Source organism: Cydia pomonella, chromosome 4 (genome assembly GCF_033807575.1).
Source record: "Cydia pomonella isolate Wapato2018A chromosome 4, ilCydPomo1, whole genome shotgun sequence".
Lineage (NCBI taxonomy): Eukaryota > Metazoa > Arthropoda > Insecta > Lepidoptera > Tortricidae > Cydia > Cydia pomonella.
The window spans coordinates 147,349-219,437 of record NC_084706.1 but is presented as its reverse complement, the minus strand read 5'-3'; the positions used below and the strand labels follow the sequence as shown (position 1 = coordinate 219,437).

At 37.7% G+C, this 72,089-nt stretch overlaps 4 protein-coding genes across 4 annotated transcripts; 1 reads left to right on the top strand and 3 right to left on the bottom strand.

Annotated features, from left to right (window-relative positions):
- Positions 1-33,108: 33,108 nt before the first annotated feature.
- LOC133517419 (large ribosomal subunit protein eL22-like) lies at positions 33,109-43,988 on the top strand. Its single transcript, XM_061850735.1, has 4 exons — positions 33,109-33,236; positions 34,567-34,671; positions 39,393-40,151; positions 43,793-43,988. Exons 1-4 carry the CDS (start codon positions 33,109-33,111, stop codon positions 43,986-43,988), a joined length of 1,188 nt encoding a protein of 395 aa, XP_061706719.1.
- Positions 43,989-50,458: 6,470 nt separating this feature from the next.
- On the bottom strand, positions 50,459-61,205 carry LOC133516777 (uncharacterized). The gene is made up of 4 exons (XM_061849728.1): positions 60,989-61,205; positions 54,227-54,413; positions 53,528-53,745; positions 50,459-53,105 (listed from the first exon to the last, which is right to left on the bottom strand). Exons 1-4 carry the CDS (start codon positions 61,149-61,151, stop codon positions 52,384-52,386), a joined length of 1,290 nt encoding a protein of 429 aa, XP_061705712.1. The 5' UTR covers positions 61,152-61,205; the 3' UTR covers positions 50,459-52,383.
- A 2,047-nt stretch (positions 61,206-63,252) lies between these two features.
- LOC133517507 (uncharacterized) lies at positions 63,253-64,841 on the bottom strand. Its single transcript, XM_061850840.1, has 2 exons — positions 64,660-64,841; positions 63,253-64,485 (listed from the first exon to the last, which is right to left on the bottom strand). Exons 1-2 carry the CDS (start codon positions 64,805-64,807, stop codon positions 64,316-64,318), a joined length of 318 nt encoding a protein of 105 aa, XP_061706824.1. The 5' UTR covers positions 64,808-64,841; the 3' UTR covers positions 63,253-64,315.
- A 4,648-nt stretch (positions 64,842-69,489) lies between these two features.
- Positions 69,490-70,661, bottom strand: LOC133517505 (uncharacterized). The gene is made up of 2 exons (XM_061850839.1): positions 69,946-70,661; positions 69,490-69,748 (listed from the first exon to the last, which is right to left on the bottom strand). The coding sequence occupies exons 1-2, from the start codon at positions 70,600-70,602 to the stop codon at positions 69,662-69,664; spliced, it is 744 nt and encodes a 247-aa protein (XP_061706823.1). The 5' UTR covers positions 70,603-70,661; the 3' UTR covers positions 69,490-69,661.
- Positions 70,662-72,089: the final 1,428 nt, after the last annotated feature.

Below are 72,089 nucleotides of genomic sequence, written 5' to 3'. Positions count from 1 at the left end.
ACAAATGTTGGTAAGTTTGAGGAGTACAGCCTACAGTTAAATTTATTGCTCGTGTTACAGGCCACACCCGGTATATATATACTCATTTAATAATTTATTCAATATTTTAATAATTTAATACGCGTTTGGGACATTTAATCTATGTACGCATACTACCTAAGACTCTTTTTGTATAATAATGCGTCTTCTCGGAGTATGAGAACTATGAGAATTAGTTTGAATAATTAATGAATCGGTCGTTTATTACTCAATTGATTGGCATTGTAAGGTGTCAGTGCCATCGCCTAAAATAAAAATAATTGTACCTTAGCGTTTTTTCTTAAAAATTAAATCAATAACTTGAAAAATTATAACGCCTGCAAAATTGTAATAGCAAGCAAAATATAAAATGAGTAAAACTTGGAAACCACAAATAAAATGACTCATATTATAATTGAATGTGAAGGTACAAAAAAGGTACAAAAATTTGGCTTTTATAGAATTTATCAATAACCACGGGAACATAGCGTAATAAAGTACACCCGCCATTCTGACTGTCAGGATGGCGGGTGACCTGTTTTTTGATGATAACTTTACGTACCGTGAGGTACAATTTTTTTTAAACGAGGTACTAAATAGTACAAATTAGGTACAAAAATATGGTATGGTTTTCATTTAATTTTATTTAGGTACACCCGCGATTCTGACTCTCACATTTAAAAAGCATATACACGATTTAGGAATTCACTGAACAAATGAAATTAAATATCTCAATCCATTTTGACGTCGTAGTTAAAATAACACTCTCGTATAAGAATCCGACTTACATTCACAGAGCACAAGAATTGTCATCTCGTTCCACAATGAAGGGTACCCAACGCGATCTATTCAACCTACCCGCTATTCATATATAGAAATAATGATTTTATTTATAGGCAACTCATCGGTATCAACCAAGCCTACAATCCTACTGATATTAAGCAAACACTGGAGCCTATGAATGAACGAAATATGTATTTTAGGTTTCCTCAAGATATAAAATGATATGCAAATAATTAAGTAGGTATATGAAATTACCGCACCATAACACGTAGTTGTTTGGCAGCTGACCCATGATGGTTTTGTGTTTTTCAACACGCCCATGGTCCGGATGAAGCTCCTACAGCGTCCCGCCCATGTTGGCCGTATCCACACGCTAAGCTTCCAACGAAGGTGGCAGCTTATACTCGTATCTGCGAACAAGTTCTAATACACGGTTTTCTTATGATTTGCCACTCACAGTGACAAATTAAGAACCTTTAAGACCCGATGCTCGTGAAATGTAGCCCTTTCGGCAGCTGCCCGTGGTAGGCTCACACCGTTCTTCACAACCATGGTACAAGTCAATACGACCCGCGCGTCGCCCATTGCAGTCGCTGTTCTTTTCATATCTCCTGAAGATGGCCGCTAATAGACGTATCTGCAAACAAGCTTAGACACATGGTTTTCCTTACAACCTAACACTCACAGGATTCCTTCTTGACTCGACGCTCTGCTGAAGGCAAAAGATCTCGAATCCACTTTGCAGTTCCTTAAGTAACCTCGTTCCCCCATGAGAACCCCTCAACCGCCATGTTAATCCTACTCCTAAGCCCAACCAGAATGCAGAGTTTTGATTGGATAATATTTACTATCCTCGTCTATGATTGGTCACTTTTATTCCCGCGTATTTAGATTGATCTGCCTTACAACAGATGGCATCTCTAAAGATAACATAAATAAATTAAAAGCTTACGAAGTAGTTTATTGTGTTTAATCGATTATTCAATAAACATTACTTAAGAATTTATATTGAAAAATATATTATAAACAAATATTGTACTATGCAATATTATCATGAGTAAACTACCTACTAGTTCAGTCATTCACCGCCAGATGTCACCGGATGCCACTGTCACATTACAAGTGCGAATATTATGCGCGAAATTCACTCCAAACAAATTCAATAATTTCTAAGAGAGTAAATAAATAAATGTAGATGTCAGTCTGTTACAAGCGTCATGTAGGTTGATATGTCTATTCAGATACGTGTTAAGCACACTGTCCAATACCTTCGCCTGTATAGTTGCCAATGAGATTGGTCTATAGTTGGACTTGTCGGAGGCATCACCAGTCTTAATTATTATAATGGGCACCACAATGGTCTTCATGAGGTCTTCAGGTAAATAGTTATGGCCAATACAAAATGTGTAGAACATCACAAGAACTCTGGGGAGATAAGCACCCGCATGTTGCAGATGCTCGATGCTAAGACCATCGTATCCGGGTGACTTACCTCTCGTAATTTGCCGCACAACCTTGGATATTTTCGCTGGTGTAATTGTGATTAAGGTACCATCCACACGAGCCCCAGCACCGAGCATCGGCAGCCGCCCGTCCACCTTTAGAGGTTCCATTTTGAACTGATTCCTAAAGAGGTTGCGATATCTCTCGGCTCACTAGCATTGTCAACACTTACTGATATAGCTCTAATGCTGAAGCCCCGCAAATGACACATAAAATCAAACCAAAAAGTATTCTCAATGTTACGGACGTTAAAGTGAGTATAATATTATTTTGAAGAATGATTATTTATTATGAAAATTAGGTAACAAATTGTAAAGAAAAATTTGGGGCTTTTATAGGGTCAAAGGAAAAAACGGAACCTTTATAGGTTCACTGGTGCGTCTGTCTATTTGCTTCGAAACTACTGGATCAATTAGTTTGAAATTTGGTACTTATATCTAAATCTGTGACCTAAAGACGGACATAGAACGTACATAAATTAATTTTAAACATAGGTTTTTTTGGGCTAAATGAGAAAAAAATGTTTTGCAATTTATATCGCGTTATATATCGAATGGCATTATGAAAATCTGCTATAAATAATTACAATTTAAAGATAATAGTTTAGAAGTTATTTAAGTAAATATTCAAAAAAATACACAGTCGCAATCAAACATTTTTTTTTGGAATATAAATTTTGCCTTTAGAAAACGTTTGCTAAATAAGTTTTTGTCGTAATAATATTAGACAAAGTAAAATTATACCAAATGATAATTTGACCAAGTAAGTTTGTGAAGTTAGGGCGTGTAGAGTTAGAAACTTGGCTCTACATGAGATATGATAACTTTTTGACAGTGCGAGCCTTATCTTCTCATCAACAACACGTCTCATCAACAAGACGTGTTGGGAACATTTTACATGAACATTTATTTAGTTGGATTTCACTTCACTTCTGTTGCAAGTTGCTTATGACAATCTTCCATCCCCTAATTTAAAGGCTGGGGGGTGATTTTCTAAAAATCGTGAAATTATTATTTATTATTTATAAATAAGTCCCCTTATCAGGGGTGCACTATATTTTTAACTTCAACTTCAAAATTGTATTATATATATTGGTATCAGCGCATTCAGCCAGAAGGCATGCAAATCAGATAATATAGAACATATTTACAGATATACAAATAACTTAAAATTAAAATTAAAACATGTCAAAACAAAACTAAAACGAAAATACGGCTATCTCTGGTTATTTGTGGTAAATTTAAAAAAGCTAGCAAGAAAAACACTATCGAAATACATTAAATGTCAAAAAGAAATAATTTATTTTAAAGATGGAATTGTTAAATATGTCAAATAATTGAAATTTTTATACAAGTCACTGCTTAATATTTTAGAATTCAGTCATTAAGTAAAAACAGTGCTCATTCAAAAACTTCACCAAAAGATTCTTAAAAACTACCTCGTCATCTACCAACCTCAGTGATTTTGGCAACCCGTTATAGATTTTCGGCGCCATTGCAAAGATACTCTTCGGGATTTTTTATGATTACTTTTCATATACTTATTATAATTTGATATGTCGTCATTTTGAATAACGTAATAAAAGGCATACTACTATGATATCAATGACATACCTAATGTATATGGGGGATGAATGTTGCTCACGTCCGCAGGAAGAATACCCTTAGTCGCCCTGCACGTGTCCCCTGGGTGGTGCCAAACGAGCAACAACTCTTGGCCGCTGCACATTGTTCTCTCTAGAAGGACCTCGCAGCGCTTCACACGAATCGAAGATATACATGCAATCGGAATGTTACCATATGCGAACGGCTCTTTACAGAGCCACTCGACAAAAGACATCGGCCCATCAATCCGGATATGTCAGCTAAACGTGGAAGGAATTAGTAAAGCTAAGTCGGACTACTTGCAAAAGTTACTGTACGATATTAGAGCTGACGTTGTCACAATCCAAGAGACCCACACTAAGGACGATCAGGACTTCGAATCTCGGGCAACCATCCAAGGCTTCACGCTGATCAAGGCCATAAATCACCCTAAGTACGGCATTGCTACCTACGTCAAAAGCAGTTTTCAAGATGTCAATCTCATCCACCACGCCGATGGTGGGAATTACAGCCTTATTGCCATTGAAGTCAACGGTCTGCGTGTAATCAACATCTACAAACCGCCGAGTGCATCATGGAAAGATAACTCTATCCCTACTTTCGAGCACCCCTGCATCTTTACAGGCGATTTTAACAGCCACCACACTAACTGGCGATACAAAAACGACGATGCCAACGGTATTGCCCTTGCTCAATGGGCTGAGGGTAACAACCTACATTTAGTTTTCAATGCCAAAGACAAAGGCTCCTTTCACTCGGCGCGGTGGAAAAAAGATTATAACCCGGACCTGACTTTCGTCACTCGGGACTGCAATGGTCACCCCTTGTCAACCACCAGGAATGTCCTACACGACTTTCCCAATAGCCAACATCGCCCTGTGCTCTCGGAAGTTGGCATCAAAATACCTGTGGTCAACTCCATGCCACTTCCAAGATGGAACTTCAACAAGGCTGATTGGCAAGCCTATAAGATGAAAGTGGATTCCTGCATCCGCTTTATTCCTGCTACCGCTCGAAACTACGGACGCTTCGTGGGCCTGTTGCTAAAAACTGCCAAGTCTTATATAAAGCGCGGTTATCGGAAGGAGTACATTCCCGGATGGAACAGCGAAAGCGAACGCCTCTATGACAATTTCATCAAAACGGGCGACTGTGATGTTGGAGCTGAGTTACTTCAGTCACTGGATCAAAACCGCGAGGAAAAATGGAAAGACACTGTCTCTAAATTGGACTTTAAACACTCCAGCAGGAAAGCTTGGCGGACATTAAATAAACTCACTGGAAATAGAATATCGACTCCACCTGCTAGCTCAGACATTCATCCTAACCTGATCGCCAGCAGGATAGTGGAAACTTCTAGAGCAAAAAGTTTGAAGACAGACACCAGGATGATCCAAAATCAGTTTCGAGCCCTAAAACAAAATTTTACTACGGACCCAAGTCTAGCCGAACCTTTCTCCATAGAAGAAGTTTCGGAAGCAATTAAAAACCTGAAACTGGGAAAGGCGGCTGGTACAGACGGAGTGTACAACGAGTTTCTACTAAACCTGGGCCCAAACTCACGCCGCTGGCTGGCTGCGTTCTTCTCAGACATTTTGTCGTCGAATTCCCTCCCAAAAGCTTTTAAAGAGACCAAAGTCATAGCTCTCCTCAAACCGGGAAAACCTGCGAGTGACGCCTCAAGCTACCGACCCATAGCACTCCTGAGCAGTTGCTATAAGCTCCTAGAAAAGCTGCTGCTAAAGCGCATCGGGCCCCTGATAGAAAACATACTACCACCCGAGCAGGCTGGTTTCAGGGCTGGTAGAAACTGCGCTGATCAAGTGCTAGCCCTCACGTCCCATATTGAGGCAGGTTTCCAGAAGGGGCTTAAAACGGGCATCGCCTTCATCGATCTTACGGCCGCGTACGATACTGTCTGGCGAGAAGGGCTACTATTTAAACTCCTCTCCGTAGTCCCAAACATGAAGATCATGAACCTCATTTCAAACATGCTAGCGCAGAGGCTCTTTACCGTTCACCTTGGCAACAAATCAAGCCGACAACGAAAATTAAATAATGGTCTCCCCCAAGGATCGGTTCTAGCTCCTGCGCTCTTCAACCTATACACCCATGATCTTCCCATCACCAACGCCAGAAAGTTCATCTATGCGGACGACATAGCCCTGGCCACCCAAGCTAAAGACTTTGCTTCCCTCGAGTTAGTTTTGTCTGAAGACTTGGAGAGGTTGGCCTCCTTTTTGCGAATATGGCGACTCACTCCTAACCCCGCAAAAACTGAAGTCACCTGCTTTCATCTCCACAACAAACTGGCAAACTACGAGTTAAATGTACACTGGCAGGGAAAAAGACTGACGCACAACTTTGCCCCTAAGTACTTGGGAGTCACTTTAGATCGTTCACTCACATTTAAAGAACATCTTACAAAATTGGCTAGAAAACTGCAAACCAGGAACAACATCCTCAATAAACTTGCTGGTACTTCGTGGGGAGCAAACGCAGACTGCCTGCGCACCTCAGCCCTGGCCCTTGTTTACTCTACTGCTGATTACTGCTCACCGGTGTGGCTGGAAAGTGTGCATACGGACCGAGTCGATGTGGAACTCAATAAGTCGATGAGATGCATCTCAGGCACCATCCTTCCCACACCAACTTACTGGCTCCCGGTCCTATGTAACATTGCACCTCCCAGACTGAGAAGGGAAGAGGCACTTTTAAGGGAAACCCAGAAACTTATAGCTAGAGTGGACCTCCCCGGGCGCCAAGAGTTCCTTAACCCCAGTTATCACCATCGACTCAAATCACGTCACCCACCTTGTAAGCTGGCTAAGGCCCTAATAGAATCCGGACTCAGTCTTAAAGAAAAATGGACTTCTGACTGGCAGTCAAAGACAGCCCGATCTCTTAGTAGCCTAATCTCACCCGGCGTGAAAGTGAAGGGGTTCAGCCTCCCGCGACATGAATGGTGCAAGCTTAACAGATTGCGGACAGGGTTCGGCCGTACCGCACATTTTAAACATCTTTGTGGATGGATCGACTCGCCCAGATGCGACTGTGGCGCTGAATCTCAAACTGTCCAACACGTGGTACAGGAGTGCCCCCTCAGAGCCTATCCTGGAAGCCCCGATGACCTGTTCTCACTTACTCCTGACGTAGCCCAATGGCTGAAAACCTTGGATACAAACTTGTGACATACCTGATATATTTTCGATTTACTTGTGATTTTTTTGTTATGCCATTCGATTAAATAAATAAATAATGTATAAGTGTAAGGCCTGAGTGGACGCTCGAAGCGGAGCGTTTTCGGCGGGGCGTGCAGCGTAGCGTCAGGTCAGGATCACAAGTGATGTGAGCAGCGTGCGCTAAGGCCGCTTCTACTTCTATATGTTTGTATTTGTTTAACATGCACGCCGCACGCCCCGCCCCGCTGCACGCCCCGCCCAGCTGCACGCCCAACTCGAGCGTACATATATTTACGTCGGATAGAGTTACACTTCGTCTAATATATACTGCCATAATAATTATTAGTTGCCTGTGGTAAAAAGGTCAGTAAGCGATAAAAGCTTGTACTCAAAATGATATTTTCGACAAAAACTTATTCACTTGACGTCCGATTTCGTTGCTTATCATACCATTCATCTGGAACATAGACAGACACAAAAACAGAAAAAAAAAAAAAAAAAAAAAATATATATATATATATATATATATATATATCTTATACCTTTAAACGAGCAATTCTTGTATATACAGGGTGATTCATGAGACGTGAGCTGGACTAAGACTACACAATCAGTAAATGTTAATGAATCGTTCACCATCATATTTAAGTAAAACAATCACGCTTTTTATCTGTTATTTAACTTTTTCTTAAGGACAAATTTGATTATCTACAATCATGGACACCCTACAACAATTAATTAACAAAGATAAAACCTCATTAACCGTTATGACAGCACTTTGATTATGAAGAAAATAAAATGTCACACTTGAGTGAGATACGATTTTATAAAAGTAACCACACTCCGATGACATTCAATTTGTCACTTATTATGGATAAAACAAAGAGGGTGACCATAAATATCGTAAATAAAATAAAACTCTTTTTTTTTACAGTAAAAATTAAATTAACGTTAATCTCACAAATACTGGTACGAAACAGTTGCTGATAATTTACCGAATATGCAGGCTTGACCCTGCTCACGTCTCCTGAATCATCCTGTATATTTATATATATATTATATTTCTGTGATCTCGGAAACGGCTCTAACGATTTCGCTGAAATTTGGTATATGGAGGTTTTTGGGGGTATACCTACAATCTATCTAGATTAGTCTTATGTTTGGGAAAACGCGTGTTTTCGAGTTTTCATTCGTTTTTCTTTCGACGCAGAATATGGTCGCTAATTTCGTGTTGCCGGCCACTGTCCGTCTGGTCCAGCGGGTTAAGACGCGGACTGCTAAACGAGTGTTACTGGTTCGAATCTCACCCGGTGACTAACTTTTGTTTTTTTTTTATATGTTCAAGTTTATATATAATTTTTTAATTTTTATTGTTTTAGTCATATTACAATAAATAGTTATAACCGAGCAAAGCTCGGTCGCCCAGGTACTAAATATATATACAAGAATTCGTTTAAAGGTATAAGATATAGGTAAGTAGTATGTACGTAGTATGTCACTATGTGTTTGCGTTTAACAGTCTCCATATTTAGCTCCTTACACTACCTGTTGACTTTTGTATGAGTTCTAAATTTCCTGCTACTTAGAGCTTGTCTGGAAGAGATCGCTTTTTGGCGATAAGACCGCCTGCTGTCACCTGGTTCTATTTTCCTTTAAAATTTATTTGTACTTTTAATTTATAATTGTAAATTTAATGTATAATTGTTGGTGCAATAAAGAATATTCACTTACGTAATTAAACAATAAAATATTTAAAAAATATCAAATTACTCAAATAGGATAATGCAACTCCTCATGCGCGCATGTAACTCCTCTGGAGTTGCAGGCGTACATAGGCTACAGAGACTGCTTACCATCAGGCGGGCCGTATGCTTGTTTGCCACCGACGTAGTACAAAAAAAAAGATAAATGTCCATTCATAAAGATCTACATGAACATACATCACTACTTGAAAAATTAAATAAACAATATATCTTTATTCGACCAAACACCAAACACAATTAAGTACCAAGGACTAAGAACAACAAGTACAATAACAAAACTTAAAACCTACTACTAAAATTAAGTACGTAAAAAAAAATATAAAACTTATACTCACCTATCTTAGGTCCCCTAGATCTGACCCCTGCGGAAGAGTGTCCATAAGGCTGGCCACATTCCCACGCTGAATAGCTATGGCTATTCTTTGGCCTAGGAATGAGCCAGCCCTAGGGTCACCCGTAGACTCAATCAGCCTTTTTTTAAAGCTTTGAAAAAGTTTATGGGCGTCACGACTCCACGGCCCCAGGGTCTCTACCGCGAACGCCGCAAATATGTGGTTGTTTGTAAGACCAGCATATTTGCGGCGCTTTAGGGTTTCGGCAGCTGCAGCTGCTCCGCCAGCCCTTAAAGACGTGGCGGCTAGATGGGACGGCGCTAAGGTATCTACACATGTTGAATCCCAGATAACAGGCCGTCCCATTTGCCAGGGGATTAGAGTCATGCCATCGGGCCTCTTACCGTCGTCGCGCACCAGGCCAGGTGGTTCTAATGCAGCCGGCACGCCCACGCTGGTAAGGGCCCGACGGATGACGTCGTTTAGGCTGGCATGGCGGGGCAGACGGCCGGCGCTCCTACGGCATGAGAGGCCGTGCGAGCCCATACTGTCTACTACCGTTCCGCAGGGACAGCAATGGGGGACAACTATTTCGGCACCCAGGCGGAGGCCGACAGCCAGTCTAAGGGAATTATTGTCAAGCAAAGTTGCGCAATTGCTGAAAGGGGAAGCGTGTAGCCAAAAAACGGATTCATGTTCGGATGAGGCTAGAAGACGGGCTTTTTCTGAATCTGAGGAGGCTGAGTCGAGGAGCCAGTTTTGTACCTGGCGGCAGAGCGGTTCGTCCCATAAGTGCTGTGTGGATTTCTCAGTCGGCATGTCTTTGTCCGGGCAGGTCGAACGCCATGCATTCTCTGCTTCCGACAGGTACGCCACCTCTAAGTCACGCAGTGACGGAGTGAGTATTTTACCTACGAAAGGTACACCACCATGTGCGGAACACAGGAAAGCGGGCAATGCGACACTTGAAATTTGTCTAATACCTAGGCCACCAAGCCGGTTAGGCAATGTACCATGGATAAATTGTCTATCGTTAATTTTGATGTTGACGATTTTTTGAATCTGAAGATGGATTTAGTCATCTACTTTTTGACATAATTGTGGATATTTAAAGAAAGGACTGCAATACAATGCGTACGTAAATTTAGGAACGAATAAACAAAATCGAATAATGAAAAAAGCCATGTGTGTGTTAATTTGGAGTAAGCGGTCAGAAAGTGCAGAAAAACGTTGGATTTGGATATCAATATATTCTGGAATTGATCCTTCAAGAACTGGGGCTCCAAGGAGATGAAGCGAGCTCTTGGACATTAATTTTATGCCAGGATAGTTAATTCTAAATTCTAAACCAATTTGGCTGAAATTTGTGACCAAAGAGCGTAGATCACCGAGGACTGAGTCCACTTCACCGCCTATGGTACCGTCGTCAAGATATCAGATGTTAAATTTTGAATTTAAGGCCGAAATTATTGGATGTATTGCAAGGCTAAAGATGGCTGGCCCAAGCGGATCACCTTGTTGACAGCCGACCGAGGAGAGGATTTGGTGGTGTCCGTACATGAGGTTGGAGGGATGCCTGTAGCACTGCCAGAGATACGGGTAAAGGCCAGGGATATTCTTCTCTATTTCTGACAACAAAGCGCTGCGGTTAACAGAGTTGAAGGCGTTCCTAATCTCAACTTTGACGAGTACCTTTCCTTGCTACCTACTGCTTAAAAAAGTTCGGCAGGCGTGAACAGCGGCTTCGCTTCCTCCTTTCGAGCCAAACCCAAGCTAAATAAATAATGTAAATAAATAAATAAACAAACAATAAATAAACAATGTAAATAAATAATTCTAATATAAAATACATGGATAAAAAAAAGTCTTAAATAAATTACTCCTATTACTACTACGAGTACACTAGGAAGTAACCGCGCGAACCGAAATGTCCGGATTAATTAAAACACGTCGCGACCCATAGTTTGAGAAATTCTCCTGTAACATACATATTTACTATTGTCTTACATATTTATTATATCTTCATATTAAATTTGTATGTTTATAAAATAAAACAAAATATATGTGCTTATTATCTTAACTTAGAACTGTAAATCTAGTTATTAGTATTTCTTTACACATCCCGCACCAATTACACTTCTCTGTTTGGCCTAAAAAATGACTAGTAGTGAATGTCTATTAGTAGCATTAAGTCCGCATTTTTTAATTGTATATTTTTTAACTGTGCAACAAAGTTTCAATTGATAAAAATGTACTTGTGATTACTTAAGGGTCAACATTTGTCCATCGCAGTATACAGCACTTCTCAAAACTATCAAGCTGGCCACGAACGAAACGCGCGCCGGACGGTCGACCACCGGGTGGCCCCTAGGCGCGCGCGGCGGGCCGGAGACTGAGAGCGCGGCCGCGGCGTCGTGCAGCGTGCTTCTCATGTTCAGCAGCGGTAATGCCAGGGCCACACTAACTGGAAACGCCGATAATCAACGGCGTTACGCCTATAGCCGTACTTACCAATTGAATTAAAACTAAGATTATGTATTATTACTAATCGACGGGAGGAAATCCTGCTTAAGCCGCACAGTATGCCACCATTTATGTGTAAGGATGAACACCCTGCCGACGGTGATGGCGAGATAGAAAGTGGCCGTTGACTTCATGTCAAACAATTCCTCAGAGCACAGCCCATTGTACAAGCAGTAGAAAGACGCAAAAGAGACCATTTAAAAAAAAAGGAAACACTCAGTAGGTTAAAAATCGGCCAAGTGCGTGTCGAACAACGCACAAGGAAGGGTTCTGTAGCTGTAGATCAGTATATTAGCTCAGTATATATACCTATTAACTATTTACGTTAGTGGTCTTGGTAGGAGAATTTGTGTTTGATGTGATGAGTAATGTATAAGAAACATAAAGTGCATTATAAGCTGTAACAGAAGTGGTTTGGGTCGAATCTCACTATGTTGTATTACGACTTCAGACCTTTTGAAATAAAAATGCCATTGTAACAAGTTTTATGGCTTTTAGCTCTTAAACCGTCGGACAGAATACATAGGTAAGAACATTTTTTTCCCGAGTGAGCGATGTTGACTATGTAGGTATATATTTAAGAAAGTACCACATATATCGTCGCCTAGGACCTACAGTATAAACTTCTCTTCGGCAGGTCTAGTGCAATATATGTAAGTTGCCCCTAAAACTTAGGTCCTTGTGTGCTTTCTTATAGCAAATCAATATTTGATTGAATGATTGATAAGATATTTACATACTAGTGCGTATAATAAAAATTACGTTATTCCTTTTAATGTAATACCAAGTGGCATTGTAACAAGTGTATGATAGTATTTTATGATGATATTAAACATTACGCACCCGATATTTATACACTAGTGGCCCTGTGAGCTATCTTGCGATAAGTTAAAAAAAAATATATTTCGTTGAATCATTATCAAATTTTGAAGTAGACGAGTAAGGTAAACTGCATTTAAAAGTTTGATCAGATACAGCAATGTAATGAAAATTGCATGCACGTTCCTGCTAGTCTAATCCTCGCTTAATACTTTCAATGTAACAGCAAGTTACGTATTTTTTTGATGATTTTATACCAATATTTTCAAACAGGTGGCACTAGTAGGAAGTAAGCGATGCTCCTAGACTTAAAAATAAATAGAAATCTTTGATTATGATTATTATCTTTCAAATATATTTGTAAATAACAGATTGTAATTGTTTAGCAATATTTTAAATATTGTTTTCACGTCAGCAGCTCGAACAAGGGTGATTTGCTTTTTAAACAGTGTGCAAAATCCTATTTTGCTCACTACGTGACCTTTATATGCGAATGTCATTTCAAATTTTCAACGTGCGGAGCCTAATACAAGTTCGAAATATTTGGATTATAATGTCGTTGTCCTTTTCACGTCATTAGCAAAAAAGTGCACACGTAATTTAACGGTATATTGACAGTTTATAATAGACCCCTGAAATAAGTCAGACCGCATCGTTCCAAAACACACTACGAGTCTTGGTTCGTAATAATTAATTAATGAAATAAAAGTTAAAAATTTAATAAAAACACCATATTTTATGTGCAATAAAGTATAAATAAATAAATTATTGTTAGTGCGATCGAAGTCAATTTCATAAGAAGCACGACTCGCGGGGCCCCGGCGGGCCCCGGCGCCCCTGGCCGTAGGATCCTAAAAGCAGTGTTCTTAGGAACATTATTAAGCTTAAGCTCCAGTGTTGTAAAACTTGTAAAAAAAAATCTCCGAATAATCTAACTAATTGTATCTAATTAATAAGTGTTGAACGGTGTTGGTCACACCACACACACAGTTAGTGGTCTTGGTAGGAGAATTTGTGTTTGATGTGATGAGTAATGTATAAGAAACATAAAGTGCATTATAAGCTGTAACAGAAGTGGTTTGGGTCGAATCTCACTATGTTGTATTACGACTTCAGACCTTTTGAAATAAAAATGCCATTGTAACAAGTTTTATGGCTTTTAGCTCTTAAACCGTCGGACAGAATACATAGGTAAGAACATTTTTTTCCCGAGTGAGCGATGTTGACTATGTAGGTATATATTTAAGAAAGTACCACATATATCGTCGCCTAGGACCTACAGTATAAACTTCTCTTCGGCAGGTCTAGTGCAATATATGTAAGTTGCCCCTAAAACTTAGGTCCTTGTGTGCTTTCTTATAGCAAATCAATATTTGATTGAATGATTGATAAGATATTTACATACTAGTGCGTATAATAAAAATTACGTTATTCCTTTTAATGTAATACCAAGTGGCATTGTAACAAGTGTATGATAGTATTTTATGATGATATTAAACATTACGCACCCGATATTTATACACTAGTGGCCCTGTGAGCTATCTTGCGATAAGTTAAAAAAAAATATATTTCGTTGAATCATTATCAAATTTTGAAGTAGACGAGTAAGGTAAACTGCATTTAAAAGTTTGATCAGATACAGCAATGTAATGAAAATTGCATGCACGTTCCTGCTAGTCTAATCCTCGCTTAATACTTTCAATGTAACAGCAAGTTACGTATTTTTTTGATGATTTTATACCAATATTTTCAAACAGGTGGCACTAGTAGGAAGTAAGCGATGCTCCTAGACTTAAAAATAAATAGAAATCTTTGATTATGATTATTATCTTTCAAATATATTTGTAAATAACAGATTGTAATTGTTTAGCAATATTTTAAATATTGTTTTCACGTCAGCAGCTCGAACAAGGGTGATTTGCTTTTTAAACAGTGTGCAAAATCCTATTTTGCTCACTACGTGACCTTTATATGCGAATGTCATTTCAAATTTTCAACGTGCGGAGCCTAATACAAGTTCGAAATATTTGGATTATAATGTCGTTGTCCTTTTCACGTCATTAGCAAAAAAGTGCACACGTAATTTAACGGTATATTGACAGTTTATAATAGACCCCTGAAATAAGTCAGACCGCATCGTTCCAAAACACACTACGAGTCTTGGTTCGTAATAATTAATTAATGAAATAAAAGTTAAAAATTTAATAAAAACACCATATTTTATGTGCAATAAAGTATAAATAAATAAATTATTGTTAGTGCGATCGAAGTCAATTTCATAAGAAGCACGACTCGCGGGGCCCCGGCGGGCCCCGGCGCCCCTGGCCGTAGGATCCTAAAAGCAGTGTTCTTAGGAACATTATTAAGCTTAAGCTCCAGTGTTGTAAAACTTGTAAAAAAAAATCTCCGAATAATCTAACTAATTGTATCTAATTAATAAGTGTTGAACGGTGTTGGTCACACATACTGTAAACAGTGTTTAAAATACTTTATATTTAAGCCTTTCTTGTAGTGACTATTTGTTTACCTAAATAAATTAAAAAAAAAATTATACAACTGTTGTTTTTTTTTAATTCTGAATTCTAGGCAAAGTTCTACAAACCAATTATTTTGATTTTATTTATAATTTTGGATGTTTGCTGTCTTAGAAAAAATATTGTGTGTAACTGTGCATAATTAGGTCTTAAAATTGTCGGGGCTGTCTTTACAAAACTCGTCCGATTCGTTCAGTAGCTTCGGCCCTTGAATTTTACGAAGCCTTATTATGTAACTGTTGTACAAATTACTATTAACGTCAGGATGCTTATTTTTATTAGAAACTCATATATTTAAAAGACATTTAAATTACAATAAGTATAATAATTATTGTAATTGAAATACGTTGTTAAACTTTGTAACCATTTATCCTCTTAACTATGGTGGGCATACAAAAATATCCTATTTTTAATTTGGACCTTTTCGTATAGTAATTATATTACATTGAAACAAAGTGTACATTGTAATGGACATTGGAACTTATGAGGTTATGATAACTCGCAAAAGAGTCCCAAGACGAGACAAGATAGGCCATACTTACTCGTACAAGCAAAAAAGCAATTACGTACGTCTTTATAAATAACCTTGTTATGGCTGCACCCGACGCCAAAGACCTCGCGCGTGTGGGTGGAGCTTATACCCCTCACCGCACCGCCCACTGCAAAAGATCGAGCGCGCAGAACTATGCCTTCGAAATAGAATTTAGATTTTTCGCGCGACAACATATTTATACTTATTTGCGTATTTTTACGTGCAATTAATGTTCCCACCCTCCCACCGCAAAAATAAATACGCAAATAAAACAACCCACCACCAAAAGTACAAAACTCGACACATGTTTCGCCTCTCTATGAAGCATCCTCAGGAGATGTTGATGGTCCGACAGCTGAATTTGTAAAAGGTGTAACAATAATTAGGAAAACGTAGAAGAATATTTTTTCGTTTCTCATGCTCTGAACGTGGGTGTTGTTGTATGAAGTATGCAGAAAATGATACGTTTCTTCAGTAGAGAATTTTACTTTCGTAGTTTGTTTTTTTTCCTTGGTTTTAAATAGAATTGTTGTTCAATTTCTATTCTGATATTTAACTTTTTATTTCATAAATAACGATACTTTTACCTAAACTGTTAATTGAAAGTACTCCTCAAGAAATATTAATAAGTATAAAAGTTTATACTTAGTCATGATGATTTATAAATGCACATGTATTTCATTCCTCGTATTCGAGTACAGTGTTTAACTCGGGTGAAAGGCACCATTTCAGTCTCGGACTACCTCGACAGAAATGGGCGCCTTCCATCCCTTGGGTAGCAATCTACTATTTTACCTCGTTATTTCGATACAATGGACAAAGGTTTTACGCGGCAGTTTTTTTTCTACGTTTTCCTAATTAGTACACGATACCGAATAGGCAATTAAACGGATCCCCGCTATTTTGTTACATCCTGTAGAGTGTAGATACCTCATACCTATCATTCGACTATCTATTACAATAATACTTGTATTTGCTTAAGTACACCCTATTCGGAGTCCATGTTATGCATAGAAATGTGTAACAGTTGAGTGTAGATATACCCATACCTACCATGGATTGCAAGTAATAAATGAATAACGGAGTTACGACGCCACGTGAAGTACAGCCCGCTGACACACGGACAGAGAGTTGGTCACCACACGGAATTAGTATAAACGTTTTACTTTATCATTGAAATCTTTCGAGCAAATCGGAAACCCAATAAAGTACCTTTTTTTAACTTAAAAGCTGAGGGGAATCCGCCCCTCGAAGTTTATCACGTACTCGTAGACTTGACAATGCCCTTTACACGTGCCGCTAGCGTGTGCTGTGGGCCAACAGAAAGTCACGCAAGTCACGTGGCCAAAACTCGTGCTTGGCTAACGTGCCCAGCTTTAACGGGGTGGATTTCATCACAAAAAATTTCACCATGCAAAAATTTCAAGTATATTTCAACACGGTATTTGTCCAAATGTTTTAAATTTGAAAAAAAAAATTGAAATTATCGCTTTCAGAAAATAATAACGTAAGATGGTAATAACCCTTTTATGAATGCCCTGTTTTAAAAACATAATAATAATACTTTCTTTAAATATTAGGCTTTCAACTTAAATAAACAAAAAAAAATTAATAATAAATTAATAGCATTGTTCGCAGACGTTTCTGCTGGATACAAAAATAATTCAATAAACAATACAAATAACATGCATCTTATACTTATTAACGAGCGACTCTTGTATATATATATGTATATATATATATATGTATATATATATATATATATATATTGTACCAAGGATGCTGGCGGCATTCCCTCGTTATATCACAATACTGATACGTTGTGCGAGGAAGCCGCCAGCTCTTCGGTCATCAGTTACCTCAACCAGACGCTTCGCGGTTTCTGCAAAAAACATGTGCGCGCCGGGACCCCATGGACCTAGAGTTTCAATACATACGACATCATACAGGTGATTCAGGAGACGTGAGCAGGTTCAATACTGCGCTCTTAGTAAATTATAAGCAACTATTTCGGATCGGTGAAGTTATTAACTAATTTATGACATGCATGGTCATCCTACAATTAGAAGGTAGAGTAAAGGAATAGAATCTCCATATACCAAAATGTGTCCGACAAAAACCATAAATAGGTGGCGCTACAATACCTTGAATACTTGAGAAAAAAAATCTTATCATAAACGGCGTACTTCACTCCGTCAATAACGCTTAGGTTCTTAGCTACTCTAGCGCTACTCTGGAGAGATTTGGAACTATTATTTATAGCTGACAGCTGGACACTTTTGCAACAGTTCTGCCTATGGTGATTCTATTCCTTGCCTCTACCTTCCATAACCGATACTCTGTGACAAGTGTCAAATTGATGTTGTCAGACTTATGGAGGGTAGAGGTAAGGAATTCAATCTCCATAGGCAGAACTGTTGCAAAACTGCCCAGCTGTCAGCTATAAATAATAGTTCCAAATTTCTCCAGAGTAGCGCTAGAGTAGCTAAGAACGTAGGCGTTATTGATAGAGTGAAGTGTGCTTTTGTTTTTTTTTCAAGTATTCTAGGTATTGTAGCGCCACCTAATTATGGTTTTTTGTCGGACACTTTTTGGTACATGGAGATTCCATTCCTTACCTCTACCTTCCATCATCAGAGTCTGGGAAAAAGAAAACAAGGAAAACCAACAACAATAAATCCGTCCGTCCGTCTGTCCGTATTATGTCACAGCGATTTTACTTGCGAAGCTATTAAATGTAGAAGCCCGAAGTATGGTAAAACCTAGGTTTTATCGGAATATCGGACTTTTACTTTATAAGTTTTACTGTGTAAGGCAGCTATACGTTACTTGTAGTTAAGAACAGTGCACGTACAGTGCACTACACTTGACTCACATCGCAGCATCCTGAACGACGAATGGTAAAATGTCCTGTTAGCTGTTTCCATTATTTTTCTAGCCGTGCAAGTTTAGGTCTTCCAAATCTGCCGAAAGTGTATGTGACGTGACTCCAGCAAGCTAGACTCATCTATTTGCGTTAATCCTGCGCAGTTGAACACTGTTTGAAGGGACGCAGGAGTCCTGGGGGCGGGTATATAAATTATAGGACATCAGGGTTTAGTGCACAAAATTAAAAAAAAAACTTACTGTTGACGAGAGCGCTGTGTTCGTGGTTAAGAATATGCTTGAGCTCTATTCCAATTTAAAGTTATTTTCTCTCGTGCTAAACCTCAAGTAATTAAAATCATATTAACCGTGACGAATCATTTCAAACACAAACAAGTTACTGAAGCCGACCGAAACATGGAGGTAACAGAAAGAACACAACACATCGTATTCGTTTTAATGACATATTTCGAAAATCGCTCAATATGTTTTACTCTGTTCCGAGCTCGCGTTGTCGGACTGGCGCAGACTGCCGGCTGCAGCTCTCCGCGACCGAAGGCCATGGCCAAATTCTATTTTAATCAATCAATGACTTTAGAAAAATATCTACGAGTACTGTTCTCCTAGACCCAGCCCAGGGACCAGGGATCCGACCTTGATTATCATAATAATGGTTGCAACCACTTGCTATCCGAGGAACCTAGAATTATTATTTAGAAAACATATCCCGCCGTATGCATGCACTGTATGCATGTAGGTCATGCCATAACAGTGTTTACATCATAATTTACATCTCAAGTACCTATTCTGTGATAAAACAGATACCTGCAGTAATTTGTAGTTGTATCTTAACTTATATGCAACTAGCGATCCGCCGCGGCTTCACACAGGTTACATGGAACCTTAACAACTTATACACCTAAACCTTTCTCAAGAATCACTCTATTGAAACCACATGGAAATTCGTCTCATTTCATTTAATTTAATTATTGCATCCATGGTTAGTACAGGTGTCACATAGTAGTTCTGACTTTCACATGGACCCTGATAGGGTACAGCAATAGTCTATGTAAAGGAGATTTTATGAGAATGGTTACATGATTTTATACTATACTATCATTATTATATAAACATTACCATATTATTATTCAGTAGTTTTTGAGTTTATTGCGAAAATGCAGACATACAGACACCTGTGTGACGCAGACGCGGCGGGGGACTCTGTTGTATAATATGTAGTAATTAGATTAAGTATAAACTCTGTTAGGTCATTAATTATTGACTAGATTACCGCGTGGAATCCTATTATTATTACGGCAATTGAAAGCATAAATAATTATATAGGTACTTTCAAGTCCTCACAAATCGTCCTGACTGTACTTTTCTTTCTAATAGGCAACTAATGATACTCATCGAGACAATTCTAAAAACCCTAAACACAATAAGGTTGCGTTGTTTTATCACAGAGTTCCTATAGCCACCTCCTATCTCCATCATCAGATCAGCTCGATGGTACCATAATATTGCATTGTCACCCTACTTACATATGTGTGCAAGACTTCAGCTCAACCGGAAACCGGGATGTCGGTCTTTAGCTTCCAAGATTTTATCCATACAAACATACATATATACATACTAACAGGGCATGTTAAATAAAAGCTTGTAAAATAAATTGTTTGCAAAAGAACACTGTTGTTAAAATCCTAAATACTTTTAAGTCCCCAAAAATAGATGTCGAAATAATCAAAGTTTGAAAGTATAAAAGGTTTCGAAAGGGAAACTGTACAAACGTAGAAAAAGTTCACTACTAATTCGCAATTAGAAAACATCTTTCCATTAAAAATGTGACCAGTTTCACAATTTTCTAATATTAATGTGTAATCTTATATGGGTAAATCAGTATTCATATTTTTTGGCATTTCAATATTTTTCTCATTCTTACTCATCAATAGGGAATATATAAAGTTTAAAAATAAGGTAAAGTCCATTTTATTTTGTGCTTTCCACAAGAAAGACGCATAACTTAACCTACTCATACCTACACCTACGTACAAAAAAAAAGCGGCCAAGTGCGAGTCGGACTCGCGCATGAAGGGTTCCGTACCATTAATGACGTATAAAAAAAAATCTACTTACTAGATCTCGTTCAACATTTTACCACTTTGGAAGTGTCTCTCGCGCAAACTATTCAGTTTAGAAAAAAATCATATTAGAAACCTAACTATCATTTTTGAAGACCTATCCATATATACCCCACAGGTATGGGTTTCATGAAAAAATCTTTTTTTTTAATTTTATGACGTATTAAAAAAAAACTACTTACTCGATCTCGTTCAAACAAATTTTCGGTGGAAGTTTGCATGGCAATGTATATCATATATTTTTATTAGATTTTTCATTTTGTTATTTTAGAAGTTACGGAGGGGGGGGGGGGGGGGGGGACACACACATTTTACCACTTTGGAAGTGTTTCTCGCGCAAACTATTCAGTTTAGAAAAAAATGATATTAGAAACCTCAATATCATTTTTAAAGACCAATCCATAGATAACCCACACGTATGGGTTTGATGAAAAAAGATTTTTTGAGTTTCAGTTCTAAGTATGGGGAACCCCCAAAAGTTATTGTTTTTTTTTTCTATTTTTGTGTAAAAATCCTAATGCGGTTCATAGAATACATCTACTTACCAAGTTTGAACAGTATAGCCCTTATAGTTTCGGAAAAAAGTGGCGGTGACATAATCGGACAGACAGACGGACATGACGAATCTATAAGGCTTCCGTTTTTTGCCATTTGGCTACGGAACCCTAAAAAACGCATGTAACGAAAATTTAAAGAAATAATAAATAATAAAATGTATTCTAATAATATCAAGAAAAATAATAAACGCAACATAATAACAATCCACTGCGAGAAAACTCTTGTTTTTAGCTCAATTAGATTCTTTGGAAACGTCAGTTTAAACACTCGCGGTGGTACGCCATTTTCTTTGGCGTTTCCCAGGTGTAACACGTAGGTACCAATGATTACCTACCTTATTGTTTGCAGAATATATACACAATAATAAATACATTTTTTCAGATTCTTTACTGTGCGTATGTATTGAAGGCAAAAAAATATACGCTCATTCATTTAACTTAGTGACAAACGTCAAATGTCGAAAATGCCGGACACAATTCGCTCTCGATATCTTGTACATTTATAATTATGTACACTCCTACGTATGTCAGTGAGTTAGAAGCATTTAAAATTTTCTATGAAATCTGTTTTTCGCTCCTAATTTCTATAGTACAAAAATCGAAAAATGTCAAACTTAGGGGCATTGCTGTAGTTAATATACATCAAACTATTATAAAAATATTTTCCAAAATGTCAATATCCAAAGAGGAAAATGGGGACTAGGTTTGTATGGAGAACCGGCCGTCCTCTTTCCTCTTTGGTGACGTTCGGATTCCGAACACAGCCGCGCTGCTGAGGCAGTATTGCAGTAATGTAAATATCCGGGCAGTAACATCGATTTTGATATTTGTGGCAGTCATGCATTCGGCAGTATGGTCGCGCTGTAATACTGCTGCAGTCAACTGCATTACTGCAGAAAAAAGTCAAAATGTCTATTTATCGATAAAATATGAAATTTTCTCCCTCGGATTTCGACTGCAGCTGCACTAGTGCAGGAGTAACGGAGCGCGACAATACTAACGTCTCCATTACGTCGTCGTCTGTTGCGAAAGTGAAAATCAATGTTGCTGCCCGGATTTTTGTCATTAGTGGCAGTAATGCAGTCAGCAGTAATGTCACGCTGCCAAACTGCCGCAGTGTGCTGCTGCTCTGCTGTTGCAGTCGAAATCCGGACGTCACTTTTAAGAGCAATTCCTAGCTGAGCAACTTTTCAAATCTCGAATTTTTGAAGCTATGTTTCTGTCGCGCTGCGGTGGGCGGGAGCCGGGGCTATCTAAGTGTGAGTGCGCGCACACAGACGCGAGCCTCATGCGCTCGCTCATTGCGCGCCGTTCCGTCGACATCGCCCGCGAGCCAGACGGAATTTATTCTGCGCTGCCCGACGCAAGTTGTTTTTGTTGTTATCACATAATATTGTTTGATATTTTTATATTATACTGTATCTATTAATTACCATACAGGTAAAAACTGCAAAAAAGAATATTGTCCCTGCTTCGGTCGTCGTCGTACAATCAAGTGCAAAAATATGTATCGAAAGAATCGTCTCATAAATATGGTACTACGTTCTTATTTCACTGGAATAAGATGCTATGGCACATATTTTTGAGTAAGATGTGTACACCCATATTTTTACACTTGACTGTACCTATCCGTATTAGTAAGTTGGGAGTAATCATGGTGTGTTGTGAAATTTTGTAAGTAGGTATAAATATACCTATGGTTAAATTACAATCTATTTAACTTGTAGTACGATGGAGCTAAACTTGGGCCGCCTTATTGAAGAACGTATCGCAATGACAATCTGGGTAAAGTATGTTGGGATAATACCGGACAATTTTGGGACCAATTGAGAGAACTCGTGAAAAAATGATTTTTCGAGATCTCAGCACGTGACAGATTCTTGAAGTGCGGACCGAATCGTTAAATAATAACCGTAGATTCGGCCTGAATTTTGGTAATCTTCAATATAGAACGGTTGTAGTTTTGTACCTGTGTAAAGATGAGATATACTTGCAGGCAAACTTTTGGGTTATGGAAATTAAGAAAATTACATTGTCAGTAACCGTCGCGCGGGTAATGGTGCTGGATAAAAATAGTGGTACGAAAGTGTGATCAAGAAAACAATAAATGTGATAATTAAGTAGGTCAGTATGTAAATTGAAGAAAATTTAAAGTTTGACAATCACTGCTGTTATTTAAATAGGTAAAGATCGGATTGTTTCTTTCCGATCTTTACCTGGAAGGGTCAAGATCGGATATCGGTCTACAGCAGTGCTAGGTCTGTTAACACAATTACAAAAACAAACACAGTTTCAGCACAATACGTAAAATAAATTACAGGGCGAAGATCGGATAGAAGGAAGAATTCGCGAAATTTACCTTGCTCTCTGTGATTGCGCATAGCACAAGCCCGACTCCCTGAGCGACGCGGGGACACTGGCAGTCGAGGCGCAATGAAATGGCGTCTTACACAATGTTGCCAATATTAAAAAATAAAGCCAAATTAGGGAGAAATGAATGTCCTACGTTCTTCACCCGCATCCGGTATTAACCCAACATACCTTAATCGTTGAACCGCCGCATTTCAAAAAGGCCCTTATTTTGATATCGGCTAGCCGTAATGTAATACGGCGGATTATACAATACGACTGCGATACTTATATATGTATAAATCCCCTCGTCAATGTAATTTCATTAAATTTGCTATCTAGTGGCAAACATCAAAGTTATCTTTTACTTGTGACGCACAAGTGTGAGCAATGTAAAATACTACCTATATTTCTAAAAAAAATTGCTTACTATGTAGTAAAAGAATGTGATTATTAAATTATAATACGAAAGGTGGTCAAATCGCAAAATGCTGTCGTTTTATTTAAAATAATGAAATAATTAGACCAGTTCCGAAAGTACCGGAAAATCCCGGTTCTTTAAAACAGTACCGGTTCTGCAATCCCTAATAAGGATGTTATGCCCATCACTATTCCTTCTGTGTACGTATATTTAGAAACTGTCTCCGCCTCCAATTCGTGCGATAAGGACAACTGCAGCTCGGACCGAAATTCACTCGCAAAAAACTCAAATATCGAGGTTTCTATCTATAATCTATGCCGCTATGTTTTGATTTTTTGGATATTTGTTGTCATATTTGTATACTGTGCCTTTTTTTGCAGCCAATTCAATTGAGCCGTTTTTGCGATTTTCGAGGCGCTGTAAGTTTCTTCAAAATAAAATAATCCAAAAAAGCAAAACATAGCGGCACAGATATTGATGATATTGATCTTATTTGAAAAAATCATTGCTCTAGGCTAAAAATCCAGAGAGGAAACAGTCGAGAGCGTTTGTATGGAAAAATCACAACTAGGAATTCCTCTTAATAGTTTCGCTAGCGTCCATTCCTCGCAACACATCCCTTGCAACGCATTCCTTGCAACACATTCCGCGCTCACACCCTTCACTTGTTTTGTATGTACAAAAATCTCGCTCCGCTGCGCTGAGCTGTTTCCACTAGAGCTGCGCGGAGCGAGGATAATTCATAGGATAGGATAGGTCAGGGGCGGATTAAGAAGGCGCGGGGCCCTTAGCACATTAGCTTGCGGGGCCCCCTGGTTCGAAAAAAAATATGATTAAGTGCGAGTCGGACTCGCACCCCGAGGATTCAGTACCATCACAACATTTTTACGATGCCTTAATATTTTTCGACTCGTTCTCAATTAGTTTTTAACATGTTATGCAGTGTATTTTTTAGGGTTTCGTAGTCACCTGGAAACTCTTATAGTTTTACCATGTCCGTCTGTCCGAGGGTTTGCTCCGCGATCGTTAGTGCTAGATAGCCGTAATTTGGCATGGATACATGCATTGCGACAGAACGGTAAAATAAAAACTATACAAAAATTAGGGTACCTCCCATAGAAAATATTTTTTCTTTGTATTTTTTTTTGCTTTGACCCTATAGTGTGGCATATGGTTGGATAAGGTCTTTCAAAACAAATAACAGTCTCCAAAAACCTTTTTTATTAGTAATTACTTTCGGAAATAATCGCTCCGAAAGAATTTTTTTTATTTTTTTTATTCAGCCATTATAAAAGTGCCTAATCTTAATGAAGTTGTTAGTTGTTGTTATTTTATCACAGTTTCTTTCTTCTATATAGGTTTCCTACTAACCTTCGGTTTTCATCAACATTGTATTGTCACCGATTTTTCCCTAGTAAGTGAATTTTTAACAACAAATTTTGACAAATGGTCAAAAAAATAGTTAGCAGATTTTGAACAACTTACGAGTATTGCAAGTTAAATAAAAGCATGTAGGGATACCTACTGTTTAACAACATCAATATTAGGTATTAAGTTTAATAAAAGCTTGTAAAAATAGGTGAAACGTGAGTCGGATCTACAATAAGAAGTGGGAACTAAAGGCTAAGTGAGCCAAAAAACAAGGCCGAAGGCTGAGCCCCTCGAGCTGAATATCCGGACCAAACGATTTCGTAACTTTCCCGTGCGAAGCTGAAGGCCAAGCTGCAGGAAAGCAGAGCCTAGAATGAAACCAATGCCAGAGTGTGAACGAGGCCGTAGGCCGAGCTCCGTATAAGGGCGGAGGCCCGGACCGTTCTATCGTGGCGCGCCACCATGCAAAGGCTGAATTGCATGAGAACAGAGTTTGGAATTGAACCAATGTGATCTCGGCTCGCCTGATGCTCGGCCTTAGTTCTTGCTCGAAAGTGCGCCTTGCTGGGATGCTTTGGGTATCGGGCCATATGTAGGGCTTTACACCCGGCCTACGCGAATGCAAAGTCCTGCATAGGGGCCCCGCTGTTTTTTTTTATAACGGCTTTGCAGCAACTCGGCATATTTTGGGCGCTCGGCCAGCCGTAGAGGAGTGCGTCCTTTGGCCTACTACGGGCTCAAAGCTGATCATCATTAGGCATTAGATGTGAGGTGCAATGTGTTATTTGAAATAATAAATAAATAAATCCTTCTTTGCTTTTCACTAATATGTTTTTTAACACAGTATCTTCTTTTGTTCGTTTCCGAGCTCTGCTGTTTCCTGCAGCTTAGCCATGCACAAAAGTTTTGAGACACTGCACCTTCGGTTTTATGCTAAACTCTGCTCTTGGTCTTTGCGTAAGCCTAAAAATTCTTTTAATTTGGTATCGTCATAAAGAAAAATATATGATAATAACAAATAATAATAATTGATCAATGTTGTTACTGACTTACGAAACAAATACATTGTAAATAAAATGTGATAGTACAGGATCCGCGGAGTGCGAGTTCTACTTGAACTTGGCTGGTTCCGCGTGCCGAAATCGTATGGTCAGGGTCGGAGTGCGGGGCCCCCCTGGGCGCGGGGCCCTTAGCATATGCTTTTTCTGCTGTTCGGTTAATCCGCCACTGGGATAGGTAAATGAAACGTTTCCATTGGTTCATGAAAAACACATGCCATCAAAAACATAATAATAATAATAATAATTCAGCCTATATACGTCCCACTGGTGGGCACAGGCCTCCTCTCATGCGAGAGGGCTCGGGCTATAGTCCCCACGCTAGCCCAATGCGGATTGGGGACTTCACATACACCTTTGAATTTCTTCGCAGATGTATGCAGGTTTCCTCACGATGTTTTCCTTCACCGAAAAGCTAGTGGTAAATATCAAATGATATTTCGTACATAAGTTCCGACAAACTCATTGGTACGAGCCAGGATTTGAACCCGCGACCTCCGGATTGAAAGTCGGACGTCATATCCACTCGGCCACCACCGCTTGCTCAAAAACATAACTTGTAAAAAAATCAACAGCCCGATTCGAAGAATGAGATACGATAACGATATAAGTTCTGGTTTAGATACGTTCTCATTTAGATATCGTTTGTATGTCGTATAATTGACAGAAGCAGCTCACATGTGCTAGAATGTCACTTTGACGTTAGAAATATCGTAGATAGATCGTATGGGATTACAGCGGAATCGAAATAAACGTCAATTTTGATACGTCGTTTAGTTTTCGATCTTTTAAAGACCTTAAACGTGTTTTATTTTATTTTATTATTCAAATTAGTTACACAGCATTACAGTATTACTACTAAGGCACTGCGAACTACAAAACATATTAAAAAAAATACAAAGATACGAGATAAAGCAAAAAATAACAAATACAATTTAAACATTGGATTTGGGCGACGTTCCGTTCCGTTCCTCTTAAGGGACCTTCTGTCTTAAGTTATTACGTAATGAGCTAACCTAACAAGATCTCTTAGTGACCATATCAATATTAAAAAAGCGGCCAAGTGCGAGTCGGACTCGCCCATGAAGGGTTCCGTACCATTTATGACGTATTAAAAAAACTACTTACTAGATCTCGTTCAAACCAATTTTCGGTGGAAGTTTGCAAGGTAATGTATATCATATATTTTTTTTAGGTTTATGATTCTCTTATTTTAGAAGTTACAGGGGGCGACACACATTTTACCACTTTGGAAGTGTCTCTCGCGCAAATTGTTCAGTTTATAAAATAATGATATTATAAACCTCAATATCATTTTTTAAGACCTATCTATAGATACCCAACACGTCCATACGTGTCCAAACCCATGTTTGATAAAAAAGATTTTCTGAGTTTCAGTTCTAAGTATGGGGAGCCCCCAATTTTTTTTTTTTTTGTGTAAAAATCTTATTGCGGTTCATGGAATACATCTACTTACCAAGTTTGAACAGTATAGCTCTTATAGTTTCGGAAAAAAGTGGCTGTGACATAATCGGATAGACAGACGGACATGACGAATCTATATAGGGTTCCGTTTTTTGCCATTTGACTACGGAACCCTAAAAATCCTTTATGTTTTAAATAAATTTGGTAAGAGATGCGAGACTTGGTTTTTTTTACAAGTTATGGTTTTGATAGCATATCATTTCTTTATGTACAAAGTCCTACTTTTTTTCCTTTTCGTTACCTTCTGCTTCTTGAATTTTATTATATTATACATATAATATTTTATAAATTAGTTATACATAGAGTACACCGATACATTCACTGCAAATGTAACTTTGTAATCCTATACACTTATATGGGACTATCAGTTGGTGTATCTAGAAAACTGAACCGAAATTGCAAAATATTTAATTTTTACCTTGATTTATACACCACTAATTGTACACTAATTGTATTTTAAATTTGAAGCTTCTATGTCTGTTAGGAGTGCCTTAGATTTTTGATGATCGGTCAGTCAGTGAGTGAGTGACAACATTTAAAAACTTTGACAAGTTATAATTCTTAAAGTACTGGTTCAAATTGAATGAAATTTGAAATATACTGTATTTATGCAATGCCTGCTTGGTTACTGAATATACAGGCTTCTAGTTTAATCCACACCTAAGTAATAGGGGTGTCGGAAACAAAGAGCATATAATCACTACGTTTGTCGGAAATAGCCTGAACTGCTTCGAGAAAAGGATGGTACGGTTGCATAAAATACTACATTCGCGTTCAATCATTTAACTTGATTTTTAATGAATAAATAATACATGTATAGGTAACGGTTTTGGAACGATATTAACAGGTATTTCTATAAGTACCAGTTCCGAGCCCTGTCCGCTCGCGACGTAAAAACTGTGATTACTTGAAAACGGTATCATTGTCAAGGCCCACCGCCCTAGCAGCAGCCCTCCCGATTCTCGCCTGTGTATATTCGCATTTTGGAGAAATTCAGTGCGTAGGTGACCGGAGGAAGCAAAGGTTGTTTCCTCCGAGGCGCGTTTGGCGGCAAATTGCTACTCACTGCGCGACTACTCACGTAAGTAGAATTTGTGTCCGATTTTTGTTTTAGTCAAATTATTAATCGTTTTATTTACGTTTAATATTGTTTTCATATAAAAATTGTAGAATATTAGGTATTTATATTTAATTTATTCTCGATTATTCTTTCTTTTCTAGAAAATACTATGCACATAATTATTATTGTGAGAAACCTTTTTGAAAGATATTTCTAGGGCTATAACCAGAGCCCGTACATTTCATGCCGTTGACAGAAAAATGACGTTACGCTACGTAGAGTATGATTCCAATTAGTATTTTCGTAATAATTAATCATTTGTCAACCTCTTTAGGTAACTGATTCATATACTTGACGATCAGTATAGAAACGTCTAACGGACTATCATTTTATTGTCACACAAATAAATAATAGATTATTAATTTACGAAATAATACATATTTTTGGTTTTTAACAGCGTAACAAGCTTTTATTCACGTAACAAGTATTTATTATGATACCCATCAATAAGTAAGTTATCTAAATTTGCAGTAACTCCCTGTAGGTTAAATTACGTCATTTTTGCGTCAACGGCATGAAAAGTACGGGCCCTGGCTATAACCATACCATAAATAGTCGACCGTAAGTTTAATAAGGTTAAGGGACGAAATACGTCTTTTCAAAAGAGCTTTAAACGTTTTTTTAACTGATATTTTTTTGTAACTGACCTTTTTTGGATCTAAAACTGACTAACTATTGTGGTGCAGTGATCCAAAGAGGGTCTTGGCCTCCAAAACGAGAGAACGCCACCTGTCCCGATCCTGTGCCACTTCCTGCCAGTTTTTTGGATCTAATACTATTAATTCTTATATTTTTGTACTCCTGGCTACCACAGTATTTAATTACGTAATTTGAATATTTAAAAAAATAGATGTCCCTCACTGTAACGTATAATTCAGTACTACTATCGATTACACTCCGAGGGATTTGTAGTCGTGTTCTTATACTAATGTGACTTCCTACTATGTATGGATCGCATATAATTTATTGAAAATAGGGCTTGTCGAATAAATCTATAAAATACAAAATAGTGTAAAAAGGTGTAGGTATTTAAAAAATAAGAAATATTAAACGTTTTAAGCCAAAACCTTTCGAAATTGAAAAAATAAATGAATTAAGGGACCTGAAGTAGTATTTGAAATCTTTGGATTTTTGTTTACATTCAACATTGAAATATTCTAAAAATCAGCATTTTCACCTAAATTATTCCGAAATAAAATGTATTTTTCATAATATTTGTATATCATCTTAAAATTATAAAAGATGTGGTAACAATTTTACAACGCATGTGTCCATGTGCGGCACGCATGTGTGTGTGGTGTTGCAGGTGTCCATGGGCGGCGGTAATCGCTTACCATCAGGTGATCCGTCTGCTCGTTTGCCTCCTCTACCATAAAAAAAAAATGTAGGTACCATAGGCTGCGTGTCCAGAGATGTGCGAAGATGCGTGGCGAGGGATGTGTTGGTTACGAACCAAAAGAATCACTTCAAGTAGCTATCCTGGCTCAGCGCATGTGATTCTATTGATAAATCTTATCAAAGACATCCCTCGCTACTTATCTTCGCACATCTCTAGTGGAAACGCAGCCTGTATGAATAATATCATATTTGACTTGAAATGACATTATTTAGCATTTAACTTACCACCTTGTTGTTATAACCACAAAAATATGTATTTAGTCAAAATAATGCATTAATAAATTAATGACAAATTCAAACCGCAACGCAGGCTTCGTCAGGAGGGAGGGTACTACCCCAGGACCATATCAGGATAGAAGAAAAGAGTTGATCGATTTGTAAGGGGACCGAGCGTGTAACATTTTGCGGAGACACTTTGACGTCATGAGTGACATTTAGTGATGGGTAACATCCACTGCGTGAAAACGGTTTAAAAGCATCGATTTGAACGCAGTAATCCTGTTCTAGGCATCGTATCGATAAGAACCGACCGACCTCTATTTCTTAAGAGCTACTCTTAAATTAACTAAACTGAGCTCAATGGCTCCAGACATTAAAGGACAACAACACGTGGGACTTTTGTACTGCACCGGTAAGTGAAGACATTATTAGTAGCAAGTGGGTTTTTAAATTGAAAGGAAAAGGTGATATTAAGCAGTATAAAGCAAGGGTTTGAGCAAAACAGTGACTTGGACTTGAGTGACATTTATGCCCCCGTGGCAAAATTATCAACCTTTAGAGTTTTTATAGCAGTAGCAACTAAGTTAAATTTGCCAACTTTTCAAATGCACGTTACTGGAGCATTCTTGTATGGTGATATTGACAGAGATGTGTATATTCGGTTACCATAAGGGGCTTATTCTGGGGATAGCAATATTGTAAAATTAAATAGGTCACTATATGGCTTAAAAAGTTCACCAAAGTGTTGAGACAATAAATTCAATTCACTAATGAGCAACCGGCAGACATTTTATCAAAGTCTTTAAGTAAGGAGTTAATTATAAAACACTTTAGGTTAGGAACTGCCTATAAGTTTTTGTTAGTTTTAACAAAGATATTCATTTGTTTTTTTTAGTTTACATTGTTAATGTATTCGCATTGAGAAGGGGTGTTAGAATAATACAGCAATGCAAATACATGGAGTTTGTATGTGTTTATTTATTTAATCTTTATTGCACAATACATGAAGGTACTAATAGCGGAAAGACACGCCTGCAGGAATCCCAGAAATAGTAGGTGTCCAATTTGATTACTGTCACTATTATTTGAACACCATTTAAGACCTAAAATCTGTTTTTGCAATCACATTATTTAGCCCTAAAAGTTTTAATTTTAGTATCTTTGTAGTGCATAGTACCCGCGTACTAATTATTGATCTATTGATGTATATTTTAGTGAAATCCGCTTAATAATTTAAGCGCTCGAAGAAAAAATATGATTAATATTCGGAGTCCTCTCAAGGCGGTTGGTTTAATTTTACTGTAATAAAACAAGTGTAAACAAGTTGTGAAGGGTAAGAGGAATCTATCGATACGTCATTTAAAAAAATCCGTCCAGTATCCTAAGCTACAGGGTGTACTGAATCATTAGTACTTAAACCCATAACCCTACTTTCTGGTTAAATCGCAGTCGAGTAAAATGTGATTATTGGGGTAGATCACATACAAATGTATAGTTAAAAGTGGAATGCATATTCCTCCGAGTTTCCTATTAAGAGAATGTCCCCTGGAAGTGTTAAACTTAGATTCAGCAAGTGTTTTCTATGACAAGATGTATATTTTCCGCAAAAGTATCTAGGACTTTTATTTGTGTATTTAATAAGCTTTAAACAACACAACAGCCTTACACTATATTTTCATAAAGAATGAAGATTTAGAGTAAAACGCGAATTTCTCCTGGATGGTACACATTTTCCAAAATGGCTGCGATTCCTCGAGGTCCCCAAATGACAAATGGTATGGTCATGAAAAAGGGGCCCTTAATTTATATACATACTAAATATCGTGACTGTTCCAGACATTTCAAGGTTGGTCCTAATCCAATTGTGTACTGTGTTGTGTACAAGTAATACTTGTTTGTTATAGGTTCCTATTATAGTTCTTTCCTTAGTGTTTCTGTCCGTGTTACTGGTTATCACTTTCGGCAACAATTATATAGTATTTTATATATATAGTTATGTAAGTTTTATTGTTGTAGACTTAAATTTTAAAGTTATTTTCGATACTGCTATTTAGTTTTAATTTAGTTTATTTGCACCTTCTAATAAGTTAAATCACGAGTTTCATTTCTCCACTACCTAAAGGTTGTCTGGAAGAGATCGCGATAAGGCCGCCTGTTATTTATCTCTATTTTCATGTATTAAATGTGTTTCCATATAGATTTTTTCTGAGGTTGTGCAATAAAGAGGTTTTGTATTGTATTGTATAGTTCATGTAACGAAACGGCCAAGCCACAAATTGTGACTAACGTGTAGAGTTTGTGAAGTTAGGGCTTGTAGAGTTAGAAGCTTGGCTCTACAAGATATCTGATAACTTACATGAAAATATTTTTGGAGGGATATTTATTATATACCTAATTCGTTTCGAAATTATCCCCCAAACAAAATTTTATCAATTGTTTTTTGACGCTAATCAGATTTTTGTTTGTTGTTTTTTCAAGCAAAACTAAATTTCGCCGTCGCCGATATAAGTAATAGCGGGTCCAAGAACGCTATGCCGCAGGGCAGCTCGCCGCTGTCGGCGCTCACCAAGGACGTCACATCGACGGTCGCCGCGCCAGAGAGCTTCTATCAGATACACAAACAGAAACACGACGCTGCTGTTATGAATTTAACGCCTAAGTAAGAGACGCTGCTTCAATATTATTTATCTATGGGAAAATTTACCCTTCAGTTCTCTTACCAACGTAACCGCACCCGTATTTTTCTGGCTATTGCGTTGCGTAAACTCATTGTGAGGGTACAGGCATAAAGAGCGTAGGCCTGTTTTCATGGAAAACCCTTTTTTTTATTGAAAGCCCTCATAACGCTCTTTACGGTTACACGGTCCTCAAGTTAGCATAAAGCCTCAACAGACCTTGCAACAAATCGCATTCGAATGAATTCAATTGATCGAACAAATGGGATGCAATTATTATATTATATTAATAAAGTCAAACATTGCCCGAGATGTGTTGTTGTATTCTTGGTTTAAAAGTATAAAGAGAGCGGGTAAAAACTAGAATAACTTATTTGTAGGCTAATATTATATATTGCAGGCAGTAACATACAATTACTGTTAATGTGTTAATTTAGGCATACATATAGTACAGTATACAATAAATAAATACAAATAAATAAATAATCTAGGGAATTATTACACAAATTGAATAAGTCCCACAGTAAGCTCAATAAGGCTTGTATACAGATGCAAACATTGCAAACTATAAAAATAATTATGGTCAGTAGCCCTAGTGTAAATTTGATCGACATCATAACGTGACGAACGCGTTTGCGTTAAGTCTCATTTTGTATAGGATTTTGAGTTTCCAAAACGTCCCGCTTGGCGCGCTCTTTCTAAATCCAATACAAAATGAGACTAAACGCAAACGCGTACGTCACGTTTCGAAATCGAATTTATTTACACTAGGGGTACAGAAGTCATTCGATGTCAGAAGTATTTTCATACGTTGCTACTTTACTCAAAAAGTTGGTAGAATTTATTTTTATCAACCTAATTACATACATAGTAGGTGCTACTGCTAACAAAATAATAAAGGACACACATCGTGTAAAATTAAACAAGACATAGAATTTATTCGTGTAATTATTAATTAAGATGATTTTATAAGTTACACTATTTACCGAGCAGCAATGTACTGCAAATATTAATGACATTATGGGATATGAGCTTTTTATAGGAACTGCCAATAACCGTTGAAATTATATATATGTAAACACGTTATTGTACAAAAGACTGGTTAAGAATTAAGATAGGTACTGTTAGTTTAAAAAGCTCGTATCTCGTAACTTGTGTGATGCTTTACATTGCGGGCCGAATTATATTGTATGGTTAATATTTTCATTGTATTTATCTCAATTTATTTCTCAGGTTCTATGCTAAGCCCCCGTTTAAATATTATAATATAGCTGGCGTAATTCAATTCACGTTATTAACTTCAATGAATTACAGGTCCGGTTCGTCGCTCAACACGGATGTCCAAAACGAAATCCAACGCTGTTGGCTGGCAGTAGTGCAGCAGTCTCAACAGCTTAAATTGACTTGTGACGTGGGAAGGTAAGCGAGCTGTACAAACGATGCTATTAGCTCCATATGCGTAATAAGGCTTTTTATTGGCATTACCTAAGTAACTACTTTGTAAGCATATTTATCATGTGGATCATTCTTCAAAATCGGATTATTCATATCATTCCCTTGTCGATTTTTATTTGTACAAATTTTGAACAAGTTGCAATAAAACGGGTGCACTTCATTTTTTGTAATTACTTTTCATATATTACGGTTTAATATATGGATATTTAAAAAAACTTAATAAATGGCATACTCCTGTAATTTTATTATAGGTATAATGGTCATAGGTAAGTTATATTTACACTTCGGCTAATATACATTTCCATAAGTATTACATAACCTAAAGCATATTATTTCTTCTAACAAGTGACATCACATGATTATGTGTATGGCATAATTAGTTGCATGAATGAATGGGTTAGGTTGGGTTGGAACTGCGACTCCGCACAAACGAATAACTGGGTCTAAATAGTTTTCGTGGTCTTGTTTTTGTCCTCAAAAAATGTGACGAAATGGAGCTTTTTGTATGAGATAAAATTTTGTTTTTAATTTTTCTCTTGTAAAATATAATCTACAGCTAGAAAGACATTTTGTGAACCGCATTAAGATTTTCACACAAAAATAGAAAAAAAAACAATAAATTTTGGGGGTTCCCCATACCTAGAACTGAAACTCAATTTTTTTTTCATCGAACCCATACGTGTGGAGTATTTATTTCCTCCGACAATTTGAACGAGATCTAGTAAGTAGGTTTTTTTAATACGTCATAAATGGTACGGAACCCTTCATGGGCGAGTCCGACTCGCACTTGGCCGCTTTTTTTTTTAATATAGATACAAGCGTTACAGAGTGGTCAGGGTCAGAAATAAGACAACGAGAAGAATTTTCACCCAACTACCTAGTAAAAGGGAGGGATAGGTTAGGTTAGAACTTCGACCCCCCTCCTCCCCTCCCCCGTAGAATAAAATACCTAGCAATAAGTGGTTTTGGTAAAGTTTGAGCTGCGGCCCAACGCAGAATTAAAAACCTTGAAAAAATAGGTTGGGTTGGGTTAAGCAAGATGATTATTTGTACTTAATTATACGGCCTGCGTACTACTTGTTATAAAAATTATGTAAACGTAAAGTACGTTATCATTAAATTAAATATGACAAAAAAAGGTATACAATATATGTATTTATACTTGATAAAAGTGTATAAACTAAGTAAATATTCTTTATTGCACCACAAAGAAAACAAATTTAAAAACAGATTTGCAATGTTAAGAATGGTAGCAACAGGCGTATAGGCGTGTAAGGTGGGCGTAAGGCGTAAGTATTATACAAAAATCTTCTTCTTATGGTGCCATATCCTATCGGATGTCGGCGTCGGCGATCATCATGTGAAGGTTTTCTCTAATCTTTGCCGTTATAGAAAGAGTGGCGGCGGTCTTGGTACCGATACCGGTACAATCCCTAATATTTTTACTCCATGTTGTTCTAGGTCTTCCTTTCCCTCTTTTACCTTCTATTTTACGCAGATTATCGATTCGCAGAGTGATTCATTTGTAGATGTAACTTTTGGTCGACTAACGTTACGCAGACTTTTGGTTCACATACCTACAGTTCAGTTCACTTCTGTGTAAATTAGCAGAACTATTATTGGACGATTTTCATTTGGCAGAGTAAACTTTTCGTTTAACGAATGTTTAGTCAATTAACGTTTCACATTTCATACATCGTTATTTTCGAAATATTATTTTTTTTACAAAAAAAAGGATACCGACTTCAAAAAAGATGAAATAATATATTATCCTTTTTTATGTACATGCGTTAAGCACAGTTTAAGTTTGAATCAATTTTTTACTTAAATATGAACAAAAGCATAGGTATTGTACAAACAGCATCACTGTTAACTGTCCTTATGCCTTTTGTAATAAAGTCCACCGATAGACAGTTAACAGTATGGGCCATCGTACATATGCAATATAGGTTTGTAATATATGGGAGACCGAGCCTTGCTCGAAAAATGTATAAAACTAAAAAATGTGTGTTTTCCCAGGGACACGACCTAGCTAGATCGACCCCCCCCCCCTTCCCGAAAATCCCGATATAGCTAATTTCATCGAAATCGTTAGAGCTGATCCGAGATCACTGTAAGCTGGGTTAAATTAATACTTGTGGAGATCTTGTTGTACAGAAATGGACCAAGGAAAAAAGCAAAGTCATGGGCAAAACTAGTTCTACTGGGTGGATTGATAAAAATTCGGTTTCTTCTTCTCTCAGAAACTCTTGAAGATGGCGCTTTCTTGTGTTGTTTTAAGATGGTTGCTTTTATAAATAACTGTCTTACTGATAGAACGTTAAATTCTTTATATAAAGCGGTTGTTGAGTATCTGAAGTTTTCTTTACTTTACCTTAATAACTGCTCTTTGAGCTCGTTCTATTGCAATCATGTGAGACTTTTTGGCACCTCCCCAAACTTCAATGCCGTATGATATGATGGACTGGCAGAGTGCAAAATATACATTCTTGACAATACCAGGATCTCTTAAATGTCTAATGGTTTTAAATATATATATTAGTTTCTTAACTCGAGAGTATAAGGAATTAATGTGGTAGTTCCATTTAAAATTTTGATCTATATTTACACCAAGATATTTTACAACATTAGTTGATTCAAGTATGTAGCAGTTGCAGGGAGCTGTGTAAGTGTCCGGACAAGTGTGTGCTTGAATAAAAAAATTTAGAAGGTTGCATGGAGTTCTTTATGCTAAACGTAACATATTTTGTTTTGCTTAGATTGAGCGATAGAGAATTATTATTGAGCCAATTCATAACATGACATAGGCCTTTTTCTGCAGTGTATTTAATATCATGCTATGATGGTCCATCAAACATAAGCACAGTATCATCAGCAAAGGTCACAATAGCAGCATTTTGGAGTTTAAGGCGACATAGACCATCTATATATATTAAAAATAAAGTAGGGCCAAGTACGCTACCCTGCGGTACCCCGAATTTTACTAGCGTCTCATGACTTTTATGTTCGCCTATTTTAACAATTTGAGTTCTATCAGTAAGATAGTCAGTGAAAAGTTGGTGAGGAGTTCCTCTTATACCTAGCTTCTGTAGTTTATCAAGAAGGATTGGGATAGAGACAGTGTCAAAGGCCTTGGCTAGATCGAGAAATACTCCTATGCATTTGGATTTGGAATCGAGTTTATTGACAATATGTCCGACAACGTGATTAATTGCATCTGTAGTTGAGATATTATTTCGAAAGCCATATTGATTACTGGACAGATGAATATATATACAAGAATTGCTCGTTTTAAGGCATAAGATTTTATGGTCATTTGTGTTAGTGAAAATAATAATTAAATGTCTCAAAACCATGTTTATCCGACTCAAACTAAAAGTTGTTGTGTAGGTCTTAGTCTAGCCATAAATAAGATGGAAGTTTTGCTAATCGATATTAATGCCAAATGATTATTCGACCTTTTGAGTTTCGACCAATAGTTTCTCGGGTAATTGTAGTGGTTAGTAAATACTAAATAATTATTCTACGAAAAGTAAATATGCGTATCAATGTTCTGCGTATTGACTACTCATGCAAACGACTATTATGCGTAATGACATTCTGCCAATCGTTACTCGGCCAAAGGACCCGTCTGCGAATCGTCGGCGAATCTAAAATCGGCGTATTAAGTCTTTGGGGTTTTCTTGACCTACTTTTATATGGGCCGTTTGCTTTCAATACAAATTCTGCAAGAGTCCTATATCCTCCTCATCCTTATCATCAATATCCGTGCGTTGTAAAAGTAGAAGCAGCTTGTCGTGTTTAACATTGTCAAACGCCTTTTCAAAATCAATGAAACAGTCGTAGACGTTCTTCCGATATTCCAGACATTTCTGTATAAGTACTTGAATGGAAACCAGCGCCTCTCTAGTACCGAACCCATTACGGAAGCCAAACTGCGTCGGGCTGATGTTACTGTCGATTCTGTTGTATATTATGCCATGTACTATTTTAAGGAGTATATTAAGTGCATGACTCATAAAGCTGATTAATCTATAGTCACCACAGTACTTAGCTGTTATCTTTTTCGGGAGGGATAGAAACGTGGACATAAGCCAGTCTTTAGGGATTATACCAGTATCATATATATTATCTATCAAATCATAAATATCAAATATATACTTCTTAAGAATTATATTACAATAGGCATTTTATCAATGACAGTTTTTATGAAATCACAATACTACAAAAGAAACGTATAATAAAAAATACATTATAATATATAATAATATATCAAATGGCATTATAACAAATGTATGATAATATTTTTTATAATTATATTAAGCCAAACAACATTTTAAAGAGTGAGTGTACAAAACTGATGCAAAGGTAGCTAGGAAAGCAAGAACAACTACAGGAAAATAGTGCCCAAATGCAAAAGACGAAGGCCGAGCTCCGCGTAAGGCCGAAAGCTCGGAGCGTCCGAAAAAGTTAATAATCATTTCTAAAGGAAAAATTGTAAATAAGTAGTGCTCTTCTAGATTTCATACAGTAGGTACCATAAAATAAACACGTAATAATTAATATGAAAACATCATCATTAAACTTTTTAAATCTATCGCGACTTCAATCATTACGTAACATTCGTTCTCTATCCATCGAATAAAAAAATCATAATCCTCCTAATGCCATGTAAATTCCTTAAGTGTCCTGGAAGACGAGGAGGAGCCAACGAAGTCGAAGGCACCAGCGGTGGTGGAGCAGGTGGCGGTGCAGCAGTCGGCGGTGCAGCAGGCGGCGGTGCAGCTGGCGGCGGTGCAGCAGGCGGCGGTGCAACAGGCGGCGGTGCAGCTGGCGGCAGTGCAGCAGGCGGCGGTGCAGCAGGCGGCGGTGCAGCAGGCGGCGGTGCAGCAGGCGGCGGTGCAGCTGGCGGCGGTGCAGCAGGCGGCGATGCAGCAGGCGGCGGTGCAGCAGGCGGCGGTGCAGCAGGCGGCGGTGCAGCTGGCGGCGGTGCAGCAGGCGGCGGTGCAGCAGGCGGCGGTGCAGCTGGCGGCGATGCAGCAGGCGGCGGTGCAGCTGGCGGCGGTGCAGCAGGCGGCGGTGCAGCTGGCGGCGGTGCAGCAGGCGGCGGTGCAGCAAGCGGCGGTGCAGCAGGCGGCGGTGCAGCAGGCGGCGGCGCCCGTTCTGCCAGCGGCGGCCGCGCCCGTCCTGACAGCGGCGGCCGCGCTCGTCCTGCCAGCGGCGGCCGCGCCCGTCCTGCCAGCGGCGGCCGCGCCCGTCCTGCCAGCGGCGGCCGCGCCCGTCCTGCCAGCGGCGGCCGAGCCCGTCCTGCCAGCGGCGGCCGCGCCGGTCCTGCCAGCGGCGGCCGCGCCGGTCCTGCCAGCGGCGGCCGAGCCCGTCCGGCCCGAGACCATGCCTCCCAAGGACGGTATCGCTCAGCTCGCGAAGTTGGAGAATAACAACAGGTAACATGAGGTTTCGTGACCACATGCAACAGATAATACGCAACTCGAACATACAATCAGGCAACAGTCCCCTTTACGATCACTCGCTCGCTTTTATATACAGATATGTCAAATAGTACCTGTGCCTAAATAGTGAAAGAAAACCGAGCCATACAAATGGGAACTGGTGGTCGGAGTGGGAGAGCAGACGACGTCATCCCCCCTATAATGATTCACCACACAACACACACAAGCGATTGGACCCGGGTACGTCCTTAAACTACGTTCAAAAGAGAGGTATGGGCATTGCGAATGTCATCTCGCTTTGTGTGGTAGGACACAGCCAGTGGATGTCATTCCAGATCTAGAGCAGAGCCCAACTGGGGAAGTACCTCCACCTTACAGAAAACAGCAGCCAAATAACACTAGATAACACTAGTGTTGTGTTCCTGCCGGTGAGTAAGGTTGCCAGAGCTCAACGAGGGGGGGCGGGTTTAGGGTCGGCAACGCGCATGTAACTCCTCTGGCGTACATAGGCTACGGACACTGCTTACCATCAGGCGGGCCGTATGCTTGATTGCCACCGACGTAGTATTAAAAAAAAAATTCGTCGTCCCGTCAGTCGCTAAGTATACTTAGTCAGGTCATAAGTGCTGATGGCCTAGCGGTAAGAGCGTGCGACTTGCAATCCGGAGGTCGCGGGTTTAAACCCCGGCTCGTACCAATGAGTTTTTCGGAACTTATGTACGAAATGTTATTAGATATTTACCAGTCGCTTTTCGGTGAAGGAAAACATCGTCAGGAAACCGGACTAATCCCAACAAGACCTAGTTACCCTCTCGGTTGGATGGTCAGATGGCAGTCGCTTTTGTAAAAACTAGTGCCTACGCCAAATCTTGGGATTAGTTGTCAAAGCGGACCCCAGGCTCCTTTGAGCCGTGACAATATGCCGGGACAACGCTAGAAAGAAAGAAAGGTCATAAGTTGTGTCACAAAGGTTTTAACTGATAAAATGTAATACAAAGCTTTTAATAAAAAAAAGTTTGCCATGATTTGAAAGCTTGATTATACTGATCAAAACTTAATATAATTAGTGTAAAATTTAGATCCCTTATTTATATACTACTATTACTACTTGTTAACTTAGGGATTGTCGTTAGATGCGAATACGCGGCTGGATTGTGAAAAATTACACTTTACAAAAGGGAGTAAAAATCAGTGTCACATTAATAAAATAGGTACAATTATTGTTTATTTGTATGAACCTACTTTATTAGAACGCTATTTTATCACCAGCATTTAGTTCTCCGAAAAGTCTGTACCTACCTACTTCACCTTCAAACTAGGGTACTTTTCAGTGACACGCTAATGTCAGACTACCATTCAACGAGTGAGTTTGGTAAAACACGTACCTGCAGTTGCAATTTTGGGAGTCCAATACACATGAATAATATATTTTAACTAAAATAAGAGATTCAGCTTTTGTTTTATGTAAAATTCAACCATGTAGAAAAGAAAAATAAATAAATAGGGATCAATGTCACCTTGAACAAGTCGCGTATTTTAGGCAAGTTTTTATTTTTATTTTCCGAATGACAGATTATAATTCAATAATACCTATAGATTATTCGTCCTTTGTTTATTTACAATCTGAGTAAAGATTAGGTATATTAAATTGGATTACATTAGAGTTGCCTGGGGCATCGTCCCCAGAACGCTTGCTGCATTTCCCCGTTGAATTGCCAGACTTAGCCGCTGAGCGAAATATTCCCCCGCACGAAGGTCGCCGGACACCCACACAAGTTTGTGAGAAATTTCTTTCACGACTTGTTTGGTGTCCGATGACCACGGCCCAAAGGTTTCAACTGCAAGTGCTGCATATATGTAATTGTTTTTTAAAAATGCATATTTGCGGCACTTGTTAAGTTGGGCGTCTTCTGCAGCCGTCCCCGGTTTTCGGGACGAGCCCTGGACGTGGGACGGAGCCAATGTATCCACGCAGGTCACATCCCATGCCAAGGGTCGCCCCAAAAACCAAGGTACAAGCGAGCATCCATCGGGTCTTTTCCCGTCCGCCGCTGACAAGCCAACTGGTTCGAGGGTTGCCGGTATATTGACTGTGCCGAGAGCTCTGCGAATCAAATCATTGAGCGCCGCGTGCCTGAAATTTCGGCCCGCACTCGACTGGCAGTATAGTCCATGGCGTCCGAGGGCTTCGACGGGGCCTCCGCAGCGGCAGCAGGGGTGCGGTTCGCAGGTCTTTAGCCCGAGCCTGAGGCATACGGCTACACCCAGTGCGGCCGGGTCTAAAAGAGATCCTATGTTCCGCAACTTTTTCCGAATAGGGTACTTAATGATTCTCCGACAATCAATTCGCAGATTATCGATTCGCAGACAACGATTCGCCGAACAACGTTTCGCAGAGTGAGTCATTTGTAGATGTAACTTTTGGTCGACTAACGTTACGCAGACTCTTGGTTCACATAAAGTTCAGTTCGCTCCTGTGTAAATTAGCAGAACTATTATTAGACGATTTTCATTTGGCAGAGTAATCTTTTCGTTTAAGGAATGTTTAGTCGATTAACGTTTCACATTTTGTACATCGTTATTTTCGAAATAAAGTTTTTACTTACAAAAAAAACTGACTTCAGAAAGGATGAAATAAAATATTATCCCTTTTTAAGTATATGCGTTAAGCATGGTTTTGGTTTGAATATTTGAAATACGAACAAAATCATAGGTATTGTACAAACAGCAACACTCTTAACTGCCCACCAGTGGGTTGACCTCATGCCTTTTATAATAAGGTCCACCGACGGACAGTTAACCATGTGGGCCATGTAACCTATGTAATGTATAAAACTCAAAAATGCGTGTTTTCCCAGAGATACGGACCTAGCTAGATCGATATTTCGCCCCCCCCCCCCCCCGTAAATCCCCATATAGCAAATTTCATCGAAATATATATATATATATATATATATATATATATAGAGTCTGTTCGGAAAGAGAAGAGTCGTGGAATGTATTGGGCCCCATACATTCCACGACTCCTCTCTTCCCGCACAGACTCTACAAGAATTGCTCCTTTCAAGGCATACAATTTTATGGTCATTTGTGTTAATGAAAATAAGAATATAATTAAATATATCAAAACCATGTTTATCAGACTCAAACTAAAAGTTGTTGTGTAGGTTAGTAATGTCCTAGTCTAGCCATAAATAAGAGCGAAGTTTTGTTAATCAATATGCCAAATGATTATTCGACCTATTGTGTATCGACCAATAGTTTCTCGCGTAATTGTGACAGTTACTAAATGATTATTCTACGAAACGTTATGCGATATGCGTATCAATGTTCTGCGTATTGACTACTCGTGCAAACGACTATTATGCGCAATGTCATTCTGCCAATCGTTACGCGGTCAAAGAGCCCGTCTGCGAATCGTTGTCGGCGAATCGAAAATCGGCGTATTGTTTGTCGGAAAATCAATAGGGAACCTTCCGAATATTACTCGTACATATAATTATGCAAAACTGAGACAGCAAATGACGTAAACATTTGTACCTTATTAACTGTACCTATAGCTTTTTTATCAGTAAAAATCTTTGTGGCAGAATTTATGACTTATTTATAACATGCATATATTTTTACTGTTATAGCGACAGCAAAACAGAATCGGTTGCATCGGACCTAACCCGCATGTACGTTTCGGAAGAAGAATTGAAGATAGCGCTTCGGGCGAGCCTCACAGCCACAGCGAACGGCATCGACAATGGCGTGGCCAGCCGCGCCGGCGGCCCCCTCCGCCGGCAAGCGACCCGGGGTCAACGTTCCAACTTCCTGAAAAAAACCTAACGCAATTCCATTAAGAACAGCATAATATATTCCAAGATATATAACCACCCACTTTAACATGACACAGGGCTCCCCTTCCATGTTTCATATAATATGTACACACAATATTGTTCTCTTTTAAGTCAATTTAATTCCTTATTTGCCGTCTTCACGACGGCAGTTTCAGGGGCCCATCTAGTGGGCGGCGAGACTCCGCCTGCCTCGATAACTAGTTAAAACATTGTTATGGCAGGTATCCGGACGTCTTTGCAATAACCCAGTCTTATTGTCCACCCAAACTTCAGTACATAGACCGTTATACTGTTCACTTTTTCAACATTAGTCCCAAAGCCTGCTGGGACCGGTTCATGGGTATCTATTGTTGCGCCTGTGAACGGGTTCCAGCAGGTATTCTACATGACATTCAAGCTCTCCAAGAGGCAGTGACTGTTAGATGGGTCTTCTAGTATTGGTAGTTAAGGCAATCTAGGTTACCTATATGCATTATGTTCTGGCCTGGACTTTGCTAGTATTTCATGAGACTGGTAGAGCGTGGATTGGAACGTATTTTAAAGTAATTTGTTGTTGGGGTTTTATATGAATATTTAAACGTACATTTAGTTTGTGTTAACTTCAGTGTTTATAAATATTTTATTGATTTGTAGTTCAGACTAGCACTAGTGTTTGATTTCATACTAGTGAAGTCTAGGTTATAAATCAATAGACTTATAAAGATTGTAAAGTTATATTTTGTACTTAGTGCTATAATAATTTTTTTTTTTTTTAATTTATTGAATAAACAAACAATTTACAGTCTAGAATTTAATACAAGACCCATCGTTGGCAAAACCTTGAGGAGGTTTGTGTGCCGATGGGGAGTTCAGATAATATAATTATAGTGAATTTTAATTATTTTGGTCATTGATTTTTGGCCCAGGGTAGCGCTACATCTGTTGTTTTGTAACCAAGAAATCTAGGTTACAAAACAACAGATGTATTAAAGGTTTTAAAATTTTGTTTTGTTCACAGTGCAATTTATTAGTGTGAGTTTAATGTTTAATATAAATATGTAGTGTTTTAGCTTGGATTCTTTTAGTGATATTTAGCACTAGAATGATATCGGCTGGGGGACTACATATATTAAAGTAAAGTATCGCCTATCTTTGACGAGGCTATCCCACCTCTCCTCAATAAGTCAATTTCAAAATTCACAACTCATTCGGACCGCCTAGTCAAAATTAATATTCACTGTGCCCTGTTCATTTTAAAATTCTGCTTGCTAGTTCCAAAATTTACATATCTACTACGCTGCTGTCCCATTTGGAAATTTCCGAATTTGACCAGCACAATAGACTCCATCCAGTCACAAATTGAATTCGTTCTTAACGTTAATTTTAGCGAGCAGGCCTGGACTCAAGCTTGTCTACCAGCACGGTTCGGCGGCTTGGGAACCCGTAATATTTCTGGCGTAGCTTTGCCGGCTTTCCTGTCCTCCATCCACAGCACGTCTGATCTCGCAGGTAAAATCCTTAAAGCCCCAACGGCTACAAACTGCGAGATTGCGTGTTTGGATGGGGCCACGAATGCTTGGCTAGCTGGACCAAGTCCAAATTTTCCTTCCAGACCTAAAAAACAAAGGGCTTGGCACACGATCATTTAGCTCTCATCAGCGCCGGCGTCCCCACAGCACTGTAGCCTCAAATCGTGCGGGACGATGGCAATCGCCCGGACGGGATATCGTTGATCCCTTGGAGGATGGGCCGTGCGCTGGTGTGGGTCGCTACCTGCGCCGACACGTTGGCGGCGTCCTACATTGCAGCGACCAGCAGACATGTTGGGGCAGCGGCAGACGCCCGAGAACGACAGAAGGCCAACAAATATAGCTGTCTCGTCGCCAACTACGTGTTCGTAGCTTTTGGCGTCGAGACACTCGGGCCGTGGGGCAAAGGTGCGCGTGGGCTTCACAAGGAGCTCGGGAAGCGATTAAGGGAGGCAACAGGAGACCCCCGCGCAGGCAGCTTTCTCGCGCAAAGACTCGCTATTACGATACAGTGCGGGAATGCTGCCTGTGTGATGGGCACTCTGCCAAGAGGCCAAGGGTTGGAGTGTACATTTTAGTTATTCTACTATTTTGAGTTAGGTTTAGCTATATTACTTTATTTTATAAGTAGTTATAATTCATGTAACTTAAATTTAGTTTATACATTTTTTATTAATAACTATTACAACTAAAAAAAAAAATTTACAAGTAAGTAAAAAGTAAGTCATTTAGTTTTGTGATTCATTTAATAGTTTACTGAAATAATTTATCTTATAGAGAGGACTTGTTTATTTAGCAGTTCAGCATAGTTAGCTGGCGGGCTAGTGGACCTGGCCGGGTCAAGTAACAGTGGCAACTCTAGCCCTAATGCACTAATTACGAGGCTGTGTAATTATCAGGTGGGACCTGGAAGTGCCCTGGTTTATTAGGACAGGCTTTATCTGATCAGGCTTTATTTGATCTGGCCAATTTGAGTTGCTTTCTAGACTTATTGAAAAAGCCGGGTTCTAGACCTATTTTTCCGTATTATATACATTTATATATTCACATTTACATTTCCCTTCCCATCTGTACATCTGCTGTCCCAATTCCACGTACTGGGTGTTCAGCTAACTACACGAGAAACTAGGATCCAGGTCTAAAAAAGAGTCTTCTCATCCGTCTTACTTTACCTAACTAAGACATACTTCACAATTACAAACTTTCTGGAATCATACAATTACTTTATTTAAAACTCAGACATAGACCGACATAACCAGGGGTCGGACAAAAAGTGCTGATGACGTAAAAATGACGTAATCTTGCACACAGGATGATGTTTGAGTTTGTATTTAAACTTCCGTGTGACATGTTGTAACAAAGTAGTATTAATGAAGTAACAAAATAATCGTAAATAAATCCATGGAATTAATTAATGTAAATAAAATAAATTTCACGAAACTTGTTACCATAAGGTATAATTATTTGAAATTAGTTAGAACAAGTCTGTGGGATTGCCACAATATTCGAGTAAAGATGACATTTTAGAGCGTTTTCTTATACATTAGTAAATATAAATTTTAGCTAAATATAACCGTGAAGATACAATAGCTAAACATTAATGAAGTCAATTTATTGTTCATCTGATTGACAATGTGTCAGTCAAAAACGTACTTACTCATTTCCAGTGGCGATATCGTTTAATAAAGAGGTTGATAAATGATAAGTGATAATTGTTTATGAAAATCAAAAATACTATTTGAAATCATATATAAGTCTCTATAAGTGGTTTGACGTCATCCGCACTTTTTGTACGACCCCTAGACATAACTCACGTAAGGTTATTTTCATCACACTTGCTCGAAAATGATCTTATTTCATGCAGGTATTTATTGTTCCCGTGGGAGTTATGAATTGTGAAAAAATATATAACTCCCGAGGGAGTTGTAGCTTTTTTAAGATTGTGTCACTAATTCATACAAACAAAGTGTCAATGAGTTTTAATTTTAAAATACTGACGTTCTTAATTTATTTTTATTGTTTATATTAAAAATTATATAATTTGATTAATTTAATAGTCTTTTAAAATATTTTCACATATTTTTTGGTAATATGTGACGAGAAGGGACAGTTTTTTTTTTTAATTCATCAAAAAATTATGGTAGTAAATTATACAAAATGGTGTATAAGAAGTAATAAGAACAGTTTCAGTAAATGTTGTACATTGTTTAATTATCAAAATTACGTTCAAATTAAGTCGATTTTCAGAGAAAATGTCACTTGTTTTGAAGTAATTTCTGTAAAAATTTGATTTTGTCTAACTTTCATTAACAATACTTCAAATTTGCAATAACAAAAAATGTAGTTTATTAAAGTTAAATACAGGATTTGTGTAATACAAAATTACAATTTTTAGCAGTCCAAACTTTACGAAACTTAGAAATAAGATCGACCAAATCACTGCTTTACGCGTGTTAACCTAAACGTCCATCACAAAAAAAAATCATTACTAATTAAGTAAGTCTGTTTTCAAAAATTTATTTATTAAAATGAAAGATAACAAGACGTGCTATAGGGACCGTGCGCGTTGGAGGGTCTGCCATCTTGTGGTCTGAATCGGAACCATAAACAGGCACATTTACACGTCAAGTGTTTTCTTGTGCATAGTAGGTTCTGCCATCTTGTGGGCTACATCGGAACAATAAACATCACATTTACGCTTCGCGCCAAAAATCTGACAGCTCCTGTGCTGCCTCCTACAGTTCATGCACGCTCCCTATAATAAAACTAGTACTTGTTATTCCTAATAGTTGACAAAAGGTGTACAATTTCATGCGCTAAATCTATCAATTTGACATTTTTGCGACTAAAATCGATAACGGCTTCTTAACTTATTTAATTAGAATCGCTTTACATTATTTGCATTATTTAATGACTCGTAAAGGTTATTACAGATTGTGTTTTTTTTTCACATATTTGGAAAACAATCAGTAAATTTTAAAGCGTTTTAGTGTTATAAACTTTAGACTTATAAGTCTGTGTTTAAAAATATGCTTTGGAATAGCTTTAATTCGATTAATATTACATTAAAATTTTGTGGAAAATATACGCAATAGAATGTTGTTTAAATGTAGAAATATATTTGTATTTTTATAATATCTAAAATATTAGTCAAATAACTGAATTTTAATTGTAATAAATACTTCTATTTGAATGATCAACAGTGTAGGAATTATAATTATTTTAAAATCAATTATTTAAATCGGATAATTTTACGTGTTAATTTTTTTTACAATGTAATTCATTATACTTCAAATATATGTATTTATAAATTATTTCATGTCAAACATCAGCCGGATAATTTGTAATATCAATTAAGTAATAAGTACCTAATCAATAAAGTTTCGTTTATTTATATGTTTATCCAGTATAATTGTTTTTTATTTACATAATATTTAAGGATGGATCTTGAGGAAGGGGAAAACCAAAACGGAGAAGGCGGGACGACCCTCATACATTTAGTAAAGAGTTAGTACAGTCATTATATCCAAAAAACCGACCTTACCCGTGAATAATCAGTTCTTGGATTTTTTTTCGTAGGTCCCTCGGGGGCGTCACTGGGAGTGTAAATTCAAAAAGTAGACTGAATCTGGCTCCTGTGTATATTAGAAAAACAGTTTTTCTTGAATAACTCGGCCATTTTTGATTTTACAGTAAAACCAAAAGGACAAAAATTGCAGGAAATTTGATTTTCTACAAGTTTGGTTCTCACAATTTTTCTTCTAGGATCGATATTTTGGAAATTAAACCTGAAAAACGCGACAAATTCTAAATATTATGTCAAACAAAAGCCTTGGACAGGTCAAGACAAGCAGCATATACGGGTGTGCTTCTATCGGTGTTCGGTGTAGTATCGAACGGTGTGCTTAGAACTATGTAGTTTTGCACTTTCAGTAGATAACCCAGGCCGAAATCCGAATTGACCGTCATGTAGCCTGGCGTATCCACTAAAGCGGCGATCAAGCACACCGTCCAACACCTTTGCTACGATAGTAGCCAGCGATAGTGGCCCATAGTTACTCACCTCCCCAACATCTCCAGTCCTATTTTTAATAATGGGAACTACAAGGTGCCCGTGAGCATTGCGAGAGATTTTAACTGTGCATTCCTGATGGCAACAGAAACAAAAAATGTTATATGACTTTTTGTGAAATGCGACAAAAAAAATTTTTTTTTTCCCCTTTTTTTGAACACTCCTGTACATAAAACGCATTTTTTATTGATAAACACATAACCTAAGATTAACTAAAAAGTTTTTTTTTTATGTGGGGGTAGCCTCTCGAATACATTTTTCGATGTCATTCAATAGGTATGTCCAGACTAGACCTCAAAGTGGCAATACCGCAGTCAAAAATGTGTTTTGTACCGACTTATGGCGAAAGAATTATTTAGAAAAACATTTAACTATCTCTGAAACTAGGCCTAATCCAGAAAATTTTATATGACATTTTAGTTTCTAAATAATACCAGGAATGCTTAGTTAAAATCTCTCGCAATGCTCACGGGCACCTTGTATAACTGTTTTCATAACGTCCACTGGAAGATACGAATGTCTCAATCAATCAATCAATTTATTTATTACAGACAACATAATGGTCCACATAATTGTTAGTTTTGAACTTAATCTACATGTTAGTTTACTAGCGAGCGCTAATAATAAATTAATAAAAGTCATTTGGTCCTCTGGTTCATTTTGCACATAAGAGGACAAGCATACGTATTGGCTATCATGCTTAAAATACTGTTGCCACTCCTGCGCACCCTGTCAAGCAGTGAGGCAGTTTTCTTGCGCCAGGTGGTATCGAAGCCATCTGTGCGCGCCTCCGCAAACATTTAAGACGCGCTGCAGAACCGCGGGAGTCTGCAGAACAGTATCCTAAACACATTAATGTATTAGATGCGCAGGGCATTGTAAGCACGTTGAGTATATCTAACCCACAGACTTGAAGTACCTATACAGCGATGTACAGTGGATGGGCAGGGACTAACCTCGAATAGCTCATAGCCCGCCTTCTCCAATTTTGAGTTCGTATTTCACCACAAACACAGAAATTTGATTGTTCACATTGCATAGTGTTAAAAGTGACGTCACTGATCGTCATGGAGACCTTTTTCTTTTTTTTTTATATACTACGTCGGTTGCAAACAAGCATACGGCCCGCCTGATGGTAAGCAGCCTCCGTAGCCTATGTACGCCTGCAACTCCAGAGGAGTTACATGCGCGTTGCCGACCCTAAACCCGCCCCCCCTCATTGAGCTCTGGCAACCTTACTCACCGGCAGGAACACAACACTATGAGTAGGGTCTAGTGTTATTTGGCTGCTGTTTTCTGTAAGGTGGAGGTACTTCTCCAGTTGGGCTCTGCTCTAGATCTGGAATGACATCCACTGGCTGTGCCCCACCACACAAAGCGAGATGACATTCACAATGCCCATACCTCTCTTTTGGACGTAGTTTAAGGACGTACCCGGGTCCAAAACTTCAAAAGTTTTCACTTGTATTTTGAGTTTTAATTAGAAGAGTGCGAGTTTTTGGGCGCGCGCGCAACGTTTTTTATTTTGTACTGGCGGTTTAAGGTGAGGGTGGGGGTATAGGAAAAAGGATGTTGCCATATGTAAAATATATAAGATGTGCGTTCTAGTTGCGTGTATGAGATATTGAAAATAAACATAAATTAATTTTAAAATTTATGAAACTATCACAATAGTGTAGCCATACAGTAAGCCTTGAAAAGTGTAGTTTTAACTTCAACTGTACATCGAGCAAATATGCGGACTTGCATTTTCGCTCGAACTGGCAATGCCCTGCGCTCCCTCTCCATAACTACATCGTCCTTCAGGTCGTCAGTCAGCAAATGTCCCAAGTACCTAAACTGTGTCACTCTTTCTAAGGGAACACCATTAAGTACGAGTATAACTGGTGGAAAAAGAAAGGAAATTTATTTCCCGCCCTGAACACCATGTAGCTAGTTTTATTCACATTGTAAGACAAACCATGCGATGTCGCGTACTTCTCACAGACACCAATAAGTTGACGCAATGCACTGACTGAATGTCATCTGCGTAACTCAGGTTATTGACACAGACTCCGTCAACAAAGCAGCCGACATAAGTGCCACTGAGCTCCTCAATCTGTGCATTCATTTATAAACTGAAGAGTAAGGGTGAGCTTAACCCCTGCCTAAACCCGCACTCCAGCCAACATGGCGTCGAAAGCTCGTTTGCCCACTTCACTCGATTTTTCTGATTCAAGTACCAGTACTTAAACAGCGAGATCAACTGAAGCCAAACGTGAATGTCATGACGCCATTCCGGCTAATTTCGGCGCGTTTCTCCTAACTGTCGGTCCGAATGCCAAAACTGTACATGTCCCGCTTACAGGAGTCCTTAAACCGTAGAGTTGGACGCTCAACAGGTCTCTTTACGTCCGCTATCTGACTCAGCATTACTTGGCGTGGTAGTCTCTCGGGGTCCATGCGATAAACCAACGAAGTCTTCTCTGCTTTAACATAGCAGTTAAGCTGCAGCAATGCGTTCTTGAGAGTGTAACAAGTTATTGAAATACACAAATAAATGAATAAATGAATCAAATTAATGAATGTGTTTATAAATGAATCCAAATATATTTCTACTTCTTTTACTATTTTATATATATTCTACTTTTACCTAATTTTACGGTTTACACTCACGTGAGAACTAGGCTCTCCGAAACATGTCACGCGAGTGTAAACCGTAAAATTAACTTTAATGTTAGTAGTATGACTCACGACAGTTTAAATTCGACTATATTCTACTTCTTACATGATATCTCATGATTGTCCTATTTATTTTTAGTAGTTTAGCGTAGTGCAGTATACGCCGAATATATCGACTTGTTCACCGACTTAAGGGACGTGTAACTGAGGCTCGCCAGCCCTCCTGCCGACAAACGCAACGCCTTCTGTGCATTTTGTAACATCACTAGCACCAACTTCCTGTTGCTGTCATCAAAGAGTTCCCATTGGCAAGCGTACACCGCGTCTTCAAATGCCTTGCTCGCATCTATCAGTTTCTGCCCAGAGATACAATCCATAGACACGTGTACCAACGCAAAAGGCACCTCAATGTACGTGTTCTCTAAACCACCTAACAATGCCGCTATAAGACCACAGGATAGTAAAGTGAATTCTATAGCTAAAGCACTTTTGAACATGCTTTCAACTTGATTAATAAGATTGATATTGGTTGCGTGACTTTTAATAATGCTTACTAAACGGTTTTTGACGTAACAGTTAACCATACGCAGCTTCTTTCTTTTGCTAGCATCTGATTCTCTGAAAATATAGTTGGTACTTGAACCATCTATTGAATTAGGTTGGATCTGTTTATAGTGGGTTTGAGCATCGTCCCAAAGATAGAGTAACTCTTGACTGAGGGCCAGCATTTGCGCTTCGGAGTAGCCGACAATGATGATGATGAATCCAGTGACGTTGGCCGGCGCATACGCTATGAAGAAGACGCTGGCCCACAGAACAACGTTGGCGAGCTCGAAGTTCGGCGACTCGTACATAGGCTCCAGACCTGCAAATATGATACTATTTTAAACCAAGTATGGGACCATCCAAGTACGGGTAGATCCAATGAGTATGAATGGGAAGCTGCAGCAGAAATTTATTAAGGATTTATGACGTCCTAGGTAGTAGTTGAAATTTCGCAGCTTATAGAAAAATGTTCATATTTTTCCCCATTCATAGGATATCCACACGTCATCTCAATGTCTGATTTAGTCATACAGCCAGTTAATGTCACCAAATGAAACAGAACTAGTATATAGGTAACTATGTTGTAGAATATAATATAATAGGTAATATATATTTAGAGACTGCAACAGATTTGAAATCTTAATACCAAGTAGGCAGAAATTGCCTGCCTTCAGCCGATGCCCGCCCAGTATAAAAATTAGAATTCTTCAGCGATTTGAAGAGTATCAGAAAATATCTTACCGAGAAGAATCTGCTTATCTTCAGCGAAATGCTTTCCAGATTTGAAAAGCGGAGCCCCGACATAAATGACTCCGTTACCGATTATGATCACCCAGAAAATAATGGCCCGTTTCTTAACGCTCCTGAGAGTCGCGTTCACATTCCTCTGCATCCGACTCTCGGGGGCCACCGCAGCGTCACATGCCAGATACTCTGATACGAGTTTCTTTAGTTTTGCACTGAAACATAGGCAGGTAGTTTGTAGACTACTAAAATGAACAATAAACTTGCTTCCTTAAGAATCCGCAGCAAGCTCGGCCGAATTTCACCTTCCCATACAAACGGAGTTTCGTTCTCATTTTAAAACGGACTGTAATGAAACTTTGCTCATACAATGACATCGTTTTTGACAACTCCAGCTTATAAAACAAACGAAATAGAGCAAAAACAAGTGATGTATGAAAAACTTAAATTCGCTGTATTTTTTCCCATTCGTTTTCGTAGCTCAGGGAAGATTTAGTAGGACATAAGATGTTACGGTAAAATTGCGCTTATGTAAATAGGGAACTCTGTCTATTCACCAAATCGTTCATCGAAATAATTTGACGAAGTTGAAAAAACGATAAGCCGAGTAATGGGAGTAAAACATATTTTTAGGCCAGCCGGAGTTAATCTAGCGATACGAAAACTCGTTGCGGAAACTGCAATCTAATTTCTCACCCATTGAAGTACATATAAAGCAGCTTCACGACACCGACGGAGCTGCTGATAGACAGCGACAGCAGCAGGACGACGAAGAGCGGGTCCCCGCCTCCTCGCCAGATGAACCAGTACGTCGACAGGTGGTACGTGTAGAAGTACAGCACCAGGACTACAGCTGACGTCATGTAAAATATCATCGGGATGCCTGAGAGAAAAATTAGAATGATGTAATAAACAATCGCTGAGGTAACGCGAATTATCAACTTCCGTAACTACTGGAACAGTTCAACTGAAGTATCTATATATTAAATAAGACATTACCATACTGTCTATAGTCTCTCTATAGTGTCTGTCAATAGGGTTGACAGACACATAGTAAAGAGAGAACACTGAGAGAAACTGAGCTAATAATGTAACGGAACGGTTAGTGCAGTCCTTTTGTAAAGTAGTACATTTCAAAAGTTGTTATCTCGCTTACTCCCGTGCAGTTGCTCATATTAGCTGAGAGCCGTTCGGTCGTCATCGCACGCGCTCGGCGTTAGTTCGGTCGGATCACTCGGAACGCTTTGCTGTCAGTATCACTCCTCGCTCCCGTTTCGTTTTCGTGTAGTATACTAAAATGTACTAAGAGCAAAATCATTAGGGAATAGTTCGGTCTAGTACAGCGGTAGGAATTGCGCCTTTTTGACTTTAGTACATATACTTGATGATCAAACGAACTTCTTGAAGTGAAGTTCGATCGATATTATATGAGTCACTTCATTTGAAGATATAATTTTATATTAACCATGTAGTTTCCCTATTGTACAGATAGCATCGCACACATTTAAGAGTAACTATTTTGATTAAAACTGTGAAAACCAACATCCGCCCACTTCCGCTTACTGGTTACCTGCGTGCGGCGACCGCTGCGCTCTTCATTATTTTTAGAGAAGGCAAGAACCAAAACTTATATCAGGGTTCTAGGGTGGGTGGGACCTTATATTATATCTTCAAATGAAGTGACTCATATAATATCGATCGAACTTCACTTCAAGAAGTTCGTTTGATCATCAATTATATTTCGTCACTTCATTTTTCAGATATAATTTTATATTAACCATGTAGATGTTTAGAGATATAAGTTTTGGTTGAAATAAGACAAAAGCTTTGGCTGTCTGAGTGCCTAGTTTAAGTTAAGACGTTCCTCCTAACTCCACACACCACATAGAAAAAAAAAACTTCTCAATTTATATGCCATGCCAATGACCGCAGGATTTTTATTTTAATTACTGTACGTTACGTATACACCGTACTAACATTAGAAATATATGATTAAAAAACATCATAGTGAGACACTAAAAACATATATCTATCTTAGTCCGAAGTAAAATAAGTCATTCGGGTGAAATTTATTTGTTAATGTTAACCATGGTGATAAACCGAAATGTTTTGTATTTTTTTTTTTTTTTATCTGACCTACTGTATTTGCAGTTAGTATCCTTGGTATGAGATATTTATATTATAGTTCACGTTTCAAAATCAAGGTGATATTTAAACAGTTATTATAATAAACACAAATGGGTGGAAAAACAATTAAAAACTTATAAATAATTATTATAGTTTAATATTTCAAATTATTAGATTATATAAGTTAATGGCAAGAATTTATTTATTTTCAGGTGCTAGGGATTTGTTTTGATAAGTTAGTGTCCCAAATGTACCATATTTTGATGTTTTGAGTTATATGATTTAAAACCGTATTTCAGCAGTCGTTTAACTTTAACCAATTCTGTAATAAAAGAAAACGATATGATGATCCTTTTTCATGAAAACACATGATACTATTTTAATTGACTGCTAAAGAAATCCAGAAGTATGGTAAATTAAACTGAACCAAAATTAAATCAATGCTTTAGCGAAAAATTGTCTAACGGGTTGTGTTTTAAGCCATCAAGTAATTGAAGTTATTATCGCTGTATCCCACCTGCGCAGAGTAGCCCACCTGCGTAGACTGCAGACCAAGTTCAGGACATGACATGTGTACTATACACAAGTATACTGTGCCAATTGAGTTATAAAGCCTTGTTTAAAAGCATAAATAAAGTTTAGGTATGTAGGTTCAAAATAAAAAGTACATATTAGGTATGTACACATGATATATATATATATTGTAACACGCCTATTAGGATATCAAAACAAAGCCTAATAATCACGTTTCAATTTGTTGTTCACACTGAAACATAATTCACTAAGATTCTATACACTTTGTGGTCTACTTTACATTCAGTTTAATTCGATTACAAAAAGTAGAATTAATTCATAAAAACGTCCTTTTATGAATGTATGAAAGTTCACTAGCGGTCCTTGTCCGCGATACGGAATTAAAGAAGACAGGCGGTACTACTATTGATATCAACTTTAGACTCGTCTAAGAGTAATAACTAAAATAAGACCTAATTTATGTTAACGATACAACCCAGCGTTACCTCCAGACAGGGTGGGATACGCTGTGTTCACTGAGCAGCTGGCGACAATGAGAAAATTCAGTTATTAGGCTCATGCACACGCAAGTTGGCTTACAGCAGCTCCTGCTGAACGAATAGTGATACAACGGCCTACAAAGACTTACGCGGCCTAGCACGTTTTAAGATTTTTAACTTAAAAAGAATAGTTTTTTATTTTACTTTTCTCCAAAACGTGTCTAACGTCATTGAAATACGTTAAAATCTCTGATCTATTCAAGAAGAAATATACTTTGGATATTATCAAATGTAAAAATCCATCATGTTCTTGAAATATAAGAAATATATGAACGTGCATAATTCCATATGCTTTCGGTTAAGTTATGAAAAAATAAATTTATAAGGCTACTATAACTACTACTCAACTTTCGAAGTTATTTCTTATATAAGATTAGAATTTACCCAAATTCAAATGTTTATTATTGCGCTCATATTGCATACAATAAATAGGGCAAGGGCCAATTAATGACATCGGAATATATTTATAAATTAATTTTATATACCTTATGTATAATCGAGCTACTCGTATTATGGTGCTTAGTTAATAATAACCAGTTAAACCTGAGTAGGTAAAGTCAGCGTACAACAAACATGATCAGTAAGTCTTTTCATTTAAATAAAGATAAATAAGAAAAACTTTTTTATTTTTATTTTTATTAAATATTAATGACAGCATGACACGTTTGACCATATTTGCACAAATATCGGTGCTGTAGCTGCTATTCTCTCAGCGCAAACTAAACTTCACAGGATTCAACCACGATAACAATAACAATACACAGTATTTCAGGTATTAAGCATCAAATCTCAAATGCCCTCTATTTTTATTTTATCCAAATATTCGCTCTGTCGGTAACGAAAGACTGAGACGTAATGTTGTATATTTTTATAACGTATAAAAAAAATACACTTATAGAACTGACATAATAAAATAGAAAATATATTTGCTGTATTGCTACTGTGGTTGTATTGTGAGTTTAGAAAACAAATATTATATTTAGTGATTCGGTCTTAATTTTATGAATTACTATATTAATTATGATACTAAATGTATATGTAAATATATTTCACACTTAGCAAAAACGTATTGCATAACCGTTTTGAGTGTTTTAAGTCTAGTGAACGTATTGCATAGGCTGAAAGAGTACCGCGACCGATACATGAGAGTTGAACTATATATTAATTTTATACGATTTCTATTACCTATTTAATAACTTAGTTATTTAAGTAGTAATCTGAGGGGTAATCCTTTAAAGGATAATCAGAGGGTAATCGTCTTGTTGTTTTAATACAATTAAATAAATATATGAATAGGTATTTACCTAGTTACCGATTATTTACAATCATAAAAATAAACACTCAATATCTGTGAGAGATGCGAACAAAATTTATTAATAAGTGCAACTTGCCAAAATGAAGAGAAAACCGCTTTCTGATTAACTCAGATGGATGGTACTCTAGTGGTGCTTGACACTGAGTTCTTGCAAATTTTTCTAGTAAATTGTGATGAAAAAACTCGTCTTCCTCTAATTCAATTGAAGTAAATGTACTTATTATAATTATAGATTCAATTGAATTAATTATCCAATATAACTTTAAGAAAAAATCTAATTTTCAAACAGATAATAAGTACTTACTGGCATCGCCTATGAGCGACCAGGACAATTACTCATTTATTATCAAGTTTTGTCATATCTTATTCTGAGAAATAAAGATTCTTAAAGCTGATATTATAAATAGGTATATTTTTATATAAGTATTCGTTTGATTGACTCTTTTTTTTTTTTTGCGATTTAATATAGGAGTAAACCAAAGTTGTTCAAGTTTTATCACCCATAACATTATTGACGTACGTAGCCATATTTTTATAGTTCGATTTATGAATGTTTCTGCATATCATAATCATTTAAAAATCGACACCAAAATGTAAGCACTCTCAGGGCACCACTATACATATTAACAAGATATTTTATCAAGATTAAGTTAAGAAATTGCTTTCAAATTCACTACACGTCTTTTATAACATATAAGAGTTTAAATATTGTACGTCAGAAAGAATAGGTATACTTTAAATAATACTGTGACGTGATGTAGGTACACGTAGCAATTCCCACTTTTAGAGATAAGTTATACCTACCCAATGTATTAATATTATATTTATGTGGGTAGTGTAGTATAAAAACAATGTACTATTGTGTTAAATACAACATTTGTGAGTCGCTTGTTGATTTACATTCAACCTATGGGCGGGGATTCATACTTCTTTTTTCATTTAATACCGTACTATGGGTTAGGTGTGAGTAAAAATTGGATATATTTTAAGTGTTGGGCCATCTAAAACCAAATAAAAAGAAAGCCTCGCTCGGCTTTGTAACACAACATTATTCCCATTTTTAAGGCAATAAATTTCCCACAAAATCTATGGGTATTATGAAAAATGCACCAATATGAATGTCTAGGCCCTTTGTTTCGTTGTGCGTTGTGCATTATCCGATCTTTTGGTTCACGACCAATCGCCGCGCCGGGCGAAATCGGTGTTCGAAATACGAACAGACTTTCCTTCGTGTTGGTTCACGACCAACCCCCAGGATGATTTTTTGTGCCTTTGTTTCGTTGTGCGTTATCCGATCTTATACCTTCGTGTTGGTTCACGACCAACCCCCGGGCGAAATCGGTGTTCGAAATACGAACAGACTTTCCTTCGTGTTGGTTCACGACCAACCTCCAGGATGATTTTTTCCATCGTGTTAGTTCTCGACTAACCTCCAGGATGTATGTATGTCCTTCAAGTTGAAGGATTGCACAACGATTTTAAAAACAAATATATGTATATTGCACAACGAATTCAATGAAATCTCACAGCTAACACCATAGTAGGCATAGGCAACGAAGATCGTTATAAAAAATGTGGTCTTGTGCCGAAGTGTTCGGCAACTAGACCGAGGTGTGGACGCTACCACGCACAAATAAAGAATGAAGAGCGCAGCGGTCGCCGCACGCAGGTAACCAGTAAGCGGAAGTGGGCGGATGTTGGTTTTCACAGTTTTAATCAAAATAGTTACTCTTAAATGTGTGCGATGCTATCTGTACAATAGGGAAACTACATGGTTAATATAAAATTATATCTGAAAAATGAAGTGACGAAATATAATACACAACACAAGCCTATCTGTCATATTGCGAATAACTGCCTATATATACGTTAAATGAAACGGCGTTCTAATTATCTTCATTGGTGATTAGTATTTACCAGAAAGCCATAAAAATCTCCTAGAGAAGCTGACTCTGGTCAGACTTTACAGTGGTAGGTAACACGTCTGTGGCAACCACAGACGCATAATTCCTATTCAAATATGAAGTTCATCCACTCACACACCTGTCACCTTAAGGTGCCCTGGGTTCAGAGGGCGTAGTTTAAGACAAATCGTAGCGCTTTTGTAGATCACAACACGGTTGCCAAAAAATTTATGAGCGATAGAATAGAATAGAATAGAATAACTTTAATTGCATAGAATAAGTACATATTTTGTGTCCACAGCTGTAATTTTGACAATTTGTTGCTTGTTCTGCTATATGTATACTAGCATGCAAAAACTTTACACAATTTGACAATTTCAATTTTAATTAATATTGGATAACAATTTTAATCATCAATTTTATTTTACTCCTGGATGTTTTCGTAGAGAAAATCTTTGAGGCAATAATAATTATTATCCAATAAATAACAGACAAGACTTCTTTTAAATTTATTAATAGGTAGCTCCCTCATGCGTTGCAATAGCTTGTTGTACACTTTAATGCAAATTGCAAAACACTGTCTGTTATATAACACTACTACTGTGTTACTGTCTGTGTAATGTGTCTTGTACATGATAGTATTATCATGTACAAGACGACCTTCATTTCTCGTGCCCCTCGGAAAAACAATTTTGGCGGTCGTGAAAAGTTCCATATGGTTCTTGACGAAAATGTACGACTCCAAAATATACAAAGATGGAAGCGTCAGGATCTTTAAATGTTTGAACATTTCTCTACATGACTTATAAGGGCGTGAATTACAGATTGCTCGGATACATTTTTTCTGTGCAATAATTCGATTCACAACATATTGCTCGCTCGCGGCGAGACCGTTATGCGCTCGCGGCGAGCTCGCTGTGCGCCCGCTTCGCTTTCAACTCGCCCCCAAATCGCCAGTCTAATAAGAATCTAACGCAACAGATTCCAAAGTAGTTTCTCAACCGGGATGAATATTAAGGTGATTGATTGATAATCTAACGTTTGTCGGTGGTGCTGTGGACATCGAGGGCCAGGACGCGCAGCAGCACCTCCGCGTTCCACAGCATGGTCGGCAGCTCGTGGTGGCGCAGCCCGAACTTCTGCAGCGTTGCCAACATTGCTGAAAACTTCATGAAAACCGAGGTGAAACAAATGCCCATCATTTTAATATAGACCAAAACGACTTTGGGACTGGTTGTGTCTGTGTCATAACACTCACAACAAGAAAATATGTTCCAGTATTCTAATGATGAGAAATAAAGGCAGAATGTTTTTTCAATCTCAATCACAATTTACAGCTTGTGCGTACATGTTATAAAATACTATTAAAACAAGTTATTTATTAAAAAAAAACATTTAGTTCAAGCTATCGCTCATATCTTAAATATTTAAAATTATTAATAAAATAAAATTTTAAAAGATTCGTAAAATTAAGAGATAATTAAATTAAACAATAACAATGAAGCATGCGACTTTGCCCAGTGGCCAACTATAGGGCTGACATTAGCCTCCGCTATCGTCCTTAGAAGGCTATTGGCGTTTATGTATTTTCCGTGAGACTTGCCGATATTTCGGCACAATTGCATATATACACGTAGCTTATTTTCTTATAAATAAATATATAAATAGTATAGGACATAATGACACAAATTGACTAAAAGGATTTGAACTCAGGACCATCGGCTTTATAGGCAAGGCACTACCCGCTAGGCCAGAAAGGCCGTCGCATTTTCTACTTGCTGATTATCAACAATATTAGCGAATTCATACTTTATAAATTACCAAACGATTAGAAGGACAGTGACATTGCCATTGACAACCAGCAAGACGTCTGGATAGCTGTCAAACACACGAATGAATCAAGGTGGCCAGCCCATTATATGCTCTTTGGCCAGCCCGTCCATCTTCATATGGAAGATGATTTCAGGAAATACATTGAACGCCACGGTTTTTTTTTAAATTACTTACCTATCAATTTTATTATTCTATGACACGGGCTAATTTCTTAAAATGTAAATATATCCCTCGATTACCGCTCGCAATCACCTGTGCCAGTATTTCACTAACCCTTCTCATACTTAATACTGACATCACATACACACGATATTTATATCGATTTTAGTTAATAAGTTATTACGACATATTTTTTCATTTGTTTTCCCCTAAACGCTAATCATCATGTAAACGCCGCAATTAAGTACTTAGTCCTGTGGTTTAATTACACGAACTATTTTTCATTAGTCCATTATACATTATACCCAATTAGGTTGCCTCTCCACTGGAGCCGTAAGCTAGCGCAAAGTGGAGCGGACGGGTCTTTATTGTTTCCCATAAAGTTTTAAGTCATAATGAATTGTTTGTCCGCATTTGCGTTAGCCATAATTTGGTTATTCTCAGAAACGCGTCACTTAACCTAACACCTAACCTATCTTTAGGATATCCTAAAGAAATTCCTGAAAAGTTAACGGTTTCAGAGTTGTGACCGCAAAACAGATGGCGCAGTACAGCGCCATCTGTTTTGGATGTCAAACTAAGGAGCACGTTTTTTTCTTAGACTTTACAATCAATTCTCTTTGGATAAACGAATAAGTAGGTAACGGTTGGTAACGAGGTACATAGGTAGGAATGAACGTAGTTGTCGCAGTACGGCATTATTTAGCATTCCTAACAGCAGAACGAAATATGCACAATCCCCTTTTGGGTCAATGAGCCAACGGAGTAACTAAGTATTTGCTAAGTATACAAATTGCATATATTACAAATGTTTTTTCTGTATCTGTGTGTGGTTTTTATTAATAAAAATATTTTCTGGGTCGTTGAATGAGCATCTACTTATCGAAACAAAGTACCTACTACGTATTGTGCTCTAACAAATTAAGACATGCTATTAAAGGTTGAACACGCCAAAACTGGGGCATGTACAATCGACTATTGCTATGCAAATAATAGAGATATACAAACTTTTATGGCACCTACTTGGTCACAAGACACTGGCCTATAATGTTATCAAGTTTTTTTAAAATATGTTTATTCGTTGTCAAAATGTCGAGCAAACAACATCAACAACGCGAGCGAATTTTGCACGAACACGTAGAAAATTCATTACTGAGCTACAGAGATATCGCGAAACGACTGAAATGTCCTCAATCTACTGTTTGTCGCGTATTAAAAAAGTTCCGTGAGCACCTAACAATAGATCGGAAGCCAGGAAGTGGAGGCTTGCAGGGTGTCAAGAATAAAAAATACTTTATACTCGTAGATTTTGCGGCTTCAGATGTATTCATTTCCATTGATTTCGCGTTTTACTGATGCTGGACAAAACTGTCGCTATACTTACCTACAAAAATATAACAATATATAGGTTATTATGTATTTGTTGTAATTAAAAAGCTTGGATTTATTTTTACCTACTTACCTTTGGTCGGAATGTTTGTGGGCTTTTGTATAAAGGTATATTATCTGTAATTATCGCATTAGAATAATATAAACAGAAATCAGGCTATTATAATTTAATGTATTGCGCAATTGTATGTTGGGCTATAATTGGTACCTTAATTATACACTACCACAATTTTGTTGTTTTATTATTATGATCCACCGCCTACGGGCGAACCTAGTACAGACAGACAGAGTTTGGTGTTCATCAAACATTCAACAATTTGCATTACATTGTCTCTACATAGTACGCTATATTTTTCACAATCTGGGTATGTGCATAACAATAGACTGTCTAGAAGATATAGTAATCATATTTTTTTATTCCTTGGTAATTTTACGTATAAAATGTAAATCGTGTTGGTGCAATAATAGGTATTTACGATACCAGTGCAGCAAATAGGAAATTCGCACAAATGTATCGTACAACATTTTACAGTATATATGGCCTTTTAAATTTTCGATATATGTAGTTACGTAATGTGCTTATTATCGCACTAATGCGGTAAAGTAATAATAAAAATAATAATAATAAAAATTTTTAGTTATCGTGTCTACGTGGAGAGCTAAATTTATCACAAAAACGTTGTAGTCCATTTAATAAATTAATATTATCTTACACAAATCGACCTAGCTTTACGTAACGACCTAGAATATATATATATATATATATATATATATATATAAACACTTATTTAAATACATAGAAAACATTCATAAACCAGGAACAAATATTTGCGATTTGAACCCGGGACCTACTACTTCATAGGCGAGGCCACAACTGACTAGATTAGAAAGCCGTTAAAAGTGCAAGGTATCACACGCCCACTAAAAGAATCGTATATTTTTATAATAGTTTGCATATTAAATAGTTCCCGGTTGAGAACCCAGGCTACAAGAAGTTGTGCAACTGCATAATAAGTAGGGTGTGAGTGAACAGTAGAGCGAAGTAGGCGATGGGCAGCGAGCTGTCGACGGCGAGGACGCGCGCGAGCCGGAGCCGCAGCGGCCGCAGCTGCATGTAGCGCGACCCGCGCGACATGGCGGCGCCCAGCTCACGATCTGGAAATTACTGACCGTTGTGAAACGTCTTCAGTTCGGCAACAGGAGGACACTGAAACTGACCACTACATACACCATTATACCGTTAAATATATATCCAATCAAATATAATTATATTATGCAATAGAGTGTCTTTTTCAAGGTCTCATAGATATTTTACATCATCGTGCCTACCAGTGGCAATGGCATGCTGAATAGTCAGTATCGATGTGATTTTGTCCACTTCGTTGTGGACCAGTTCCATAATGACTGCAGGGGCACAAACAAGTGCTGCAAGATACAAGGACTCAGACCCCAAGCGACACATCTTCCCCAGTAACATCTGCAAAGAAACAATTATTAGATAATTTTAAATGTAGACTTATTCCAAGGAAAATTTCATGTGAAATTGGCGTTCAAGACCCACTAGGCTTTACTCTAAAAAAGTTATCAGATCACAGCAAAAGCCAAGCCCGTAAGCCCCGACTATACCGACCTGAAAACTGGTCTGAAATAAAGAATATGATTCATTATACTAACCCTTGATTTAATAGTAGATTGGTAACTAAGGGATGAAAGGCACTCATTTCTGCCGAGGTAAAAACGAGAGCGAATAGTCTGAGGCCGAATGACGCCTTTCACCCGAGATAAATACTCTACTTTTGATTTCAAATTATTGTTTTTATTTTTCTTGAGGGTACTTTAAGATAACCATTTAGGTAAAAGTATATATCGTTATTTATGAAATGAGGAGTTAAATATCACAATGGAAATTGTATAACAAATCAACTATAACCAAATCTCAATTGTTTATTGTAAAAAAATCAAAATCGTACTTGTAAAGTAAAATTAACATTTAGTATAACAACAAAATATATACACTTATTTCGTATATTCATCATTACGTATAACGTTTATTTCGTATATACTAATTTAATTCATTTAATTCATTTATTGCATTTATAATCATGTGTTACATATGGTCTTACAAAGAGCATTTTACAGCTAGTGTTCACATGAACCCTGTTAGGGTATATGGCAATATACTTATAACTAAAACTAACTACATTTGATATAACACTTATTTATTTATTATAACAATCATATGGTATAATATAGAACGGTATTTATTGACAATAACAATATATATAATGGATATATACAGATGATTACTATAACTAGCTTATATCTAAAATAGGCCCTTGAGGCATTGTACCAAGGATGCTGGCGGCATTTCCTCGTTGTATCGCAATACTGATACGTTGTGCGAGGAAGCCGCCAGCTCTTCGGTCACCAGTTACGTCAACCAGACGTTTCGCGATTTCTCCAAAAAACTTGTGCGCGCTGGGACCCCATGGACCTAGAGTTTCAACGCCTAACTAACTTAATTATAATTAACTTTTAATATACCACTCATATTATATAACTAACTTGCAGTATAAAAAATCGTATTCCGTAATCGTAAAGTAGTATTCGTAAACGCTCATGAACATCATATCATCTCCTGTAGGGATCACAGTTTTAACCTAACCTAACCTACATTTGTAAAAGCAGTTCGTTTCTTTAGGGTTCACAGTAAAGTTCTAAGCTACCCAATTTTTAGGGTTCCGTAGCCAAATGGCAAAAACGGAACCCTTATTGATTCGTCATGTCCGTCTGTCTGTCCGATTATGTCACAGCCATTTTTTTCCGAAAATATAAGAGCTATACTGTTCAAACTTGGTAGGTAGATGTATTCTATGAACCGCATTAAGATTTTTACACAAAAATAGAAAAAAAGTAATAAATTTTGGGGGTTCCCCATACTTCTAAGTATGACTGAAACTCAAAAAATCTTTTTTCATCAAACCCATACGTGTGGGGTATCTATGGATAGGTCTTCAATAATGATATTTAGGTTCCTAATATCATTTTTTTCTAAACTGAATACTTTGCGCGAGAGATAATTCCAAAGTGAAAAAATGTGTCCCCCTGTAACTTCTAAAATAACAAAATGAAAAATCTAAAAAAAATATATGATATACATTACCATGCATACTTCCACCGAAAATTGGTTTGAACGAGATCTAGTAAGTAGTTTTTTTTAATACGTCATAAATGGTACGGAACTCTTCATGGGCGAGTCCGACTCGCACTTGGCCGCTTTTTCAGGTATTACATTTGGAATTATATCTCTAATACATTATATAAAAATAGTTATACCCACTGTGCTTTAGTTGAAATTAGCGTTATACCATTTGATTTTTATTAGAAATAAGCATTATACTCAAAGAACGTTATAATAAATGTAATTCGATATAATGAATATTATAAGAAACAATAATTATACATAATGTGAATATATCATTTGTTGTTATGTCAAACAATAATTATATCAAATGAGCGTTATTACAACTAATATTATATAAGAAAAATATGCGTGGAGTTCCTCCGCGCGGAAGAAGTGAAACTTCGTAATGTGGAGATGAAAATAATGTTCTTTTTTTTTAGTTTATTTATCATAAAGGTACATAACATTGTGACACCACTTTATTCCTCGCCAAACTGCGGTCGGAGTTTGTTGGCGAGATAGCGCTCATTTACACATTTTAATATCCATGCTATGCACTTAATACTAAGCTAAAATACATATGGTTTATATTAAGAGATAAGTGATACGAAGTTCACCGCGTCATCTAGTAATGAATATTATAAATTAAAATAGAACAACAAGTACGTATTTCAGCTAATTTCACGACGCTCACACTGTTTACTTCGCTGCATAGCAAGAATACCACGCGCATGTGCTTGGGATCTACTGACACACTCTCTTTCTCTCTCCTACTTTCTAAATTTGTGTATCTTTATTTCTCTCTCCCTCTTGCGTTGGAATATTGGACGCTACTCGTTGCTAACGCTCGCGCTGGCCTGTAACAGGTATACTACGCGCATGCGTTCGAGTGCCACGCATTCACTCTCGCTCTGTCTCTTTCTATTCCCCCCTCCCCAGGAGCGTTGAACGTTTAACGCAACAGTGCTTTCATACCCCCTCCATGATAGCGTTAAACGTTTAACGCAAACTTGTTACGCAAAAATATAGCGAGCACCCGATTTATTGCGTGTCATAATCGGAACATGTAACAAGTCCTGTGATATAATTTCTTGTCTTGGCCGCCAATTTTACATGAAACATTTTTGGTGGAATCTCATTTTGTACTCGTAGTGCCCTATAGTTTGGGAAATGGTACAGATTTCTTAATTTTTTATTCTTTGAATGTACATAAATCAATCAAAATATTTCAGCTTTCTAGGACCACGGGAAGTGCCCCAGAGGTTTGTGTGAGTGAGTGACTGGCCGGATCGTCGTATTTTCAGTATTGGTAAAATTTAAAGAATTAAAGCTAGATTGATGAAACTTTATGTATTTCATATATTTCCTATTGGAGATGATCCACAATGGTTACTTCTAGCTTCACTAATGTAGATATTAAGATACAATAAGGAGACTTAAAATAAACTTTCAAGATATACGCTATTTTAAAATCATACAAGATAGCCCCCCCCCCCTCCCGGCTAAAGGGCTATGGTCGGGTACTTTTGATATGTTCACTTCCTAACTTAGTCAAAACAAACTTGCGAAACTTGCGAAGTCAAAAATTGTGTTCCAAGCATTTATTCCCTCTATAACTTTTTTTGAGCATTCATTGCCTGGCCTACATCACGTCGTCAGTCACGCAAGTTACGTGACACGAACATCATCATCGAGATGTCATGTCATGTTATGTCCTGTAATGTTTGCACTAGTACATTGTTGGTTGGTAAAGCCCGGAACTCTCATACTCGCACCTCGCCACCGCGGTCTTTACGGGTTGTTGAAGCCTCCTCCCTCCCATTATTGAAGCTTGCTCGTTACATATTTTACGGCCGGAGATCCTAATGCGTTCTCTTAGGAAATGAACACGTTCTATATTTACTTTTCGTGGCCTTAAGCCGGAGCAGTTGCCAAATCCGTAGAAAAACTAACATTTTTAAATTTTTACAGCTTGTAATAAGACTACGTATGTCATTTTATTTGATCGATATCCATTTACCGATGAAAGTGATGAATAATCAGTAAATTAAACACGGTGCATACTACAAGTAATTTTAGCTCCGAATGGGTCGTTTCCGAACCGGTCAAGCTCAAGGGCAAATCGTACTCGCGCACCGAGGGTTCCGTACAAGCTAACCTATGTAAATAGATCAATTCTCGATCTTCTAATTAAAAAGTACTATACAGAGAGAAAAACTTAACTTTGCTTTTGGAATACTGGACATAGGTCGCGGTTAGTTTACCAACTGCAAATACGTTTATAATCGCAAAAAGTAATATTTTGTGTTGTGACTACCGGTTTTTTAAATGTTTCTTATACTTGTGCTATATGGCATTGCTACTTGCCAAATTTCATGATTTTAGGTCAATGAAAAGTCCCCTATAGGTTTTGATTCCCTTGCGAGCACACTTCACGGCCTTGTGTTAATATTGCATTGCTATTAGAAGTATTAGAACAAATTAAATTATTTTCAGAATATAAATTATATTGTTTTTATTTCAAGTAGAGACCTTGAGAGTGAAGGCCTACGTCACTTTTTCTTAGTAAGTATATGACATTTATTTCTGTTTATTATTGCATTAATTTAGATGTTTGATTTTTCCACGCTCCAAGAGGTATTCATTTCACTTCCACGCGATCCTGAGAAAAAGGGTCTTGACGGAAAAGTGATCCTATATGGGTTCCGTGTTTGCCGGCTGAGGTGCAGAACCCTAAAAACAGCTGCGGCACATGCAGTTTCAACTATTCGCTACTTTCCTATAAAAACTATGCATATCATATTGTGTCGGCAACGCGCATGTAGCACCTCTGGAGTTGCAGGCGTCCATAGTTTACGGTGACTGCTTAACATCAGGCGGGCCGTATGCTTGATTGCCACTGACGTAGTATAAAAAAAACCTATTGATCTTGAATATTTTGATGTACACTCTGAATCATGCTTGATGCCATGCCACGGGCGACATTACAATCTGAATACCGTAATACGCAATTTAGTCCTCTCCCATTACTTAAAATAATGTGTGTATAAAACAGCAAGATACGCTTATAATCGTAAATTGTGTATAGTTAGATAAGCTTAGGTATACTTAAGTAAAGGCATGTATAATAATTAGAATGACGGATAGTTATACCTCGTCCCTTTTTTCCACGCAAAGTATCAAATGAATGTCTGCAACATTCGCAGCGAAGCGGGCCACCAGAGCTAATAAATACTGAAATGAAAAAGTGCAACCAATATTTACTAACAAATAGCTAGAATATATAATATTACATAAGATAATAATAAATATTAATCATTCTCACACATACTTGAAGCTAGAATTTTATTATTCTAACACATTCCATTTAACAAGCACGATGTATTGATATTAAGAGATAAAATAAATCATACAATTAATTTAAACATTACCGTCACTTGGATTTTTTCGAGCACTGTGATACTACCAATTAGCTCCTTATATAATAATATCCCTCGTTTTACTTCAGATATCATGTTGTCGTCACCGTTAACCCGACTACAAATACTTTCAAAATGATTACGAAGATGCTTTGCTCTTTCATACAAAATGTCAAATACAATCATTCTTAACAAGTGATTTAAATCCAAGCCCGTATACAGGAAAGTAAAAGCTGAATAAAGCACAGGATTAACGAAAAAAGCATGTATGTTTATATAATCTATGTATAATCTTATCGATGTGATTATAAAGAAAGCCGCATAAAGCCTGGGACTTGCCAAGTTCCGACGACCGAGCCCAAAAGAGTGATCTGTACACTCGACGAAGGAGAGGAATTTTCCACAACAATCACCTTCAATCAAAATAGATGCCAAAGTCATAATGACTAATTCGAAAATGACCCATTTACGCCACTCATTTGTCATAATAAATATTATTATTACGCAAACCAACGTAACGACAACGCAGTACACTTTATGTAACTTTAAGTATATTTTGGGACATTTGAAACTGAAATAGTGTCCGAAAAAGGCACGTACAAGCAGAATACCTTTTAAAGGAAAATAATTACGTAGGAAACGTAAAACTAAATCAGAAGTATAACCCATAGCAAAGAAGGTATATAAAATATTATCTAAATATTCCCGCTTGCTCAAATAATTTTCGTTTACTTAAGTAAGTCAACTTTTACTACATATATATGCGAACACTTGAAGGGAAGCAACACGACTGAACTGTGCGGGGCGTGTGCCTGCTGGAAGTAATTAATATACGAGTAGGTACCTGCAGAAATAGTGGCCGGCTATTGATTTGTCATTTCTCGTGCTCTGAGTGTGGCACATTGTTTATCTATGAAGCAGGTTTGTGTGATACGATTCAGCCCAGGGTCTTTTACTCTCGAAGTACGATTTTTTTTTTCATTTTTTAACAATAAGCAATGAAGGTTTGGTTCTAAAGTAATTTGTTGTATAGTTTGTAATCTGATATTTAACTTGCGAATCCATAAATAACGTTCCATACATTTAAATACTCACTTGAAAGTACCTTCAAAAATCCTAATATGTATACCGACTTAGTCATGTTTTGTAAATTTTTATTCCCTCGTATTCGAAATGAAAAGTAGTATTTAACTGGAACTATTGTGGAAATATCTCGTCAGGGTTGGGTGCCTTTCAGTCCTTGGTCAACAATGTTGGTTTGCTCAAAACCGGCCGTAACCGCCACATCGTTGAGTCTAGCTTTCACGATCAAAGTATCAGGTAGATACATAGGAAAGTGTAACTGATACATACTCACTCAGAATACGGGCAAGTGTTGTCCCAGTGGATCGTTTTACCAGCGAACACCATTGATATCTCGTATAAAAAAAATCCTGGACACGAATTAAATGTATCCGGTGAATCTGGCAGCAAGTCAGTCAAGTCAGTGTTGCCCATACACGTATCATGATTTTTAATAATAATACTAAATAGTGTAAGCAAATATGATTATTACGTGGCAACATTCCTAAAATACCTAAATTAATGTGAGAGTGATGGGTAATGTTTCATGACTTACCTGGCAACACGTTAGTTAGGAAGTGGTAGGGGTAAGCGGAAGCTAAGGAGAGTGTTGTACAGACTCGATCACTTGGATTGGGGAAGTCAAAGAGAAGACATATTGATGGTAACGGGTTGATTGTGAGCAAAGTTAAAGAGGCACTACCATTTTATAATTAGAGCAATCGGATATATTTATAATACACATAAAAAATAGGATACATTTCATTTGTTGCGTTCAGGGATTTTATTGTACAAGATATCAATGGTGTCCACGGATAAAACCGTCTACAGGGACAACTAGGGTTTGAGATCCGGATATCCGTCAAATATAAGATCCGGATCCAACGAATCATAGGATCAATGAATCCAGATAGCTAGTTTTAAAAACATACTGCTTCTACTGTTTACATTAAGCAACATTCGCATTTATTTTATGAATTTATTGCGTGACGTGATGTATCTATCATAATTGATGTGCTGCAGTATTTAAATTGATTTAATAATTGTAAATACTAATTTTAAATGACAAAATGGTATGAAATAATTCATAAATT

Excerpts from the sequence above, each read along its gene's own strand:
- LOC133517419 (XM_061850735.1), top strand. The coding sequence starts at position 33,109 with ATGCCGCAGGGCAGCTCGCCGCTGTCGGCGCTCACCAAGGACGTCACA. Across the intron at positions 33,237-34,566 it reads GTTATGAATTTAACGCCTAA|GTCCGGTTCGTCGCTCAACA; the intron begins GTAAGAGACGCT and ends AATGAATTACAG. Across the intron at positions 34,672-39,392 it reads TTGACTTGTGACGTGGGAAG|TGTCCTGGAAGACGAGGAGG; the intron begins GTAAGCGAGCTG and ends AAATTCCTTAAG.
- LOC133516777 (XM_061849728.1), bottom strand. The coding sequence starts at position 61,151 with ATGATGGGCATTTGTTTCACCTCGGTTTTCATGAAGTTTTCAGCAATG. Across the intron at positions 54,414-60,988 it reads CCACAGCACCACCGACAAAC|GCATCCCGATGATATTTTAC; the intron begins GTTAGATTATCA and ends TTTTTCTCTCAG. Across the intron at positions 53,746-54,226 it reads CTTTATATGTACTTCAATGG|TGCAAAACTAAAGAAACTCG; the intron begins GTGAGAAATTAG and ends CCTATGTTTCAG.
- LOC133517507 (XM_061850840.1), bottom strand. The coding sequence starts at position 64,807 with ATGTTACTGGGGAAGATGTGTCGCTTGGGGTCTGAGTCCTTGTATCTT. Across the intron at positions 64,486-64,659 it reads TCAGCATGCCATTGCCACTG|ATCGTGAGCTGGGCGCCGCC; the intron begins GTAGGCACGATG and ends AGTAATTTCCAG.
- LOC133517505 (XM_061850839.1), bottom strand. The coding sequence starts at position 70,602 with ATGGGTTATACTTCTGATTTAGTTTTACGTTTCCTACGTAATTATTTT. Across the intron at positions 69,749-69,945 it reads TCGAAAAAATCCAAGTGACG|TATTTATTAGCTCTGGTGGC; the intron begins GTAATGTTTAAA and ends TTTTCATTTCAG.